Source organism: Ruditapes philippinarum, unplaced genomic scaffold (assembly GCF_026571515.1).
Source record: "Ruditapes philippinarum isolate M1 unplaced genomic scaffold, ASM2657151v2 ctg7845_1_1_1_1, whole genome shotgun sequence".
NCBI classification, from domain to species: domain Eukaryota; kingdom Metazoa; phylum Mollusca; class Bivalvia; order Venerida; family Veneridae; genus Ruditapes; species Ruditapes philippinarum.
The window spans coordinates 28,966-101,054 of record NW_026861193.1 but is presented as its reverse complement, the minus strand read 5'-3'; the positions used below and the strand labels follow the sequence as shown (position 1 = coordinate 101,054).

Here is a 72,089-nt window from a genome sequence, read left to right as displayed (position 1 = left end):
TTGTTTATATCATTGCAGAAGCTGTAAAGACATTACCTTCATACCAGACTTAGCGTGTAAGACTGACACCACTCAGGCACTAAAGCTCCTCGAAACCGACATAAACACACTTGAATCCCGCTTCATGGCGTTAAAACAAAAGAAAGTGAAGGAACTAGATAATGCAAAGAAAGAAAAAAGGCAATTGATTCAAGAAATAAAATCAGAAAACGAAAGAAATATTAACGACCGTCTAGACAAATGGGGAAATTTGGAACTTCTTCAAGAAGTGGATGCAACATTTCACGTTTTGAAACTGCATGCAATAGAGTCAAAAACTGAAGAAGTTGATGCCACGGATCGTTTTTACTACAAGACCGGTCTACAATTAGAAGGTAAATGCTGCCAACATGAAAAAAATCAAGAGGAAATATGTTACAAATAAAGAGAATTATGGAGAAATATAAAAAACAAGACAACTGTTTAAAGGAATTTGAAGGGTCAAGCAAAACTGGCACATTACGGTTTGATCCATACCGACAGAGGACTGATTTGGAATGCAATACTATTGGAAGCATACTTCATCTTCCGGCCATTGAATTAGGAAAATGTACTGAATTTAATGTACGGATAGCAGATGACAAAGAGAAATAGCGATATAATTGACATGTGTATGTGTGAAGATGGATGCATTGTTATGACTGATTACAAAAACAAGAGGATCAAAAAATGAATGAATCATTTAAGGTCGTATCTTCACTGAATGTTGCTGACAGTCCCTATGGCATTTGTCAAGTTGGAACGTCATTGCTTGCCGTAACTTTGATTAATGATAGAAAAGTCCAGTTTTATCTCTCAAAAAGAGACAATGGAGTTACAGCAGTCATTCGGAGTAGGTGATAGATGTCGTTGTATTGCTTACAATGACGGGATGATCTATGTTTGTTGTGGCGGATTAGAGAAACGTAAAGAAGGTGTTGGTCATCTTGAGGTATATTCATTTACAGGAACATTGCTTAAATCATACTATGGTGAGATTAAACATCCTTTAAGTGTAGCATTTCTACGCTCTTTCAAGTGGAGAATGTTTGGTGACTGACAGGGTATAAAGGTATTCCTTCTCAATTGACAAAACGGGAAGGCATGACAAACATCTAATGTAGATAACGAAGTATTTCTGATGCTGAAGGTATCTGTAAGATAAACAAGAGGCCTGTTTTCTGTTTTGCTTTTTATTTATCACACAATGTTCTTTTGATGTCACAAAGACGGAAAGGATCGAGTAGAACTATTGAGAGGAAATAATGGTTTAACAAAAGCCTTTTTACGGTATATTTGTTTGCGTTTTACAAAACATCAAGGTCTTATTATCTCCTGTGATAATTTGTTGACAAAATTAATGGTTTATTATACTTTAAAAATAACTGATTGATTTGTCCAAAAAGGAAAAAAGCTTTGTGATATTAGCGTGTTTCAGTGTTGTCTCGTTGAAATTTGATAGATCACCGTTTGTGAAATGAGGAAGATATGTTGTCACTGAAAAGATTTCAACTGGTTTAAAAAAATTGGGAATGTTTAACACTATGCTGGCATAAATATAGTCAATGATAAGATCAATATTAATTTCAATTATATGTTCCGGTGCTTTTTTGCAGCCGTTTGTATATGGCTAAAAATCGAATTCATTTTTTTTTAATTTAAGATTGTCCATGTAATTTAATAGATGGACTTCAAATGATTAATTATGAGCATAGAGACTAATCAATCGCATCATCTTCGTTTGTTTCCGACAAATTTCACACGAGGGGTTTTCCGATTGAACAGACTAACACAAGCATTATACACTATGTTGTATTCATCAAAAACATTATCTGATTTTTGGCCATTTTTGAATGGTTCTCACAAGTTTACTGGAACTTGATGAAATTAATTGTTGAAAAATCACTTTCTGTAAAACAGTTAACTGGTTTTGAGCTTTTGAATTTTGTGCTACATTTAACATAGACAATCTTAGAATTATTGTTGAAAAGGAAGTTATTATGCACTAATAAAGTAATATCTGTTTATAAAAAAGGTTTCGAACTTAGTCTAATAAAATATTAACTTAATAAATATAAATGTAGAAGGAAATAAAAGCCTTAATGACTTTTAAAAGTTAAATAAAATACAATTAGCAATTTAACGCAATACTACTTGTTGCTAATTGATTTTTAAATTGTGAATATCATTTATAATTATGTATATTGTTAAACGGACTGTTTTTGTACGTTATATCTCTAGATTGATGTTTTTTGCACAAACAAATATACTTCATTTAACAGCTTGCACATATTGCCTTCAGTACCGTACCAGTATTATAACAAAACATCTAAGTTCTCTCGAAAATATTCTTAAAGTATGTGCAATAAAAAAACAATGTCAAAGGCCTCCTCCAAGCGGGAACCATGCTCGCTTTTTTTCTTTCTTCTTAAGTCAAACACATAGGAGGAAAATATTGTAAGTAAAGAATTCTGTTTTGAAAACATAACTTTTCTTGTCACAACATATAATTCAAATTTTAATTTGAGATATACAGTGCAAGGTCATTCACAGATCAAGGTCAAACTTAAATTATTCAACATGTCAGTGTGGTCGTATTTTGTTGTTGTACCATTTATGAATTCAGACAATGATTCAAATCTCTCATGATATATAATAATGAAGAACTTGTTTTGCCTTATTGTTGTCGCAAATGTAACATATTATATAGGTATTTCTTTAAGATTGTAAAAAGACATATTTTCTATATCTTATGTTAAATTTCCTGTAAAAAATGATTTTATTTTCAACATAATAACTTTATGTCTTGATTATCATTAAAAAAGAATACCATGTTAATTGCTATTTTTTCCATTTTTCAAATTCACAATGATTTTCTATATAAATGTGCACATAAATATATTACTTTCTTATTATGAATACTAGTAATTTTTTTTATAATTTTAATTTTGACTTACATGAAAATAAAAATTTTTAAAAAATAAAAATGGGAACAAAAAACTGGTTTTAGGCTATTCAAAATTGACGATTCAAGTTAAAGTTTTTACTTTTCCGAGAAAAATGAATAGACTTAGCTTTAGTATGTATCAACTAGTATGTTTGTTTTTTAAATTGAAAGAAGTTCCGATTTGTTTTGAATGATTTGTGTATGTTTTCTTTTTATTGTTTTCCCTTATGAAATACGACTTTTTTGAGGAAACGCATTGTATAAGGAAAGGTGATGTGTAAATACAGCTTTTGCCTTTTGTCAAAATTATTTTAAATGCATTAATTACATATACGAAAATCATTTCAATATTATTGATTAATTATCTTATTTCTTTTTTATAAATTTGGAAAAATATATAATGTTTAATGAAATTTTGTTTTGATAGAATTACTTTAGATTATCAACAGAATTCATTTTACAACTATTGTATAAAAATGTCATAGTGTTCTACCGAATGAAATATTATCACCTTTAAATATTAATACTTAAAGGCTTGATTAAGGCAGATTATCTTTTTCCTAGTCTTTTTATACAACAACCCTTACATGATTATGTAGTGACATTTATTGCTTATATAGTCTTAATTATTATCACTATGAATTTTCAATTTATATTGTTGATTTTCTTACTTAAATAAGTCCTACATTGAATTTCGAACGAATGACATCACGTCTTAATTACAACTTTAAAACTAGAGACACCAAGAACATTAAAACTTAACTTAGAGAATTCAGGTGCTGGCTTTTATAAAAATATATGTGGACAATTATTTAGTTTGTGAAATATCATTATTCTATCAAAGTGAAAATAAAGGAAAGAAATTAACACTGGTTTCTCTGTTTTGTAATATACAATCATTTACAAACAGAATACTGGATGTAACTGGTTAAACAAGAAGAACCTATACGCCAGTATCCCACTCAGCAACTGAGGGTTGCCCATATAGGGCGCTTAGTGCGCAAGCCAGTCTAATTTCTAATTTAATATACAACCCCAAACTGCAGGCTCTGTCGGTGATCCTCTGTTACACATTACTTACAAAGTTAAACCCAATTATAATGCATGGCAAAAAAAATGTAAATTTACAATAATTTTACCTCCAGAGTTAAGGTCATTATGAGTCAAGGTCATAGTGATTTTAATTTTGTTTAAGACATTGTCTTCAAGGTTGTTGTTCTCCAGTATCTTGTAATCCATTCATGAATTAAAGTTGTAGCCAATTATTACACAATTGAGCAAAATTCATTAATTTTACCTTCAAGGTCAACGTCATCGATGAAAGAAGGTCAAAACCAATCTGGTCTGTCCAAAAGATTATTAAGTCCAAATTTAAAGCCAATCTTAAGAACAATAATTATAGCAAATAATAAGAAAAATCAACATACCAAATGATACCTACACAAGAAATTTTCCCTGCGAAATGTATTCGTCAAATAACAAAGGCTGTAAAAGAAAACTTGTACAAAATTTTGTTTGTAGAACAAATGACCATGACCCAATCGATCAATAACCCCACCTATTTTAAAAAGCAAAATCCTTGACCTTAAATAAGGTGACCCAAAGCTCCAAGTAAGTTTAGAAGACCATCGTATTTACACACACACTAAATATGAAATAAAACCTTAAATAGATAAATACTGTATAACTTTATGCGTAAAAACCTATTTTTAGCACCGGTAACCTTGACCTTTACTGTGTCAAGTGCTCCTTAGCTCCACTAAATCTTAAACTTAGAGGATCACTGCAAATACGAAAGACATGAGTTAATGAATAAAGACTGTATGTGAGAAGAGAAGAATGTATTTAAACATTGGTGACCTTGATCTCAATGATCCTCAAACTCAATACAAAGGTATATTCCTTCCAAATATGGGAGGCATCAGTTATTAAATAAATGCTGTATGACTAAAAGTGTAGAAATCTTCTTTTTATCATTTGTGACCTTGGTATGTATTGGATTATCCGAAGTATATACCAAATATGTAAGATATACAAGGTAGACAAATAAATGAAGTTACAATGAGAATATGTAGGTAATCACGACAGAACTGCAGAGGTACTGGACGGACGAAGCGGGGACTATAATAATTCTCCCGGAATTTTGTAGGGGTATAAAAATCTATTACAAAGGGAAACCCATCTTTTAAAGATATGTTTATTCCTCTTTTTCTCTGGTTTAAAAAGTATCATATAAAATTTTCACTTAAAAATTAAAGCTTGTAGAATTGCTTTAGCAACCAAAACTGCTTTATTTCTCATGAGAGCTATTGAGCAAGGGCGTAAATGACAAACTTTTGTGTCAAGTCCGGATTCATGATAAATTTCGTATGTGGCCTTCTAAGATGACCTCATTTGTCTTCAGTCCCCTGTGCATTAATTCAGGTACTATATGGTATCAGAGCAGAAGCACACAAAGCCCCTCCCCCCCCCCACACACACACCCTGAAGCACCACTAAAATATGATATCATAGACTTGTAATAAAGATAAGAATAATATGATAAAATACAGGTATAGTATTGTGAGAAATATGACCATAATAGCTACACAATGCCCCCCCCCCCCCCCCCCAAGCACCACTAAAACATGATATATCATAGACTTGTAATACAGATAAGAATAATATAATAAAATACAGGTATAGCTCAGTTATATGACCACAATAGCTGAATGCATTTACTCAATAACCTGTTGCAACTGAAAGCGAATAAGCCATTGTCATCAGTAAAGCTAGAGCCAAAGCAGTCTGATCTGACTCTATAGTTTAGTTTAAACATATCTATTATTGGTCGATTTTAGCTTGATTACGAAACAAATTCTTGCAACTCATAACCATCACTTTTTTGACCGGAGAAGGGCTCGAACCCATGATTCCTGGGTTGAGAGGCAACCATTTGTTCACCACTCCCCTTCGGCTACATACTGTTGGTAGCGCAGTTTTTTGTAATCTGTTGTTAACATATACTGTTCCGAATTCAAATGCAAGGCAAATCCATTATACTATCTCAGCAGATTATGTTAAACAAGAGTAACATTGACGCAAAATTCGCCCGTCCAGAGATGTTGCATTATAGATATGCATACGAGTAGGAGATATGGGTAATATCAGGACAATATCTTGATATCAGCTGTAGTGACTGACCTCGCAAATATTAACCTAAATTACATGTGTCACACTTGTAGTCATGACAGTTATCATTTGTGTTTCAATCCATCAATAACTAATGACTAAATGGTCCCCGTACACAAACTTTGACCTCTCTATGTGACCTTGACTTTGGTAGCAGGGACCTGGATTATGTGCACAATACCTAGCTTTACAATGGTAGCCATAATAATGACCATTTGCGTTTCTATCCCTCAATAAATAATGACTAAAAGGTCAGAATACACATTTTCAAATTTTATCTGTATTTTAACCCCTGTGTGTGACCTTGACCTTGGCCACAGGCACTTGAATTGTGCATGTGACACTCCACCTTACAATTGTAAACATTTGTGCTAAGTTATATTGAAATCCCTCAATCCATGTTGAAGTTTTGCTCCGGACAAGCATTTTTCAATGACTTTTTATTGTGACCTTGACTTTTGATATAGGGACCTTGTTTATGCGCATGGCACTGCTTTTCATACATTTATATCACATTTCTTTAGAATCCCTCCATATATGTAGGAGATATTCTCTGGACAAAATCTCTTTTATCATTTTTAGTGACCTTTACCTTGCATATATTAATCTAAATTGCATGTTTCACACCTGTAGTCATGATAATGACCATTTGTGTTTCAATCCCTCAATAAAAGATGGCTAATAGGTCCGAATACACATTTTCATATTTCTATCTGAACTTTTACCCCATTGTGTGACCGCAGGTAACTAAATTCATCAGGTGACACTCCACCTCACAATAGTGAACATTTGTGTCAAGTTATAATGAAATCTCTCTATGCATGTAGAAGTTTTGCTCCGGACAATTGTTTTCCAATGACCTTTAAGTGTGACCTTGACCTTTGACCTAGAGACCTGGTTCATGTGTTTGACACTGCCCCTCATAATAGAAGTGAACATTTCTATTAAGTTTCATTACAATTCCTCAATGCTCAATGCATGTAGGAGATATACTCCGGACATAGCCCGCGCGCCAGACCGCCCAAACACCAGGGGGACACTATAATACGACCAGTTTTTCAAATGGGAGTTTAAAAAATTAAAAATAAGAAAGATGTCATAGTTCCTAGATTTTATTAATGTAAACATACATACAAAATAATTATATACAAACAATCAACACAATATGATTCATTACACAATGGTAAATTGAAGAAGGTAACATGCAATTAATGACATATAAAGGAGATTTGTTACTTTTGCTGCAATCTCATTTAATCATTGTTTTCGCTCCGTTACTCTTAGCTACGAAGTGAAGGATAGTGGGGCGACAGTGAGGATATGATTTTAATAAGATTGCTTAAACTGTAGCATAGAGAAGGTTATTTAACAGTGAGTAAAGTATAATCATGTTTCCAGAAGTGGCTTGGTCTCAGGAGTATCAATAAAAGTTTTAAATAAAAACAAGGGTGCCATAGTCACAAAATACGCCCGTTTACGAAAGCTTTAGATGGAGATGGGGGCATTATGGATAAGTGTTATCTAGCAAGTTTTTATTCTTGGCACTGTGTTGTTAAATGAACCTTAAAACAGATCAGTAGGGAAGATATGCACAGGAAGTGTGACCTTGACCTTGGTCGCAGGACCTGAATTTTATGCACGGCACTCAGCCTCACAATGATGAACATTTGTGCCAAATTATATTGAAATCCCTCTATGCATGTAGAAGTTTTGCTCCAGACAAGCGTTTTTCTATGAGCTCTAACTGTGACCTTCACCTTTGACCTAGAGACTTGGTTCATGTGCAGGGCACTACGTCTCATGGTGGTGAACATTTCTATGAAATTTCATTAAAATCCCTCCATGCGTGTAGGAGATATGCTCCGGACAAAATCTGGATATTTCATCATCTTTAGTGACCTTGACCTTGTATATATTGACCTAAATTATATGTATCACAGCCATAGTCTTGATAATGACCATTTGTGTTACAATCCCTCAATAAATGATGACTAAATGGTCCATATACACATCTTCATATTTTTATCTAAACTTTGACCTCTATGTGTGACCTTGACCTTGGCCGCAAGGACCTGAATCTTGCGTGCGCGACACTCCGCCTCACAATGGTGAACATTTGTGCCAAGTAATATTGAAATCCCTCTATACATGTGGAAGTTTTGCTCCGGACAAGCATTTTTTAATGAGCTCTAAGTGTGACCTTGACCTTTGACCTAGAGACCTGGTTCATGTGCGCAACACTGCTCCTCATAGTGGTGAACATTTCTATGAAGTTTCATTAAAATCCCTCCATAATGGCATAGCTCCGGACAAAATTGGACGCCGCCCGCCCGCCCGCCAGGGGCGTTCCCATAATACGTCCCGTTTTTCAAACGGGCGTATAAAAAATCTAAAAACAAATTTTGAAAATCCAGTATTTAGCCCTTTTTATAGTTTTAAGAAGTAAGGGTGCTTTTTGAAGTATGAAAATACAGAACTTTGAAATAATTGCATAATCCTTGAAACGTTCACGGTCAGTCAATAAATAATTGCATCAAATTCAAAAGTATGTTGATCCAATATATTACTTGTTTATTTCTTAAGAAAAGATTTTGGTCATGCAAGTGCCTACACTCTGTACTATAGCATCTATCAAAAATAGCACAAACATCAGCTTTCACCTCTTAATGCTTTCAATGTATATCGACTACAAAAAACAAATCATAAAAATTGTACATCTCCAAGCATGAAAGAAAGTTTTGAGTATTATCCAAAAGTACTCTTTTTCCCCTATATGAAATCAAACAAGAATAGGAAAATGAAGGATTATTATTAGTTTTTCTGAGTTTCTGTTTAATTACTCAAACTTTCAAGCCTGCATGTGCAAAGTTTAACATGAAAAGAACATTTATGAGATTTCAGTTTTCATTTATGTTACATTTTACTTTTACATGCTTTTCCATAATAGAAGAATGTCAATACTTATTAGGGTGTAAACTTAAATTCACTTAAATTCACTTCAACATTTCAGGAAAAAACATTTCATTAATGTTAAAACTTACACCAAAATACAAATACTTTCTAAAATGCATTTAAGAAAACAGTAACATGTTCTACATGTATGTAACAAATGTCCTTAAAAAATTACTTCAACAACTTAATGGAAAAGTGTTTAGAAGTCAAGCCCCTGAATTTTGCAAATGGAATCCTTTTTAATTTTGCAACTTAATGTACCTTTAATATTCAATAAACTATTTAATTCTTGGAAATTAAAAATGTAAAATGTTAAGATTTTTTTAAAAAAGGGAACCCGTCTTTGGGGGTTTAAAAGTATAAATCTGAAAAGTTTTCAAAATGGAAATGACACAATTTTTAAAATTTTAGAGCAGGGGACGATTTGTTTTCTCCCCACTTTAAAAAAACCTCCCAATTGAAAGTCACAAATTGCCCCCTTACCCTTTACGAATTTTTATTTTATTCATAAAGTATATAAATGTCTCAATAATATTCATCACAAGTATAGTATCCATAAAATAGCACATTAATATTTTCTGTGGATTCGGAACACTTGCACCAAAATATAGCATAGGATTTCTATCCACACATCATTTAATATCAATCTTCAGTTTCAATAGAAAAAAATTTGCACTGTCAGCTTTGAAAATGTAACCATGGAAACAGCTATGACAAATCTTCATCATCAAACAAGTCCTCGAAATCTGAAAATCAACAGAACCTTGTATTAAAATAGTGAGTATGGATACAGTTACTTGGAGATATAAATGACATCTGTCCTAACTTAAACAAGAGCTTCACAAATAGTGAGTACACTAAATATCTTAAATGGACCCTTGTCCGTCTTTTAATCTGGGCAAAACCATTCAACATGTTTTGAAAGGAAAATTTCAAAATACATGTATTTATGTTAGACTGTCAGATTGAATATTGAACAACTACAGTAACAAATATGAGAAGAATTCAACAAAGTCAGAATAAGTTTAAAACTTTTATCAAAAACCCACAAGTTTCTGGTATGCACTACCATGTTTAAAGGTAAAGAGTATATGAAATGTGTCTAATCAGCGTAACATTAGTTAAATGATTTCCAAAAGTAGCCTATTGTTCTAAAAATAGATTTAAGTATGTCCTTATAAAAATATTGAACAGTGCAGACCATGACAGAATGCATAAGCTTGCTGGGCTTGGAATATTGTTTGCACTGGTTGTTGCTATATATTGGTAGTAAATACAGCAGCCCCATCAGACATTTTATCTATTTTTACTATCCAGAACCATTTCTAAATTTTCATAAAGGCTGCTTTAACAAGTTTAGAACAACTGTAAATCATAATATATAACTGAATAAAATTGACAAATTTATAATACATGTAACTTTACATTGAAAAAATCTGCATGTACAGTTTTCTTGAGCTGCCAGATCCATCAGCAAAGCACTAGACCCTCCAGCCTGTTAAAAGTACAAGCAAAAATATATTTAATCTAAAGACAGAGTATATGCAATTTTACAATTAATGACATAATATTTTAAAAAAACAACTTGAAACCACTGGGCTGTAATTCCCCCTTAATTTATTAATCAAATAGTGGCATCAAAATGGTTATAAAGTTATTTTCACAGACCAAATTTTACCAGTTATTTCCTAAATTACCAAGGGCTGTAATTCATTCAAAATTTATGCTAGAATTATAAGCCTTGGACAGTGACCTAAACAAGATATGTTTGATGTTTCAAATAAATTACCCTAAGCAAAACTTAAACCTGGAGTTTTCACAAGGTTGAAGGTTCACTAAAGCCTACCATAGAGTCACATAATAGTGACATTAGTATTAAAATGGGATGAGAAATGTGCAGGAATTCCAGTTTTTCCAGGGACCACACGAAATGGAGTAGGCAACAAACTCGGATTGCGAGAAATAAGCAGAAAAATGTTTAATTTTTCCTCCCAAATTTTTAAAAAAAAATTCTTTCTACACCGATTGAAGTTTCTGAACAAGAGATAAAAGCTATTTTTATATTTTAAAACCCTGCAAATAACATATTTCACTGTAAAAAAGTATTTTTAAATTTTTATTGTTTTTGTTTAACCAAAATTTAAACCCTTTATGGGCCTGTAAAAACGGGGTTTAAAAAAATATATACGAGACAAGCAAGACCCACAAGTTTTATTGGTTAAATTTATTTTTTTAAAATCGGAATTAAATCTCCCCAAAACAAGGGGTTTTTAAAAAAAGCAAAAATTTTTTAGCTTAAAATTTAATTTTTCCCCCGAAATAAGGAAATAATTATTAAATTTTTTTTTTTCCATTTTTGTCATATAGAGACTGTCAATGGATGATTAGATGTTTGTTTTTTCTCATGGCCTGATATAATTTTTTTGATCTGTTTTTTAGTTAAATTTATATTGGGGGGGGGAAAAAGTTTTCATTCCTTTTTTTAACAATGGGGGTTTTTTGGGAATTATCTTTAAATATAAAAACCTCGAAAGCAAAAAGGGCCTGCTCGCAAAGCGAGCTTTACGGAAAAAGCAAGTCCCTGCTAGAAAGCGATGGTTTTTAAAACTTTTCGTCAAAGTACTGCAGCGGGCAAAATTATGGGTAGTTGCCCCCAATTGAAAAATTTTCAAATTACAGATTAACAATTTTAAAATCTGAGGAATTCCAATTGAAAAACGGATGCTTAGGCTTGCCCCCCGTGCACTTCTATGAAAAACCATATAAAACGCAAACCCTAAACAAAAGCAATGCATAAACAAGAGGGCCATGATGGCCCCCCCGGGGGTCACTCCCTGTAATAGGCCCCCAAAAGCGGGCCAGTTTCCCCAACTTTTTTATTTGAACAAACTTGGTATCACCCAAAAGAAGATGTTTCATGGCAAAAAATTTTAGCTCTAGCTCATTTGGGTTTTTTAAAAGAAGATTTTTTAAGTTTTTACTATACACATATAGTTAAAAACAATGACACCCCTGGGGGCGGGGCCCCGTTTTGACCCCAGGGCTTTTATTTGAACAAACTTTTAGACACTTACTAGAAGATGTTCATGCTTTTAATATCAAATCAAAACTCTTTGGTTTTTTTTAAAAAGAAAATTTAAAGTTTTTTCTTTTCGGTTGCCATGGAAAAAATAAAATTCTGCATGGAAAAATTAAATTCTTTGAACAATTTTTAAAAAGGGGACCACCAAGGGGCATTCAGGAAATTTGGATGAAGATTGGCTTTTTGGTTTTTGAGGGGATGTCATTTAAAAAATCCCTGTTTCTCGTATTCTCGGGGGTTTCCTTTAAATTCTCGGGAATAATTTTAAAAAGGATGGAAGCGACGCTCCCCCGGGGCTTAAGTCGATATCCGAAAATATTCTATTTTGCAGAGCATATTCATCTCCAAAAAAAAAAAAATTTAAAAAAAATGCGAACAAAAACAAGATAAAAACCAAAATAACTGTGGAAATAATTGTAAAAATCCAGAGAATAACATTTTAAATTTTATAATTTTCCCCCCAAAATTCATCAATTTTTCTAGTTTTTTCCAGTTGCAAGAAACCTGTTTAGCGGGGTCTCTTCGCAAGGATGCTTCCCAAACGACAGTCTCACACACTATTTATACAACACAGCTCAAAAATATTTGTTCCACGTATAGATGTATAATAAAGATATGAACTCCAATAAAAAACAAATATTGAAACATTGTTTGTCCCCTAAACACATTTCATTTTTTTTACAATTGCCAATGGAAAACCCAGTGTATTCATTGTTTAATGGCTCATATAACTAATAAGTAACTTAAAAAATCAAAACGTAAACTTTTTAATATTATATTAAGAAGAGGTTATGTTAAATAAACAACACTAAAAATTGAGTTAAAAACCTTTTTTTTGGAAAAATTTCCAAACTAAAATTTTGGTCCCAAAAAGGGGGCTTTCAATATAAAATTCCAAAAAAATTTTTTGATATGGCCTGCCAACCCTGTTATTAAAACACAAAAAAAATTACAAAATTAAAGGCCTTTTAAAAACACTTAAAAAATGTGGGGCCCACTAAATTTTGAACTGGTATGTTATTTTTAAAACCCACTTTAAAGCGACCGGGCCTTAACAACCAATAAAATTTCCCACGAAAAAATTTACAAAGGAAAGAAACCTGTTTCCCATTTCAAGGGGGAAGTAAATTTAAATAAAAAAAGCAAAATACTTTTGTTTTCCCTTACATTTACGATCTTTCTTTTTTTTGGGAAATTTTTTTTAAAAAGGTATTCTCTTTTATCAGGCTAAAAAAACTGAAAACAAAATGTTTTTTTTTAAATTTTAAATGCAACCCAAGTTCTAAAGTCCTTTAAACCCCCCGAGTAATACGAGAAACAGGATTTTAAAAGTTTACGGACTCGGACGCCGGACGAAAAAAAGCGATCACAAAAGCTCCACCCTGTCACTTGTGACAGGGTGAGCTAAAAAAACAAATGGCAGTTTTTAAAACGAAAAATGTAAAATATGTGGGTTGCAAATTGTGCTGCCGAAAGTGTGAAGTTGATTTTTCAAAGTGTATTGAAAACATAAATTTTTGGCTTAGCTGCTGGGGTTGTAACAATACAGCAAAAAACCGTATTTTGCAAATTATTGCCATTTTTGCTGAAGCGCCTATTGCAATATATTGGCAATACGTATTGTCTTATATGTTTTTGATTGTAAAGATGGAGTTAACATTTTTATTATTATTATTTATATGTATATATTTTTAGTAGAAACTTAATAAAAAATGTAAGGAATAAAATAGAAGGAAGTGTCACAACAATTTGATAAAAAAAACTTTCGTGCGTTGTAACCTTTCACATCTGGGCCGCTTATGTAAATTATGCGGCCGCTTATTGACTTTTAAGTGTACTAGTTGTCGGTACTTTTATCTTACGTTGGCGCCAAACAAAATTTGCCAATTAAAGATTTTATGCGTGAAATTTTGCTACAAAATTAGAAAGGCAATTAATTTGAAAAATTATTGATTTTTATAAAATACCGTTTTCCAAAAATTCGTATACCGCGGTTTCGAAATTCATTTTTTTTCATATTGCAATATATCTGTATACCCGGTAAACCGGGTTACACCCTTTAGTAAGCTGCCGATGTCTTTTAAATAATAATGTTACCTATAACTTCTGTCCCAAAGAGCTTCGCTTTAACTTTGTTCTTTATTCATATTATTTTGGTTATTTGATAGATTTTCCAGTTCCTGTGGTTAGTTTTAGGGCCGAGTGGACCCGGATTAGTTTATTGGGTTGAAATTTATTGAGGACGAATAATTTTTGAAAACAATAACATTTTAATATTTTAACTCTGTCTTAACTAAACCTATCGTTATTCGTGGAATACAAACCTCTTCTATTTCCATGTACGGGCCTGCTCCCTCGGGAAACATTTCATCGGCAACTATTGCTGGTTTCATTTTAAATCTAATCTTCTCCGCGGACGCACGAAAGAATGCATTCAAATGACACTGATTAGACATTCGGAGTACCTTAAACGATTATGGAGTGACCTGAAATATTGCCCGCTTGACACAGTAGAGTCAAAGAACACTAAATCTTTTTATTTTCCATAATTATTTTTTTCTTTATTCGAATATTTCGGTGGCATTAAAAAGATTGGTTGAACATCTCTTATATTTACAACGTTCGCACACGATACATTATCATGCGCACGCGATAGGTATTGCGTGTGCACGGAAAATGTAGATTTCTAGTGGCTGTCGCTTGTTCAATTGTGTGCGTACAGTAGTGAATTGCCCCTGTACGTGTGTATGCCAAAGTAAATATGAGATGAGAATCACTAAAATAATATTATGAAAGTCTCCGATGAAATGATTAAAATCAAAGTGCTGCAAATATATAAAAATATGATAAACAAGATCAACAAGGAAAGCCTTTGACTATACATTGGAAAACCGCATTCAATTCTAGCATTGTCTTCAATTAAATTTAAATACAATTTGAAAAAACTATTCAGCCTGAAGACCGAGATTTACAAGAATTGATACCGCAGACACTTGCCACAAACATAGTCAAGCAAAGATAAATTCAATGAAAACCTGAAAGTCAGTCTGATTTTTTGAAATAATATTTGGCAATTTCTCTCAACATTTTACAAATATTTCGTCAGTGGCATAATTTAAACCTTCCTTTAAACAATAGTCATTTAAAAAATATCAGGCAAGTAGCAACGTCAAATTCTAATAAAGTTTCCTTTTAAAAGGAAAGGCTTGCACAGTTGTGCCTTCATCCCAAGTTCCCAACCCTATAAAATTGTTTTTTTTTTGTTTCAATTTATTATCACAATTTTTTTGAATTACGGTATTTGTATATCATAAAGGGTTTATTTAGTTGGGGTTTTTTTTTTTTTTTTTTTTTTTTTTTTTTGGAAAAACGAATATTTTTTGTCAAAAACGATTTGAAATCTATTCTCTATTGTATAAAACTAATAAAGAAAATGAATCAATCGTAAATCGTGGAGATTTATCTATCATACTGAAGGGAATTGGCCGTAGACAGACAGTAGTTGTGGATAGTGACTGCTCATCTGAAGTCCCAGTTACCTCTGGAGTGCCCCAAGGCTCTGTCCTAGGGCCCCTTTGTTTCCTTCTATATATCAACAAGCTACCATCTTCTGTCCTTAAATCCCAAGTCAGATTATTTGCAGACGACACTGCTGTATACTTAACCATCAACTCCTCCTCAGACCCCCCAACTCTCCAACATGATCTAGACAATATGGTTCTGTGGGAGAAGCAGTGGGACATGGAGTTTAACCCTTCAAAATGCCAAGTCATCCATATCACCAAAAATAAAACCATAATTAAACACAAATATATGCTCCATGGCCAAGTCCTAGAGTCTGTTACAAATGCTAAATATCTCGGACTAGATCTATCTGCTGACCTTAAATTTAATACACATATATCTCGAATAACTTCCAATGCAAACAGATCCCTTGGCTTTATTAAAAGAAATATTGTCATTACTAAAAATGAGAAAGTGAAAGAACTAGCATACAAGTCCCTGGTGCGCCCACAGGTTGAATATGCCTCAACTATTTGGTCTCCTTACACTAAAACCAATATTGACAAAGTTGAGATGATCCAGAGACGCGCAATTAGATGGGTTAAAAGGAATTACTCCCCTCACTCTAGTGTCACAGCCATGCAGGAAGAACTGGGCTGGCGATCCCTTGAACATCGCAGATTGGACTGTAGACTGATAATGTTTTATAAGATATACCATAACCTAGTTGCAATAAATCTCCCAACTTATGTTCAAACCCCACATAGATTAACCAGACATATGCATCCCTTATCCCTACGCCAAATACAGGTATCCTCTGACTACCATAAGTACTCTTTCTTCCCTCATAGCATTATACTATGGAATAAACTTCCTAGTAACATTGCCACCCTGCCCAACCTGAGTCAAACAGGCAGTGGTGGGTTTGCAGTACTAGTCTTACTAGTACTACTCCCAGTGTTTTTTAAACTATTTTATCTCTTATCATCTTGTTTCACTATTAACATTTAACCATGACTAGAATACATTTTCAGTCTCACCTTCCAAGCATGTCAATGTTTGGACTTTTCTTTTTTAGCTTTTCTTTTCACCTTTTACTAACAATCCGACGTGCACTAAATTCCTGCCTTTAACACTCGTAAGAGGGGTTGGCAGTATCCAGAGATAGATAGATAGGAAACAAGTGTGCACATTTCATTTCCCCTTTTTCGCAGAGAAATTCGTTTGCTTTATAGACAAGTAAATGCACTAAAATACTTCGTTACGTGGTACCAATTAATAAGCATGTATCAACTATGTTACACGATCACAAATACGATGCGCTATCTGTAGATCAGCACGTCTCAAGGTTAATGATATTCATGGGCTATTTTTAGATTACCTCACCAAGAAGTTGAATTGCGTTCAGTAGATCTAAATATAACTCGATCATGCGTGATTTGGTAAGCAGGACCACCCTTTGAAGACGGAATACTACTACATAAAGTCACCATTCTCTATTGTATAAAACTAATACAGACAAAAAATCAATTATAAAAGAAACTAACTTTTGCGTCTTGAAAAACAATTGAAACGCGAACAATTTCGTTTATAATTTTATTACGGTTTAAACCGATAAATCGAGTAAAAATAGAAATCCTATTTATATAACAAACTGGGATTACCGAAGTAACTAAAATAGCTTAGATTTCCGTAATATTACTTCGTCTGATTCCGCAGTATGACGGAATCGCCCGAATTGTCACGATTGCAATCGGAACTACATCGGCTATTATCATTAATCCGAAAAGTGACGGAAAAGGCCGAAAAGTTGCGATTGGCACGATTGCAGCTGGTTTCCCGTTCAATCATGTACCAACAGATGTAAGCAGGAAACCACCTAACCGGAACAAGTTTTCCAAATGAAATGGCTTGCAGCCGTGGCTGCAAGCCAAAATAAAGTTTCCTTTTAAAAGGAAAGGCTTGCACAGTTGTGCCTTCATCCCAACATATTTAATTGTTTTTATTTTTGTAAAAACGAATATTTTTGTCAAAACGATTTGAAATCTATTCTCTATTGAATAAAACTAATAAAGAAAATAATCAATCGTAAAATTACTAACGTGGAGATCTATCTATCATACTGAAAGGAAACAAGTGTGCAAATTTCATTTCCACTTCGTTACGTGGTACCAATTAATAAGCATGTTCACAGATACGATGCGCTATCTATAGATCATCACGTGGTAAGGTTAATGATATGCATGGACTATTTTTAGATTACCTCACCAAGTTCAGTAGATCTCATGCACTAATATTTCTGTGTGATTTTGACCACCCTTTGAAGACGGAATACTAACTACAGTCAACATCCTCTATTGTATAAAACTAATACAGACAAAAAAAACAATTATAAAAGAAACTAACTTTTGCGTCTTGAAAAAGAATTGAAACGGAACAATTTCGTTTATAATTTATTACGGTTTAAATCAATAAATCAAGTAAAAATACGAATCCTATTTATATAAACAAACTGGGATTACCGAAGTAACTAAAATAGCTTAGATTTCCGTAACATTACTTCGTCTGATTCCGCAGCATTCGGAACTGCCTCGGCTATTATCTATAATATTATATATACTATTTTGTGATCATGATTTCTGCAAGCGTCTAGAAACTTTATCTTGATTTACTTCATTGGAGGTTTTACTGTACTTAAATTGTTAATGTTCAAAAGCTGTAAAATTACATAAAAAGCTACTATGGCGTTCCATAGAAAGGCGAAATAATTATAATATAATGTAGTGTGAAGACAGTATATTTTTTTGTAAAGAAAAAAAATATTTCAATTAACTTTACTTCGCTTAATATGCTAGACCATTGTAAGATGTATGTGCGAGGATTGACAAGGTTAAGCGTTCTTATTCAAATTTTTGAGATTTCAATTATCGCATTATTTATCTAAGGTGCTCATATTTTCAGGTAAATTAATTTTAAATTGTTATGATATTGCGAAAATATGATATGGGACGAGCTTGATATTATGGATATTTTGTTTGGCGAATTTTGAAATTTTGAATTATAATAAAATCACGGGAAAAAACGTGTGTTACTTTTAAAAGTATCGGAGTAAAGAATACGTAAAATAAACATTGTTGTAATGCGATAACAAATGAAGATGTGGATAGAACTGCACATTTTGGATATATTTGAACTTAAATGGTATGTTTAATTTCATATGTTCTTTAATTAAAACAAAAATATCATTTTTGAGAAATCATTTTTCTTTTTTCCTATTTTTATAAATAATAATTCAATATATTTCAAAACGGAAACTGTGTGAGCAAAATAGTTTTTTTAAAAAGAATATTTACACTGCGATATGAACTATAGAAAAACTAAAAATAAAAGTTAAATAAATAGCATAAATAAATATAAATTTAAGCATTCCGGTGTATTTGGTGTATACATTATTTGCACAGATAAATGTTATGTAATTATCTATTATCTTTAATAAATTAATTAATTAATTTATTAATTGTACGGTACTATATTCATGGAATAATTCCCATATTTCCCGGTATTAGTTGCTCCGTTTGTATGGTATATTTATGGAATAATTCCCAGATTTTCCCGTATTAATTGCTCCGTATGTATGGTATATTTATGGAATAATTCCCATATTTTCCCGTATTAATTGCTCCGTATGTATGGTATATCTATGGAATAATTCCCATATTTTCCCGTATTAATTGCTCCGTATGTATGGTATATTTTATTTTAATTAATTAATTAATTAATTAATCAATTAATTTATTTATTTATTTATTTATTTATTTATTTATTTATTCGTCTTTTTAATCTCTTCGGTACCAGATGAGCAGCAACTGTATTTCATTATCACCCACAGGGATTGAGCCTTACTGAATCGCAACTTTTCGGTTCTTTCTGTTAATCTTTGGATAAGAACGGGGTTATGAATAGGTGTTCAGATGGCACCAACATTTGTTTTACCTTACCCCCAGGCATAATGTATCAAATGTCCTAAGTTAACTGTACGTTTACTATCATTACCGATGTTGTTTCTCGACTTTAATCATATATATTGCCCCGTGTCTCTCCAATGTTTCTCGGTATATTTACCATATTGCCTAGTATCTTAAAAAGTTTTCCCGTATCTTTCGCACATTGGTCCATACCTTTTCATACTGCTCCGTGTCTTTTCATTAAATATACATATCTTTCCATATTGTTTCCTACCTTAGCCACATTGGTCCGCATTCTTCCCATATTACTCCGTATTGCCTCATATTGCTCCGTGCCTTTGCATATATTGCTTCATATCTTACCCACGTACATTGGTCCTCATCCTTCCCATATATTGCTCCGTACTTCCTCATATTGCTCCGTACCTTTATATTGCTTCATACCTTACCCACATTGGTCCGCATCCTTCCCATATATTGCTCTGTACTTCCTCACATCGCCCCGTATCTTTCCATACTTTACTTTGTATTGCTTTATATCACAACACGACCTGTTTCCGCATCTTACTCATGTGTATTTGGTATCTTTCACTAAGTACTTTATATTTTTTCGAAATCTTTTAGACGGCATTCTTTACTTCAAATATTCCGTATCTTTCCCACTTTTACTGCATATCAATTGTTCCGTATCCTTCACATATTGTTCTGTATATCCTTTTCATACGAATTGCTCCGTATCCTTCTAATTGTTCCTTCACATTGTTCCGTATTTCCCCTATATTTTCCCGTATTAATTGCTCCGTATGTATGGTATATTTTATGGAATAATTCCAATATTTTCCCGTATAAATTGCTCCGTATGTATGGTATGTTTTATGGAATAATTCCCATATTTTCCCATATTAATGCTCAGTATGTATGGTATATTTTATGAAATTATTCCCATATTTTCCCGTATTAATTGCTCCGTATGAATGGTATATTTTATGGAATAATTCCAATATCTTTCCGTAGTAAATGCTCCGTATGTATGGTATATTTTATGGAATAATTCCCATATATATTTTCCCGTATCAATTGCTCCGTATGTATGGTATATTTTATGGAATAATTCCCATATTTTCCCGCATTAATTGTTCCGTATACTTCACACTTTTTCGTATATTTCACATGTATTGCTACATATTTTATTGTATTTTCAACTGTCTTTCTTCAAACATTTTTCTATTGTATACGTACATTTTATATATAACTGTTAAAGTTTTAGGTAAAATATATATATGTACCATGAATAATGATGGATAAATTACAAAATTTGAACATTATTCAAACTATTTCAAACCGGATTTAATCTCTTGGCACTGTCTTAATGATTTATTTATTTTTAGGATACATTTTAATAGATATGCTCCTCAACAAACATTTAAGGGGTTTATTTTTCAGATTCGAAGTATGACAAACACACACATTATTTCGGTCTGGGTTTTGTTCTTCTATAAAGGTAACGTATAAAGATTTTTTATTCAATTTCTTTTCCGTTTCTTATTCTCAAGATTCAATTAATGTATTTTTGTCATACAGAAGATTATATGATTCCATTTTAATCCACTTTATTATCTATATAATGTCTATCATGTCGCAGACAAAACGGAAAAATAAAGAAAAAGAGAGTAAAACGACTAAATATATATCGCTCTATGACATTGTCGCCTCTTCAAATGCCTCCAATAGAAATAACGAAATGGCATTAATCAGCCACCATAGTAGATAAAGAAACATGTTCTTGCTAATTCAAAACTGGGGCAAAAATACATTTTTTTGTATTTTTGTCCCAGTTCAAAATTATATTTTTTGTACTTTCACCTCATATTTATCTATTGTCGCTTAATTTGGCAATCAATTCCCATCCTTTTTACCACTAAGATTTTTTTCTAAAGAAATTTGGTGAATTATTTCAGTTTATAGTGAGACATGTAACGATGATCCGAACTTTACACGAGACGGAAAGTCATGTGACAATCTGGTCCAATCGTCTACGAGAAAAGAATGTTACGAACCGGAAGTAGAATCTGCTTGCTGTCATTCTTGCACACAAGTTCGTTTAGATGCTCCAGGTAATGTTTGTTGAAATAAATCATGGGGAAAAAACGGGAAAAGCTCCTGAATTGATTTGAATGATTGAGTTGTTACATAAAATTTGTTTCCTTCTGATATACATGATGGAAATGTGTTGGACTTTAATTGACGAGACAAAAGACTCCTTTCGACTATAGTAAGTCAAAGTTTGACCTCAGCGAAGTTCAAGTATAAAGATAAAGAAGGAAATTTGAAGGGATTTTAGAAACAACTGTACCTATCACTGTTTACCACCTTAAAGGCCCATTATGCCCCAGAAACTTTCCTATCAATTTTATTGCTCAAAACCATTTTATTTTTTGGTGATTCGAGTAATATTTCTTTAATATCTTTTGCATATTTCTCCGTTGTTTAGTACCCTAGTTTATCTCTGTAAAAAAATCCAATTTTATGCTTGACCTCAGTGAAGCCCTTTTAAATACTGGTATCTGAATAATTAATCTGATCGTTTTTTATTCTCTTTATATACCACACGTGCACTTCAACACTGTGGGAAATTGCGTTTTGGGGTCATTTTAAAAAAGATGTGGAGCCTTATAATTAAATCTATTCTCAAGCCTAGTCCTATTCTGATCACGTACACTTTACTTCCTATTACGTAATACAATACTGGACTTTTTGGAGGGGTGGTGCTTTTTTGTCACACTGTCAACACAATGCATATCCATTTAATTTCTGACTGTTTCGAGATTTCATGTAAGAGCATGTTTTCATTACTTTTTCATTATTTATTTATTTATTTATTTATTTATTTACCTATCTATTTTTTCAAAAACAAACTTTCACTTCCAGGTTGTTTATATGGAGATCGTGAGGTGTGTATAAAGTTTTTGTGTGACCAATATACAGATGCCGAGGTCACGTGCTGTGAGACATGCGGAACTTTACCTTTGACATCTACAGTATCTTTTTTATTTCATAACTGACCAATAACTGTATTGTGTAGATAAAGAATTCAACATTAATTTTAATAAGCTTTCATATAATACATTCACTTTTGTTTTACCGTAAAAGGTTCGTTAATATAATCATTTCACCAATAATTATGTAATCATCACATTAACGGGAACGGTGATTTAGTGGTCAAGGTTTCTACTTCTTAGACCAGGGATCATGGTTTCAAGCCCTATTTGAATCACGATAATGTTTCTTCATATGTCGCCGTTACTGCTACGTTAAACATGTATTTTCCTACATGGGCGTATGTTTATACACATGAATATCTGTCCTTAAACTGTTTAATTCAGACTGATCAACCTGTAACATCAGTTTCTACAACGTCTACAAATTCATCAACCCTTTCCACGACGTCAGTGACTTCTTCAACGTTTAAAATTACAAGTGAGCTTTTAAGGAGTTCAACACAGCTAGAAATCATATTATCTAACGGCTTAACAACCGAGCCAAACATAACAACAACTAGTGCTAAATTAACTTCTGACAATACGCCAACCAGTGACATAACAGCTAGTGTTTTGCCGGACAATGTTGCAACAACTTCCGCTACAATTGCACAAGAAACTACAAACGCTGCTTCAACTTCCGGTGTAACAAATATTACAAAAACTTCTGAAACAACGACAAGCAGTAAAATAACATCCCAACCATCGGAACTTACCACCCCTCCCAACACAACCATTGCCGTGACAACGTCTACCATATCGTCTACTCCTTTAACAAGTAAAATGACAACAGCAGCAACAACAACAACAACAACAACAGAACCTTCTGTAGGGACAACTACTAGTGTAACTGCATCCACGTCAACCACCACAACACGTGCAACAAGTGAGAAACCTACAAGCGGAAAATCCACAGAAACAATAACTAACACTGTCAGTCTAGAGACAACGCCTTTAACAACGCCTTTAACGACAAAGTCATCTACCACAACAGAAACAACAACAAAAAGTAGAAGTACAACTACAGTAACAAAAGATATTGAAACAACAGACTCGCAGCCATCTTCATCCGTACAAACATCTGTTGTTGGTGGAGATCAGTCTAGTACAGCAATAGCGTCAACAATTGCAACTGATACTTCATCAACTTCCGTTGTGACTGTACCAACTTCCGTTGTGGTGACTGAACCAACTTCCACATCTGCAATAGAAACCACTACCTCATCCCCTACAACTACCTCAATGTCTACTTCCCCTACAACAGTATTCGTTACGACCAATGTCGTCCCAGTTTCTTCCGTATCCGGTTCCACTATATCTACTTCCGGTTTTACAGATTCAACTTCTATATCGACAACAACAAAACTTACTACAACTTCTACTAGTCCTATTACAACTGAAACTATAACAACCAAAACATCCACGACAAGCCCTGATACAACAGTTTTAACGTCTGCAGACATGCCTCTAACAAGTTCAACAACTGCAGCCAAAACTTTGAAAACTGTGTCTACTTTAGCTTCAACTACATCCAGTTCAACTTCTACATTTTCAACTAAAATTATGTCTCCAACAAGCACTGCAAATCCAGTTACAACAACTTTATCATCTTCAAGTGCACTTTCTTCAATGGCAACAAAGCAAAACACTAAAACACCCCGTATAACAGTTACAACACCAACACCGGATGTTGCAACTAATTCTACAACTACTACAGCTTTTCCAGAAAACGGAAGTGGTGAAACACGTAAGACCTAGTTGTGAAATCATATTTAGAAATAAGCAAAAATTTTAAATAGATCGAATTTGTTAAAAGTAAACTATGTCCGAAAAAAAACTGAATTACATGCCATGAATAACAAACAAAATACTGCAATTCATTAATTGCTATTCTTTTTCAATCTAATTTCAGGCATATATGTACATTGTGTACATGTTTATTTTTTTAGTTTTTGTTGGGTTGACCGCAGAACTGGAGTAAACTTATATGAAATAAAGAAGGACTAAAACAGTTTTACTGTCAACTCTCGTACCTTTGGTTCCTTTATTTTCAGATTTGTCACTTATTATATCATCAACAATGTCTAGTCTTATATTTGCATTGGTGTTGCTTACTTTATGTGCCTGGTTGATGTCGAATTCGAGGAAGAAACGTCGAGGATTCCGACGTCGTCGGCGACGACCACCGGATATTGAGGTATATCTTTGAATCGATGAGATCATATTCAAATACATATGACTTTATTGAATGTACAATAAAAAACTGTTTTTTACCTACATCAAATACAATTGACTACTTTATATAAATACATACTGATACATATTTTATTCGTTCTTCACTTTTTAGAGTCAAATGACTACAATGGCAGCACAGTAGGGTACATGAGGATTTTTTTTTTATTTTGTGCAAAGACATACATGTATGATAAGATTAGTCCACTAATTAATTATTAAAGTGATAATCTGTAGTTTAACGGTCAACTTATTGTTTAAATCTTTCGAAATTTGTATATGAACTGAATCTTCCGTTACAAGTATATAGGCTACTGGTAAAACAAAAAAAAATCATTCTGTTTGTATTTTAGTCACTGCCGGAAGCTCTCCCGTCGTCCTCCGTCTTGCCTCGTGTCAGAGTTCCGGAAGCTGCGTCAGAAAGGTCGTCTGCTATTGAACCGTGCATTAATCTACGAACAATGAATCCAAATTCTCCGTATTGGTTTGACGATACATCGAGACAGATTTTTAAGGAAGAAATTCTTCCATTTAGAGCCAATGACTGGAACAGGCCTTACTTTTCAACAATTGGATTACGGGCGGCATATGGTCGGGCACATGACTGTTATCACTCCGCGTTAGGACTCACATCACACAGAGTATGGGTCAAATAATTTAAAGAATACTACCTTAAAAGAAGCCATTTGGTCCCATGTTCACAAAGAATGAAGAATGAGAATCAGGGTCAGAATTCACATATAAAATTTTAACTGTTTCAAATGTTGATGATAACGATATGCGTTTTAAATAACATATTCATGTACAATTGATAGATATTTAGTAGACTTGGAGTAATAAGAGGCATCAAAAACAGGGATATAATTGACAAGTTATATATATACCTAGTGATATTTAATGAAAAAAATATTGTTAAGTTTTAAGAAAATATACTTTGAAGATAAAATTGTGATCCTTATCATGTTACTTTTGTTTTTGTTTCTTTTTAATATATAGATAGTGACGCCATTCATATTGATAGTCCCATAAAATTTATTCTAGAATAAGATGTTTGGACACTGTCCCGTTAAATGTTGCGATATGTATCAAATTGTTTGTGTAAGCAAACATATAGCAGTAAAAGCAAAAAAATCTCGATATTTTCTTTCACAATGGACTTAGATGTTCCATTTGTAATTATTGTTACAAAGTCATACCACTTAAGGGTAACTTAATGTTAAGAATTCGGAACATCTTCAATAACTTTGCATTGTTTAATGGTAAAATGAGTTATATTCACCATGTTATATTAATGGAAATATTGTATCTTGCTTCAGCAATTCATTTCAAAGAATCCATTATGATGTTTTAAAGCTGCACATCATCAGACGAGTAAATAAGTCTACAATGACAGGTCAATAATAATGTTGATAGTTGATGAAGGGACTATATATGAATGTTGCTGACAGTGGGAGATGCATGTTCCAACATTACATATATGTATTTATTATATACTTATAAATGAAATATTGAGAAATATTGATGAAATAAAATACGTATCTTATTTTCCGTATTTTCACTGTAAAAATTTATTTTTCACTACAGTGAAACATATTTTCCGTATTTTCACTGGTGTCTTGCTGGATTACTTTCTTTTAAATTCAGCTAATACACAAAATTATAACGTAATACTTTCTATTCATAAGGTAAAAAAAAGAGTAAGTATATAATAAACAAAAAAATCAAGTTTTTTCCTTTAAGGAATATTTATTATAAACTTTTTGACAATCTCTTAGACGCATATTGTATATTTTGCGCACGGTGTTACTCTTTCTGTATTTTGTCATCCCATTACTAATTGAGTTAAGGCAATTTTGTTTCATAGTTTGACAGGTTTAAGGTAACTTTTATCTGTTTTAAAAACTAAGTACATGTATCTTATTTGTTTATTTTTGACAATGTTGTTACAGTGCAGAACTTCATAAAAAAATAACAAAGTCTGGATGCGTGCGTCTTTAATTCAAATACGCAGTAAGAAAACAAGAAACAAAAACCTAATACATTATTATTTGAGGGTGAAAACCTTGTGATATTAACAAAACAGTAGTATGATTTTACCGTATAAAATTCTCACATGATGTTTTTATCATTCAATTTATAATGACAATACTGGGCGATATTTGATACTTGGCTCCTTGTACTTCTATAAGTGTCAAAAGTAAATTGTATATTTTTTGTTGTAAATTATCTGATAAACATTGCCCTCCATTGTATATTTAATAGTGGGTTTTGCACGAGTTAAATACCAAAGTGAAACGCCCTTTTGTTACAGGATATTGAGAAAATAAGAAACTGTTTGACATTTTAATTGCAATTTTGAACACGTGTGTAATTGAAGGTAAAAAATGATATAAAGTAAAAAAATCACACCACAGACTGAAACGGATTGTCAAACTTGTTGGTGGCTGTGAACGCGTTTCTTTTTTTTTCTCTTCTAATTATAAAGTACAATAAATCTGTCCGTGTAAATAAATTATGATTGCGTAACTATGATGGTATTTTATATCAGGAAAAAACTAACTTAAGATTTTTGGAGAAGAGAATACATTTTCATATGAAAATGTTTATAGGCACTTTCTTTAGAGTATTCATTAGGCCTACAGTTTTGTGTTGTAGGATTTGATTGATTGATTGATTGATTGATATTTTTTTAAATTCTACAGTTAATTGTAATTCGAAATTTGACTAAGCACACTTCGCCACAAAACTAGTGTTAAAATCAAGGGAGGTGACTCATTTGAAGCGTGTGTCAAGGGAAGTAAACCCAATACCGGCCAAACTTTTAGCATTTTGAGTATTTCTTCGTGAAAAATTTATGAAAGAATTATCCCTCAACATTGTATTTTTACTTTATTGAGATGTTAGCAGTTAAACAAAATGACAACAAAGATGTAAGCAGTTCAGCAGTTTAGCAACAAAATGACAACAAAGATGTTACAAAGATGTTAGCAGTTAAACAAAATAACAACAAAGATGTTAGAAGTTAAACAAAATGACAACAAAGATGTAAGCAGTTAAACAAAATGACGACAAAGATGTTAGCAGTTAAACAAAATGACAACAAAGATGTTAGCAGTTAAACAAAATGACAACAAAGATGTTAGCAGTTAAACAAAATGACGACAAATATGTTAGCAGTTAAACAAAATGACGACAAAGATGTAGCAGTTAAAACAAAATGACGACAAAGATGTTAGCAGTTAAACAAAATGACGACAAAGATGTTAGCAGTTAAACAAAATGACGACAAAGATGTTAGCAGTTAAACAAAATGACAACAAAGATGTTAGCAGTTAAACAAAATGACGACAAAGATGTTAGCAGTTAAACAAAATGACAACAAAGATGTTAGCAGTTAAACAAAATGACAACAAAGATGTTAGCAGTTAAACAAAATGACAACAAAGATGTTAGCAGTTAAACAAAATGACACAAAGATGTTTTAGCAGTTAAACAAAATGACAACAAAAGATGTTAGCAGTTAAAACAAAATGACGATGTTAGCAGTTAAACAAAATGACAACAAGATGTTAGCAGTTAAACAAAATGACAACAAAGATGTTAGCAGTTAAACAAAATGCCAACAAAGATGTTAGCAGTTAAACAAAATGACGACAAAGATGTTAGCAGTTAAACAAAATGACGATGTTAGCAGTTAAACAAATGACAACAAAGATGTGAGCAGTTAAACAAAATGACGATAAAGATGTTAGCAGTTAAACAAAATGACGACAAAGATGTTAGCAGTTGAACAAAATGACAACAAAGATGTTAGCAGTTAAACAAAATGACAACAAAGATGTTAGCAGTTCAACAAAATGACGACAAGAACCTGTTCTCAACAAAAATTGACTTTAAACGTAACTTCATAAAAATGCCGACTTTTCATACTCATCACTCTACTTTAGCTTGTACAGACGTTGAAATTACACGAACACTTTGAATATAAGAAATATGAAATTAATAGCCCGTGTGTATATACTATTATAAAATAGCATTCAACTTTTATCGAACCAACTCTCAGTAAACATTTTTCTCAAGCACGGCACTGGATGGCAATTACTCTACGGTGACCTTTAACCCGACGTCTCTATTACATAACGTTGTCAACGCTGTAACGTCAAAACAGATGACGTCGTATCCATCATAAATAACTACCGCATTTCGCACAGAACCGCTAAAAATGCCTCCAAATCTATTGAATTTGTTGAAAAATTGTTTCCATAGGGCCTGTAGAAAACGATACTTCTAACGAGCTGTGGAAATTAAATAAAAAAGTCAGAGGAGAATTTAACTTTGTCGTTCACAAAAAGATTTTGACAGATTTGCAGAAATGAAGCCAAAAGATGAAGTGCCATTCTTTACGGTATGTCAATACATGTTTTTATATATGTATATCGTTGCCGCCGGAAATAGCAAAGAGCCAGGACCAGATTTTGAGCGGGTTGTTTATTACTTTTGGGACAACTCATCTTTGTTCGTAATGAAAGGATGGGTCCCTACAAAAGCAGACGAAAGAAACATTGGTGGCAAACTTAAGTAAGAAAATCAGACAGTTCAGTCCAAACGAATCGAAATCGGTATATGTTAAATCAAAAAGCTCTTGCACCGATGACAGCAAAGATCCCATTGGCGACAGGGTTATGTGATCTAGATGCTGCTTTCGGGCTTTAGAAGCGAATCAAGAAATGTTCCACCACAAATATTCTCCGGTCCGCCTCGGGTGAAATCAACATACAACTGGGGAGTTATAAATACATGGAGCAGACACATGGCCCCGGAAAGTGAAGATTATGAGCCGGTGTATATATATGATCGCTTGAGACAAGCAACTTCGCCATCAGACTCAAACATCAGTCCTCTGGAAATGTTAGACAGGGAAATCGAAAATGCTATTGAAGGTAATTTTGTTAGTGAAAACTACGGGTTCCGAAGACCAAATAAGTATAACACTATGGTATTTTCCACGTTGGATACACGTGACAGAAGAGTGAGACCACGTGCTGCTAAAGGACAGAGGACGCGCCACGTGATTACCATACAGATGAATTCATAAACTCATTCAAAGCACTGAAATAGATTTAAATAATGACCAGAAGTCTTCATGGACATAAATAAAAAAACATATTTTATATTAAGAAAAGATGATGTACTTGTATAAAATGGGCATGCTATAAAATTGATATTTTCTTTACAAATAAATTTTGTTTGAACAAAAGCATTTGGTACTTCGTTAATTAGTACCCGGAATAAGAAGATATATATACAAGTATAAATTAGCGCCGCAATTTTTCCTATTACATGTATATCGTTTCTATACTGTAACAGAGAACAAAGTTTGGAATATCACCCAAAATTGATTAAAGATATATGATTGTTGATCTTCACAGTAGTTCACCTCCCCGACCATACACCAATTGTTACATTTTGTAAGTTTTAAAGGCCCATTATGCCTCAGAAAATGCTTATAATCATTTGTTCGTTTTGAATTTTTCCTTCATTATTTAGGAAATGTCCTCAAAAAGAATACACTATAGGCAGTCACAAGAACAAAAGTTTTTTTCTCGTCAAGAATAAAATGGCGGTTTCCTAACTTGATCCATGCGAGTCGGGTTAAGGCGTTAAGATTTCACAATAGTTGTCACAGTGATCTCTGAAACGTTAAAAGAACATGTCAAATGAATGACTTAGACTTGATTCGATTATACAATATCGCACTATCTGTTATTATAATTTTCAGGGTTTGTTCAAGTCACATGCCTTGTTTTAAAACTACTCGTTGATTCTGTCGGCTCAACATATATAGATGTATATAGTTAGATATGAAATTTCAACAAAATTACACCTTAGAAATGTAAGTGTAGACAACAAATATCATATCTTGAATTAAAATTGCATTCATAAAGAAGCGATATTGTAGATAAGCAAATGTCACAACTTATTTTCTTACAACATCTTAACTGCCCATTTCAACGGAATTAATGAAAGTTATAGCAGGCTAAGTCATATTATTTTATAAATATTTATTTATTTCTCATTATAATCTATATATATTTTATAAAAACAAAAATAAATATTGCTATATTTGGGCAACATTTGGGTATATTTGGGTGTATTTGGGTATATTTGGGTATTTCGTGCCGCCGCGGGTGAGTAGGTTAGCTAACTAGAGTGTGAATACAGGGGTCAATTAATAAAATACAACATGGTTTCATCATGGTTTATTACAAATATGCACTAACATACTTCAATACAGTACAAGAATATACACCTTTACACGTCATCACTGTGCTTTATATATAGAAAACAAAGACCTTAAACTGCACAGAAACTTTCAATTCTAATGTAATAGTAAATTACTATAAGTTACAATTCAAATGAATCAAGAAACTAATGAATGAGAATCATCTAATGCGTCTAAAAACAAGTTTTTTTATGTTTTTATCAGCATTAGCTGCAATGTTTTACTTTCCACAATATAACACAGGAGTAAAGGATCTATACACCAAATGAAACTGTCAGCCAACAGAATGAAGCTTGATGTATCCTCAAAGAAATTAACAAATTGTGTATAACTTATCGATAACAAGTACACATACTAAGTTTAGTGTTAACTATGTTTGTTTCACACAAAAAAAAAAACCAAATTGAGTTAATCCTTTCACTAGATAAACATTTGAGCCGCGTCACGACAAAACCAACATAGTGGGTTTGCGACCAGCATGGATCCGGACCAGCCTGCGCATTCGCGCAGTCTGATCAGGATCCATGCTGTTTGCTTACAATCCCAATAACAAGTAGAGAAACTGATAGCGAACAGCATGGATCCTGATCAGACTGCGCAGGCTGGTCTGGATCCATGCTGGTCGCAAACGCACTATGTTGGTTTTGTCATGACGCGGCTCATTTAAGTTTTGTGTCTATACCAAACATCTTGGTTTTTGTAAGGATGGATAACTCTTCGATGACTAAAAATATAAATTAACAGTAACCAAGTTATACTATACAGTTGACAATTATTTGAGTCATGAAATAAGTATAATTCAAGCATAATTGATCTACCAAATCATTTTTTCTCATATAAGGTATTCAAAAATTCATTTACTAAACCTGTAAATGAATTTAATGTACAATTTTTCATGAAAATTCCACTCAATCTATCAGTGACATTATGCTCATATTTACGCTGTCAAGTTGAGCTGTATTAGATAATATATTTTATAAAAGATTGACTTTTATAATGGTGATTGACTATCAATTGATATTGAAAAATGTTTAAATTAAAATATATAAACTGTATTAAATATATAAGACAGTCCCACTCTATTTATTGAAAGTTAACAATACAAATTGAATTTTGCACGAGTCATTTGCGTTAATAATAACACTTGTGAAGTAGAATATAAAATTAAGAACAATTAAATTTATGGAAAAATGTAAAGTTATTTGGACTTTTACCTGTTATTTCCCTATTTACACTTGCATGGGCATAATGCCACTTAAAAACAAAATTTCACTTTAATTTCATTGCTTATTTTCTGTGTGACTATTTTGTCAAATTTAATCAGAGCATTCCATTGCTTATATTAGGGATGTGGAAAACAAGATTAACACATAGCTTTCTACAGAGCAATAAAGATTACAGTATAAAGGGTATAGTCTGTGAGATGGTCATTACCTCACCCCCCCCCCCCCCACAGGCCCCCATCTCCCGATTACCCATAATTATCTCATCAAAACAGGGGTAGACATAATCAAAGCCAGAAGGTGTAATCATTGCATCATATAAAATAATGTACGTAACACAGGCTTTTTTTCTCTTAATATTGCGAGGATAATAAGGTGTACAAGTATGTCGATACTAAATAGTAATGATTGAAAAAGCCATCCTCTAAAATCACAATTCATTTTCAAATACCAATAAACAAAATGATAAGAATCAAATTTGAAAAATATAAAAAAGCATGTGCCATCAAAAGCTATGTATTCATACTTTCAGTTTGTAATCGTGTTATTATCAACAACAAAAAATTTAACGTATTGTCCATTTCATTAATAATGAAATTGTCAAACTTTGTATGGTTCCTCCTTATTCTACAATTTACCATAGTTTTACATACATCTTTGAATTTACATCATGAAAATTGATTTTAACATACGATATTAAAGAAATGATTCCGTAATGTCAATCAATTACAATTTACTTTTATACATGTTTTAATTTTTGTAGCAAGAATAACCGTAAATACGGGTACTCTAATTATCCCTGCTGACTGATCAGTCTTGTTATTTTGATATCAAATCATTAACATTACTTTAGCAAAGGAATGTCTCAAATTCAAAACAAGACATTTAGTATAGAAAGGCTAAAAAAATTGACCATTAATAACAACTTTAATATCACTTCATATTTAATACATGTGTAACACTGTCAATTGTAAAAACCATGGTCCATCGTTCCCTGGGACAGAGCAAAAGGAATTGGGGAAATACCATTTCACCTTGTGCCTGTCCTAGCACTGCTGGGGCAGCAATGGGGTAGTTTTGTTTTGGTATTGAATTGGCAAAGGATGTGTCCAAAACGTAATTACAATAATACGAATTTAATCACCCGATGGTCATTGTAATAGTCAAGGCTCCCACTCGTCCCTTGGGACTGAGGATCATGATTACAATTGACTATAAAGGACAGTTTTAAAATGAAAACACAATATTATAATAATAAATTTAGTAACATTGTTGGAAGCAATTTTTGCCAATCTTTTCACCTTCATACATTAACAAAAATTTCTAAATACATTGTAAATGAATACAGTCAGCAATCAACGTCTTGTGAAACAGTTGACTCGCCATTAATCGCAACAACCATATTAGACTGCACCGGTTGCCATGACTACAATGTGATGAATCTATATAGCCATCTCAATGATAAGCAATGCCATTTTTGGAAATACACAACTCGGTGATCTGCCTTTGGAGTAATTAAAAATAATGCACCAGTTACTTGTCTCCCCTGTGGCAGTGCAGACGATAGAGGGAAAGTGGGTGAAGGTTCTAATTTTCATCAGTTCAATACTTTCAGGTCAATGTTGTGATTTTGTTTTGTATTGGATAGGTCAAAATTGAAGACGAGCAGTGTGTGTGGGGGTGGGAGTGTGAGGTTGTGGGTGGCTGTATTTAGTCATGGAGCTAAATATAGTTGTATATTCACTGTGATTTAGTGAAGATTTCACCATCTTGACCTTGCAGGGCTTTTCTTAAGTTTATCCAAAGTAAAAATATCTGTTTTACCTTAGAAGGCAGGATTACTACTGACTAGTGCACAAGTACCGGTATATAAAAGATATGTTATTTTTTAAAAGCACTGGCATCTATCCACAAGCAATTTTTAAGGTGTCCATAAGAAATCTTCTCTGTGAGAATGACAAATATAGGTGTAGAGGCATTATAACAAAATAAGAATTCCACTAACAAGCAAGAAATGGTGGGTGGGGTACGGGCATGGGACGAAAACTCTTAATTAAGCAAGCAAATATTAGTTCCACTCCTAAATCACACCTGATTTTTTTTTGTTTCATTCCCTAAAAAAAATTAAAAGCAGAAATGAATTAATTTGTACATTAATGATAGATGAAAGGTGTTTGCAAACAGACATTCCTCACAAATACATTTAAAAAAAAAAGATACATTGTATCATCATTATGAAAAATAACAAATAAAATTACTAGTATGCATAGATACCACTGGACACAAATAAACACTTTAGAACTCAAAACTAGTCTCATTCGCAAAGTACAATATGTTTGCTTTTATAGAAATCATACAAAACATTTCAATCAGCAAAACTTAATGACAACATTCATAGAAAAAGTAATTTGATTCATCAATAATTATCAGTAACAAAAGTGAAGACTCAGGACAAATAATCAAGGCTTGGTGCAAAACTGTGGCAATTCACAGGGACGATATAAGACGAGTTACAACCCTTTCACACTAAGCCCTCCTTAGTGTGTATCAATTTTTAAAAAAAGTAATGAAAATATGGATCTAGTACATAGATATTGAATAAATAACTCCACAGAGGTTTTTTTGACATGACAGACTGGAGATATTGTTTTTGAAACTTTTATAATACTGCATGTTTGTTACGTTGTTTTTCATTGGATAATCATGACATTTATATAATTTATATACACGGCTGCAGTCAATTTATAAATCATTTCATTTTTTTCTCTAATTAAGCATGATTGCAGTATTATTAACTCGTTATAATTCTTGGCAGGTTATTTCACCATATATAAATGGTTATTAGCAATTTAACCCTAACTTAAAGGCTCAGGATATATTTACAAACATTTAACAACTGTTTATATAGGGCCAAATAACCTGTCAAAAATTATCATTTGATATAGGTCTAGACCAATAACATGTTTGAAAATGTCATATCATTTGCTCTTTCCGATTTTCCATAATAGTTATTTCATTTCGGGCTTAGAATTGCTAAAAAAAATCTACATTCAATTTAATTCTGATTACATTTCTAATTTAAATTAACTTCTGGATATTTCTGTTTTAAATGCCCCTGTTGATCTATGTATGAATTTCAAATTTTATATTTCTTCGCTTTCGGACATCGGTGGAGGTCCTTTTAATCTAAGACAAAGAAATTAAATTGAACCTAGTGGAATGGAATGGTATGGAAGGAGCTCTAAACTGTGAAATAAAGAATATCATTATAGAATAGGAAGACAATTGTTGTATTTTGTTCATTTTCCTACAAACTAAAACAATAAAAGATGATAGTATACTACTATTTAAATCTTATTTGCTAAATTCCATAAATAGACTTGACCAACACTCATTTCTGGAACATTCCATTATCAGTTTTTGGGATATCAAGATGAAAATTCAAAGTTGATCAGCCTACAGTATTGAGCCTGGTCAGACTGCAAGTAAGTACATGCGTACCTGGACCTGTATTGTTGGCAAGCGTATATCTACTGCAGCTCAGGCAGGTTCAAGGTTAAAATTTTCTAAAAATTCTACGTCCTACAATATTCACATCTTTGTTCTCAATTAAACATTATTTCTTAACCAGTATTGCATTAAAAGAATGGTACCTTCACAAGAAAAACTGTTTCATTGTTTCACAAGTTGATATTTTTTTATACAATTTTTATATTTTTTATGCACAAAAGAATTTGAAGAAAAATTGCTTTTAATTGTAACATGTATTGACAAATTTTGCTAATATTTTTTTCTTTCTTCTTTTGTTGGTAGATCTGTTTCTTGCCAGTTAAAGAAAACATTTTAAAGAAAAATCATGTTTTTAATTTATAAATCACAAACTAGCAACCACTCTCAATTCTTAAAGTGTTTAACAATGGGATTTTATTCATACTTCTTTTCATATAGGCCAAACCATGGTTGTTTGTTTCATATATTCTATATCTGCTTAGAGTTACATCTCTACCTGTTATGTAATCGTTAATTTCATCTCTGATATGTTTATGAAAATATTTGACTCTTGTTTTGTATCCGTATATGATTACTATCAGTTAAAGACTTTGTAAAAAATGTTAAATTATTATCTATTTATAATTATCTTGACATTTATAACAAAGAAGTGTATAGCAGTAACTCTACAGGACTATGTCACATTGAAAGTAAATAAAAGCAAAAGAGCAAAACAGTGTAAAATATCTAAATTCTAACTCAGGGTGACCATGCAGCCCTTCTTGAACTTGTTGCTATAAAATTTGGCAAGTGTCTCCAACTTTATCTAGTCTACATACCAGATATACTTTTGTGTGCTTATATTGCTTTCCTGTATAAAAGTGCATTCTTTCCTGTAGATTAATAAACTTTCTGTTCATTATCTTCCCTATGTATCTTTGTACTGTCTTTTGATATGTTGTACTTTTTCTATACAATTCTTATCATGTCTGTAATTTTACAACTTCTTCATCAATTTCCTATCTTTCCTTTAATTTCATAATTTTTTTACAGTATACTTTTATCATATCTTCATTTCTGTAGATTTCTCATCTTTCCTGGAGTTTTAATACTTTTCTTTAAATTCTCATCTTTTTTGTAGTTTAACAGCTTTTCTGTAGATGAGTTATCTTTCCTGTAGTTTTATAACTTAGCAGTATTATAAAGCAGAAATAAATCATGAAGTAAGCACTATACAGTAACTATATACAGGGGGGAGCCGACGTTATACCGTTGTACTCTTAGGTTGTACCTGAGGCCTTGCATACTCTACAAACTCGTCTATTAACACTGGCCAGGCACCTGTAATATAATAAACATTGTTTGTTATCATTGTATGCTTTACACTTGCAACATTTTTTACCTTGAAAGGTATATAACAAAAGGACTGACGCAACAATATATATGAATAAAATAAATAAATGAGCCGCGTCACAACGAAACCAACATAATGGGTTTGCGACCAGCATTGATCCAGACCAGCCTGCACATCCGCGCAGTCTGATCAGGATCCATGCTGTTCGCTATCAGTTTCTCTACTTGAAATAGGGTATGTAAGCGAACAGCATGGATCCTGATCAGACTGCGCGAAGAAGATTTCCGGTCAACTTGTGTGACAGGTGTTAATTACACAGCAGATTGTTAAATCTGCCTTTGTGTGCGTATAAATTTGTGATAAAATGATTTAATTGTTACCATTCAAATTGCTGTAGTGGTATTTGAAAGTAAACAGTAAGGGCAACGCTTTTCACTCAAATCTGACTGAGAATAGAACAAACATACAATGTATTTCTGAGTATATTTCTTAGTTATATTTAATATATATTTCTGTTTTAAACGGCCCCATTTGATTTACGTCAGAAATTAAAACTTTATGATTTTTTGCCCAGTGGAGTTCATTTAAACAGCAAAAACAATTTACCTTCTTCATCATAGTTACTCATGTCCTCATTGATCATGTTACAAAAATCTAGCAACAAATTCCACGTATCTTTTGGTATTGATCGTTTATGATGCTCCTGTAATGTAAACATATTCATTCTGTGGTTTATCTGGTTAAGATTAACGATAAACTTCAACTGTTAAAGTAACATGGTAGCTTTCCAGCTTTACTGATAGAAAAAATCTCAGGTGCCTCTCCTTACATGATCTCGGTCATAAGTGCAAGTTGAGGTAGAACTGAAAACCAGAGTAGAAGCATCAACCTTCCTTTAAATTGCTAGATAGCTTCCTCCCATGGATGAATACATAGTCCCTGGTGGGACTTGAACAAACAGTGGTGAGGGCAAAGTGATTCCAAGTCTGCATCTCAGCGGCATTTCCTACTCGACCACAAGAACTCATTTTGTGTAATTAACAAATTTATCTAAATATAATGTTTAAATGACTATATCCCAGGGAAATGAAGCATTTTCTAAGTGACTAAGATGAAACAACATAAAGTAGGTTTTACATACAGTTGTGGTAAGAGAGAAAGGCAAACAACAGTCAACACTATTGAAGAACAAGCTCCCTCATATCACAGAACTAGAAATCTTAATCTGAACACATTCTTCCCAAATAACAGTCATAAGAATAAGACTCTCCAGCCAATACCTTTCAATGTATGTATGTATTCTAGGCTTAATGAGGGTCCATCCACCCTTTTAGGCACTGAGAGTAAGGACCCCCAGACATGTCACCATTCATGTCCTTTAATGTTTCTATCACACAAAAGGTGACTTATGAATTCAGTAATTCACTGAATGATACTAAATATGTATGCAAGTTGAGTTTTGTGATGATACAATTTTGATGCACGGGAGGCCAATGAGATTATTATATGTATCATGGAGAAAAATAAATGATGAGCTTGACTGATCGATAAGATTATGCAATTCAGACTGATACCTGACACATATTTTCGGTATGCACGACCGACATGCACGAGCATTCTTTCCAGGTTTTTACAAGTGACCCTTTGATATTTATATATATATGAAACTGACTACAGAAGTCATGATGGGCATTTTAGTAGATCAAAATTTTGACAATGTGTTAACTGTTCAAAAATATGATGTTGATATTGAAACTCTTCTAAATTTATTTTATTCTTTACCTGTAAAAATTGACTCCATAAAGGTAGAAATTTGAATCTTCCTGATAAAACAATATTCCAGTATGCTATTGCCATATCTAAATCTGAAATAAAAGAAAATTTTCTTTATGTTCTAAACATATGTTATATACAATTGAAAGCCCCATAATGCCCAAAATATACTTTATTTTCATTACTCAAGAGCAATCTATTTTTGGTTCCCCATTAAAATACCATAAAAGTTACTCATCGCCCAATTTTCAGAACAATCTTTTGCTTCTGATTTTTTGGCACTAAATACAGTTTCAGTGATTTGGTATTTTGTATGGAAGTAAAAATGATTTTTGTTTTCAATTTGCTACTTCTATTACTAATAATTTCACATTCTTACTTCTTTCCTAAAGTAATAAGATTCTAACTTGTCTTAAACCATATTTTAAACACATAATAAAACTCACGACTACCATTTCCAAAAGGAGGAAAAATTAAATTGTTTCTGAGGCATAATATGCATTTAACAAGCTTCTACTCCAGTGATTTCTTCCTGGTTTTTTTATTCATATTGTCCAATCAAATGTAACCTTGAGACAGTCATATTGCTAAATACCCCATACTACATGTTGGACATATGCAATGCTATTCTGTCTCTAAAACAAAATAGTACAAGGCAAATGGAGGGTAAAAACTGAGACTATTTCCCTCACTATCCCCCACCCTGCCTGTGTTGGAGGGCAGGAGTTATAACTGCCTAGTGTATTCAGCATTTCATGTCATTAATTCAAACAAAAAATACAATGAAACTGCTTCCAAGCAAACAAGGCAAATTTTTTCTTTTTTATGGTCCCACCAACACAGTATAGGTCATATGGCTACTTTCCAACTTTACTGGTGTAGAAAGACCTCAGGTGCCCTTCCGTGCATTATTTCAGGCACCCCAGTAGAACCACTGATGTTCCATAAACTAGCTGGATAGCTTCCTCACATGAAAAAATTCAGAGTCCCTGCTGGGATTCGAACCTACAGCGGTGAGGGGCAAGTGGTCTGGAGTAAATGACCTTTACCACTCAGCCATGGATGCACCATGGATGCACCAATTTTTAAAAAAGCCTTTTAAGGGGCCATAATTCTGTAATGCATTATGAGGTCTTACTAATGATGCAAGTTCTGCTTAAGTACTGTTTATAATTGAAATCAAATGGGGAAACACAATCATGTTGATGTTGATGCACAGACAACTCACAAAAATTTAAAATAACCAAAAACAAAATTATAAAACATTTGACTGATACTGTATGTATTATGAAGGTAACTCTTTTATACACTTGTACAAGCAACAGGTACCTGAATGAACCAAAATCAATTAGTTACAAATGATTGTTTTTACTGTTTACCTTACAAAGGTGTGATGGTCAAGTTAAAGACAATAGTATATAAAAGTAACATACCTAAACCTTTTTGTCCTGGGTTTTTAGCATAATTAAAAGTAAACTGATAAAAATCTTTGAATTTAGAGGGATCCCTGATCTCTTGTTCCAACTGGGAACACTTTTGTTTCAGCTTCTCTGGTGTATCACATCTGAAATAACATCATTTAATCACATCTGAAATAACATGATTTAATCACATCTGAATAATATTATTTATTATACACTTAAAATACTTATAAATGAAATATTGAAAAATATTGATGAAATAAAATGCATATTTTCATTTTCCATATTTTCACTGAAAAAAATTATTTTTCACTGCAGTGAAACATATTTTCCGTATTTTCACTTGTCTCAATTCTGCCAGTAAACAAAATTTAAGTCTTTCAAATTGTAATATCACATCTGAAATAACATTCTTTATTTTATATACTTATAAATGAAATCTTGAGAAAAAATGATGTAATAAAATATTTTCATTTTCAATATTTCACTAAAAAAAAAATATTTTTCACTGGTCTTAATTCAGCCAGTACACAAAATTAAGTCATCAAATCTGAAATAACATGATTTACCACATCAGATATGACATCATTTATCGCATCTGAAATAACATGACTTATTAATCATGTCACATAAAATAACATGATTTATCAATAAAATCAAGTCTGATTCCTAAATAACATTATTCATCGAACACACAACATCTATAATACCATGATTTATTAATGTTATTATGATTTTTCAAAATTTACCTGATATGATTGTAATCAGATTATACCTGCAATAACATGTCACATGTAAGTATACTTCACACTTATTACACTTATTATTACATGAATCACAAAATTTCAATGTTACACTCATAGAAACATATTGAGGGCTGATTGCAAAACTGCAGTAATTAATATGAAGTAAAGACAGACTTACAAATGTTTTGTGGTCAACCCTCTATATAGATCTTCATAAACATGATAAACTTATTATGCTTGCACTCGTTTTATTGACATATCTCTATTCATTCTATATCATTCTATATCAACACATTCCAAGTATGCGCTTGAAAGCATTTGAGCCGCATCATGATAAAACCAACATAATGGGTTTGCAACCAGCATGGATCCAGACCAGCCTGCGCATCTGCGCAGTCTGATCAGGATCCATGCTGTTCGCTATCAGTTTCTCTACTTGTAATAGGGTTGTAAAGCGAACAGCATGGATCCTGATCAGCCTGCGCGGATGCGCAGGCTGGTCTGGATCCATGCTGGTCATGTTGGTTTTGCCGTGACACGGCTCATTTGTTGAACACCTAGTTTAACAATAAATGCATTTTTTACAGTAAATTTGTCTGCTTCACACAAAACATAAGCTATGAAATGCACTCCTTGCAAAAAAAGTGGAATCTTTATGATTATACTAATACACACAGTAGTAGCGGGATCCATTGGTTAATTTGTTGGACAAATAAATGAAATATTGCCACCTGCTTGTGTTTCAACCCCGTCAAAGTGCAGGTGTTTGCTTCCTTGAGAAAAAACTTTACACTCTTCCAGGTATGAATTCAAGTGTATCTGTAAGCATAGAACTTCCCTACACAATCAAACTGAAGTAAATTCTGTATAAAACTAATGCAGAATTCCTGCCTTTCCAGGCTATACTAATGTATTACATATCATTCTTACCCTAATTCAACCATGCCATTTAAAAACTCTTCCTTTGTAAATTCACATTGTGTTGCTGCCTTAAACCTCCAGGCTATAACAAGAACTGTCCTTGATTCAGGATTTAAATTCAACTCTTCAAGAAACTTCATTACGCCATCCACTGTCATCTTGTCTTCCTCATGGGGATCTATAGTGTAACAAGTTACATGCTAGATATTCTTTATTTTACTTGCAAAGCCTCAACACTATATTCATTAAAGGGACTCACTCCACTGACATTTTTTGATGTGAAGGAACCGAAAATATTTTTTCAAGATATTTGTATAACTAGATGTATGTCTAGACCAATAACTTGTGTACGAATTTCAGAACATTCGCTTAACCAGTTTCCCATAAATAATCATTTTTATTTGAACAGACTTGGTAGACACCCATAAGAAGATGTTTCATGCTAAACATCTAAGTTCTAGCTCATTGGCTTTTTTAAAAGAAGATTTTTTAAAGTTTTTACTAAACACATATAGTTAAAAACAATGACACCCCTGGGGCAGGGCCAGTTTTGACCCCCGGGCGTTTATTTTAACAAACTTTGTAGATATTTACTTAAAGATGTTTCATGCTTAATATCTAAACTCTAGCTATTTGGGTTTTTCCAAAGAAGATTTTTAAGTTTTTGCTATACACATATAGGGAAAATCAATGACCCCCCCGGGCGGGGCCAGTTTTGACCCCAGGGCTTTTATTTGAACATACTTGGTAGACACCTATTAGAACATGCTTCATGCTTAATATCTTAGCTCTAGCTCTTTGGGTTCTTTAAAAGAAGATTTTTTAAGTTTTTACTATATGCATATAGGGAAAATCAATGACCCCCTGGGGCGGGCTCATTTTGACCCCAGGGCTTTTATTTGAACAAACTTGGTAGACATTCACTAGAAGATGTTTCATGCCAAATATCTAAGCTCTAGCTCTTACGGTTCTTTAAAAGAAGATTTTTTAAGTTTTTACTATATGCATATAGGGAAAATCAATGACCCCCAGGGGCGGGGCCAATTTTGACCCCAGGGCTTTTATTTGAAGAAACTTGGTAGACACTCACTAAAAGAGGTTTCATGCCAAATATCTAAGCTCTAGCTCTTACGGTTCTTTAAAAGAAGATTTTTTAAGTTTTTACTATATGCATATAGGGAAAATCAATGCCCCCCTGGGGCGGGGCCAATTTTGACCTCAGGGTTTTATTTGAACAAACTTGGTAGACACTCACTAGAAGATGTTTCATGCCAAATATCTTAGCTCTAGCTCTTATGGTTTTTTAAAAGAAGATATTTAAAGTTTTTTCTTTTGGTTGCCATGGCAACCAGAGTTCTGCATGGAATTAAATTCTTTGAACAATTTTTAAAGGTGACCACCAAAGGAACATTCCTGTGAAGTTTGGATGAAATTGGCTCAGTGGTTTATGAGATGTCATTTAAGACGGATACGGACGCCGGACGAAAAGCGATCACAAAAGCTCAAACTGTCACTTTGTGACAGGTGAGCTAAAAAAAGACTTTATTAAATTTCATTAAACCATATAAATGCAATTTAAATACTAAATAACAAAATTTTATGCCAGCTAGCTTATATTTATTATTTTTCTTATTCATACTGTCTTTTACTTACCAAAATAATACCATTTCACAACGATAGGCAAGACAAAATGGTGAAGCATGTGCACTAATTGAGAAAATAATAACATGGTGCTAATCTCTAGATGCGTGCCCTATTATTTTATGTCCCGGGTTTGATATAATCATACAGTAATTTAGCTGTTTTATTTATTTTCGTTTGGCAACAAATACAATCTTATCTGTCATTCATCTTGCTTTTTCTCACTTGCAAAAAAAACATCTCTCTAGAAAAGGTGCCTGTTGCAAACTGAATATCAAGGATCAAAAATTCTCTTCAGAGTCACTTATTGCTTTCAAATTTCTACTCATCCAGCATGCTTTGCTACTTGTCCTGTATTTTGACTGGATTTTCAAGATAAACTTCTCTGATGCAATAGAACATCGCCAATGCAAGAGACCTCTAAAAATTTAATTTGTTTATATAAAATCAACAAACCAAAACCAGAAACATAGCTTGTGTTTTAGGTTATGTATAAAATGCGCACTTTATAGAGCATTGTCAGGCACATTCCTATCACACAAGTATCAGAAACAGGGTATTATCTGAAGATGGAATAATTTTTAAACCTGGAATGCACTTAAATAACTGCTGCAGGGGTTTAGTTGAACTAAGGGGGGTTAGTTGATGCCAAACATAAGAAATTGAGGGTTAGTTGAACTAAGGGGGGTTAGTTGATGCCAAACATAAGAAAATGAGGGTTAGTTGAACTAAGGGGGGTTAGTTGATGCAGCGCATCAACTAACCCTGAATCTGATCTAAGGGTTAGATGATGCGGCGCATCAACTAACCCTGAATCTGATCTAAGGGGTTAGTTGATGCGGCGCATCAACTAACCCTGTATGTGATCTAAGAGGTTAGTTGATGCGGCGCATCAACTAACCCTGAATCTGATCAAAGGGGGGTTAGTTGATGCGGCGCATCAACTAACCCTATATGTGATCTAAAGAGGTTAGTTGATGCGGCGCAACAACTTACCCCATTAGATCACATATAGGGATAGTGCTTTATAAACATAGCACTGAGAACTTTGTATACTGCAAAAATCTGACTTCTGAAGAGTAATTTTTCACATACAGACATAATTTTTTTGCTTTATTTGATCCTGGTGACAATGAACGTCTAGTTCAATTAAAAAGATTGACAAAACAATAAAATTTAGTTAGCTTTCTATATATTTATTTACACATAAATTTACTTTAACATTTTAGTTTTTCAATAATCAAATTCTTTTTTTTTTAACCAATTGTAAATAGAACAGGGTCATAATTATAACCCACATTCGCTCACCTTTTAGCAAAAATATAACTTTTCTTAACTAGAAAATGTCACAAACTAAATATAAAAGCACAAGGCCTTGTCTTGGAGAAGAATTTTATAGGTTTTATAAGTATATGAAAAGTAGACAGAAGAGCCATGGTTAGGAAAAACTTGGTAGTTGTCCACTAAACATGCTTCACTCAAAATATATAATTTCTAAGCATTGGGGGACTTCCTATATATATATATATGTCATAATGTGGGTACAGGTTTTCAGGTATTTGCCTAAAGTTCAGGTTATTTAATACTCCTTAAAGTATACTTCCTAAAGAAAACCTATAAATATTATAGTAAATTCAGGTATTCTTGCACCCATATATATAAGACTTTGTAAAACTTACTTGTCCAGGGTCAGGGTCAATTTTGACCTGTTGGGTATGAATTAAATAATCACAGTTATGGTCCAATATACATTGCTATATACAAAAATTGATAGTTTGATGAAATTTGGCCTATTGGTTATTAAGAAGATTTACCATAAACAATTTGGTTGGTTAGACAAGTCAATGATAATAAAAGCTGACTATTCGCACCATCTTTTATATGTTATACATGTCTTTAGTGGACAACACCAAAGTGACTCAGAGTGACTGACCTTTTACTAACTGACCTTAAGAGCATGCAGTAACTTAAAAACCATAGAGTACCAGTTTTTGTGCACTGCACTTCATCTCGATGAGACCTATCATCCTATGAAGTTTCATGCCCAAAGCTTTTATAGGTTAGGAGAAATGGCCAGGATAAAAATAAAGTATGAAAATTAAATAAAGGACAAAAACTCAAAACATAAGGAGTGCAGAGTATCAGTTCTTGTGCACTGCACTTCTTCTTAATGAGATCTATCATTCTATGAAGTTTCAAGTAAATAGCTTTCATTGTTTAGGAAAAATGGCCCGGACAAAAATAAAGTATAAAAAGTAACAAAGGGCGATAACTCAAAAAATAAGAAAAACAGAGTGCCAGTTCTTGTGCACTGCACTTCTTATTGAGATCTATCATCCTATGAAGTTTCAAGCCCATAGCTCTTATAATGAGAAATAATTAATCATGAGAAATGGCCCGGACAAAAATAAAGTATGAAAATCAACGAAGGGCAATAACTCAAAAAATAAGAAATGCAGATTACCATCTCTTGTAAACTGCACTTCTTAATGAGATCTATCATCCTATGAAGTTTCAAGCCCATAGCTTTTATAAATCATGAGAAATGGCCCGGACAAAAATAAAGTCTGAAAATCAACAAATGGCAATAATTCAAAAAATAAGAAATGCAGAGTACCATTTCTTGTGCACTGCACTTCTCCTTAATGAGGTCTATCATCCTATTAAGTTTCAAGTCCATAGCTTTTATAATTGAAGAGAAATAGCCCTGACAAAATAAATAAATATGAAAATTAATTAATACTCAAAAATTAAGAAGTGCAGAGTACCGGTCCTTGTGCACTGCACTTCGGGTTATTAAAAGAAGCATGCACACAAAGTTTGAAGTAAATCAGATTTATTGTGACTGAGTAAAGCTCAGGACAAACTTTAGGGGCCGCCGACAATGACGTGGTTGACAAAAGTAACCCCTATATATCACCTTTTCAAGGCGACATAAAAAAAATAATTGTAATTTGTTTTAACAACTTTGGTAGAGCTCCTTTAAATGATACAACAAACCAAACAATAAAACTCTTGGCCAGAAAATATTTCGACACATGCATTTTAAAACCCCTTTGTTGTTTGGTTTCTATGACCCACATAGGCAACCAACTGGAAACATTTGGACAGCTTTGATAAGAGACCACCTATGGAATTTTCCTGTGAAGATTGGTCCAAATACAAATACAGTCATGTTTTCAGAAAAAATTTTTTTAGTAACTGGTTATAATGCATGACAGACAAAAAGCCATCACAAAAGCTCAGCATGAGCACATTGTGCTGAGGTGAGCTAAGAAACAAAGTTTACATTGTTACAAAAATAAATTGAAAAATCTTGCCAGACTGAACTAAAAAACACATTAAACAAAGAGTTCATCTCCTGGTACAATGTATTCGGTTTCTGCTGTGTTCCTTTATTGCATTTGACATTATAAAAGTCCTAAATTCTCAACAATATTACCTATCTTTTCTATGACAACAAATTTATAAAACTGCTACACTAAAGGCCTTACTCAGTCAAAATTCACATCAGAAAATAACAGTATTCTACCTTTCCTGGAATAATTCAGGTAATAAATTAAGACAGTGTGCGAAATGGCAATGAATGCTTCCAAACACTAAACTGAGTATGTGAAGGAAAATGTAAAATCTCTATTATTCTTGCAATTGACCTCAACAACCCCAACTTAAGTTAGAGAACTACAGAAGAAATGTTCTTACCAAACATGAAATGCTTTTTTGTCAATTAATAATGGTTGTTCAAGCAAGTGTAGAATATTCTTTGCACTTGTGACCTTTACCCTAGTAATCTCAAACTCGCACAGAGTTACTAAAAGGACCATAAAAAGTATCTACCTATCAAATATGAAAGATATTGGTCAATAAATAAAGTTAAAAGGAAAAACTGTAGGACATAATTGCGACATAATTAAAGAAGGACAAAGCGGCAACTATATGCTTTGCAAATGTTTTCAGGAAGCATCAAAAGGTAGAATACTGCATAAGGAGATCTTCACTTAAAATTAATTTTAGGTAATTGCTTGTTGCTGCATTGTTTTTTCAATCACTATAAAACATTATCGACATTGTCCCAAAGGACATTTAATTCAATGAGATCTTGACTGTCAGAATTGTAAGAAGCTACACACTCTCAAGTAATTTTTAAGATATACGCAATTAACTTTTCCCCCATTGTGTAGGTTTTTCAAAAGTCTTGTAATTTCTGACATTGGATTTGTAAAGTTCAATTTCATCCTCCTGGTACAAGTGACAAGTTATGGCTAATTTGTCAGGCACTGCACTACTTTATGTCCAATATGTGACAGTGTCAGGCTCTCTCATTGATATGAGGCACCAACAGTTCTTTTGGAAATAGCCACATGTTTTCCAGTATCCAAGGCGTAACTCACTCCATCCTGAAATCAGTAAAACCACAGTATTTAACATATTTTCCTTCATTATCAATGATAATATTCATGTCAATGAATTTGGTATTTTTTGTTTGTTTTTTTAAAAATGAATTTGCATCATCCACCAAAAAGCAGTCAACACTGTAACACTAGTCCAAAGTAAGTCATCTGTTTCTTACTCAAGTTAAAAAGTTTATTGCAGATTATTGTGCAATAAATTTGCATTAAAATTTCATGCATAAGAAAGAAATTATTTTTCCTTCGGTAGAAAGAGCAATAAAATCCACCATGCTGGACCTTTTTTATTCATAAAACAAAAACATCAGATGAATATTATTGTAAAGAATATTACAAGAAAAAAACATTATTTTAGCCCCACTTCTTTTTTAAAAAACATAAATAAATAGAGGTATTGTTACAGTCATTTTGGCATTGCCATACGCAAACTTGTACCTTGATTATATCTTTTTAAGTTCTTGGTGTATTGTCTTCATACTTGGGACCAAACTAACCTTGACCTTCATTGACTTTGATATTCAAAGTCAATTATCTAAGTTTTGCTTGTTTTTTTTTTTTTGCTATTAGTGGCTTTAACTTCGTTATTTATGAATGGACTGTCTTTAAACTTGAGCATCATAAAGAATATACTATCAAGTTTACCACTTTGAAGGTTGAATAATTTTTTTTTTACTACTTTTTGCTTTAATTGACAGTAACTTGGTAATTAATAAATGGATCATCTTTATACCTAAGAAAACAACATTTTGAACAAGACCTTCTTAAAGGTTGAAGTAACCTTGATGACCTTGACTGTCAAATTATTGAATATCATTATTTTATCATTTATGTACAGATTTGATTTAAACATGGACATGACAAGACTTACAACCTAACAAACACATTGAGTAATTAAGATGTGACCTTGTACTTAAATTAACCTGGAATGTCAATGTTAAAGCTGCTGGTCTCCAAGATGAGCCAAAATATTTCACGAAAATCAATATTAAGAAAATGTACTACAATTTTAAGAAAGTAAAAACATTCAAGATCCAAGATGCAGTATTTTATCACCATTTTTCTAACACGTTACTAACACAGTAAGGGCTGTTTTTGCACGTTTTTCTAATTTTCTTGGATTGTAAGTGCCGATTGCAATATGTAAATTACTACTTTTGTTCACCTCAAAATATTTTACTTTCAAAATTTTCATGAAAGTTAACATGAATCTGGATGCAACTTGCTTTAAATTAATGAAATTATATAACTAGCTATAAGCCTATAACTTTGTTATTTATAAATGAATTCATATTAAGACATAACATATCTTAGGTCAGGACCTTCATGTATATCAAACTCAAATTGACCTTTACTTATGTTTGACCTTGACCTTGAAGGTAAATTATTTTATTTTCTCTGATATCGCTATAATTGGCTGTTATTCTGTAATTTATCAATGGATTTTTTTTCATACTTTAGAAAAAATAAACTTTTGAATATGACATTCTTAAAGGTTGAACTGACCTTGACTTTTAAATGACCCTGACTATCAAATTATTGAATTCTTTGTCATTTATTAATGGAAAAGATTCATACTTGGACAAAACAAGTGTGACTAGACAAAAAAAAAGAAAAATACATTATTTTTCTTCTTTTATTTTCTTTTTATTAAACTGTTTATTTGTTTGCTTTAAGCATTGCCCCTGCCCCCGCCCAGCAGCTGCTCTTATCTTGTACAAAACATAATTAAAGTTTCATATCTGACCTTGTCTGACTGATCTTTTTAACCCCAGGCAAACCATATTTTAACTTGAACAAAAAATCAACATTAAACATTTTTTTTGGTATTATAATAAACATTAAATTTTTAAGATTGCAAAATTTTTTTAGATGGCAATATCAACGACAACATGACTCTAGCAGTAGATCTTTTTTTGTTCGAAAAAGTCAAGCTTATTAATAATGGCCCATACTGAAGTTTCTTGACATCACTCTCCTAACGTCTTGTGAGGGCAAGGCATGCAAAAAGATTGTGAGATCATATAATTTATACAAACTCATAAAACGAGGCTTTAATAATGCTAGAATAAATGAAAACTGTTGAACAATTTGTTCCAGAACAACACATTCAACTATTTTTCCAGGAGTTGATTGGCTATAGTTAGTGCTTAAGTTAAGTTGTGCTTAAGTCATCAAAGTCATATAAAGACATTTTAAAACATAATCTGTATTAGATATAAAAGTGGTAATACATGGTGAAAAAAAAATAACTATGAAAGATTACCTGAAAAGACATAACTGCCTCTACATATGATGTAAGCTCATGATGTAAGTTCAGTGAAATGGAATGGCATGACATTGTTGAAAATTTCACCTCTTCGTGTAATTACAGTTTACACTCAATTTCAAAATTCTATGTACCTAAAACATGAGAACATTGTATGAAATATTGTAAAAAAGCTTTTTTTAAATCTATAGTTCATTATAACTAGTGGCAATTTATGTTAAAAAATTTACTTAAATGTACAAGTGCCAATAATATATGTTAAAACAAGAGCTGTCACCCAAGTGACGTATGCCCCTGAAAAGGTTTCTTAAGCATGCAGGTATTATGAAAAGAAAAGAGAATGAAAATAACTATTCTAATTGCTTAATATTGTTCTTTGTATTATTGTACCTGTAATCTCTAATTGTGTTAGTGTGAACCTTAAAAATATAAGTGTGACCATTTTGCCAAGACCCACTACAAGTAGTACAAGATCAGGGTGAAAGGTCACCCTTAAGATTCAAACATAGTGACTGTTCCATTAAAATGACAATCAATGCAAGTGCATAAATTATGAAATAATTGGTACAGGACTTTACATGTAGAACTTTTCAGTTTAGTTTAAACTTGTGAAGAATGACAGACAGCTCAATAACTATTATACAGGGGCATATAAAGCACTGTCATAATACAATTAGTCATAATTATACAGTGAACAGTTGGGGTAGGGGAGAGCTATATAGAAATCATTTTGTCCCGTTGTATCTCATCTCATGAACCAGTAGAGATATTGACTTGAAACTTGTCACATCAGAGCAATATCACAATTCATCTGTGTCAAATGTCATAACTAAGAACTTCTTTTTTAACAGACATTCTGCTCATTTTTAACTTAAAACATATAGGGTAAAGTGATCGTAAGTCGGACACATCATTGCTTCTTCCGTTTGTAGAATCTATTTTTAGAAACATATCGGAATTTCCAAAGCACTTACACACGGGGAAATACTTTAAAATGCGAAAAACAATCATAATTACTCGGAACCAGTGTAAGAAAAGAATAAAAATCGGGTGTAAAGCCAGGTACCAGCATTTGATGTTGACTCGGACGGATTTGATGTTGAGTCGGACACCAATTTTTTTGACTTGGGCGGTAAAACTTACGGTCCCGTTCTAATCGGTATTCATCAAAATAATCGAATGAAATATATGGATGTTGTATTATTGTTCCAGAAATATTATAAACATTATAAATAATATAATTATTATATTTTTAACTAAAGTTTATAGCTGATGATTCTGAGTAAGTTCATTTCTCATCGCTCCGGGCAATTATCAGACTGACTAGCTATATCAGAAACGGGGCGTATTTATTGCTTACAGACTAATTTGTATTTTAGTTTGATTAAAGTGCGTAAGTACAGTGTAAATTAAACATTTAGTTTGCAAAATTAAATGAAACACTATTCTAAAATATTGACGTTACCGTGATATTTTATTTTGAAAAAAGTGTCTTCAGGGTAATAGACACAACATGCAAATCTGACAAAACATGCAGCCGACGCATAAACGTAAAAATAGGCGTATACGCCGTTACATACATGAACTCATTCAATGTTTTTGTACAGTAAGCATTTTAAATGATTTCAATTATGTATTTATTTTTGTTGGTTCTAGTCACGCAAGCATCGTAGGTTTCTACATGTGAGAAAGCTATCAAGCTAGCTTACGGAATGTCGCTTGTTCTACTTAGTTGCTTTTTTGTGTCTGCAATAACGTACAGAGGGGCACCTGACGTCTTCCTCTATCAGTAAAGCTGGTAAAGCTGGTAGACGCAATATGACTTTAGTATTACTTCGTTGGTAAGGCGTACGTAAACCCCACTCTCTCACCCAAAGGCTAGAAACGTACACAATTTCCTGTTTTTCTCACAACATCTAAACAACAATATGCTTTTTGGTTAAAGAAAATATCACATTCGGAGGAGAGGGTCGAAATTTGCTGTTTTATTTTATGTGTATGGATGGTTCAGCTAGAACATTTTCGTTTGTCTAATAAAATATATTTTCTGAAAGATACCTGTGACAGCATGAATATTGTTACGCAACAGTAACACATTTAATAAATATGCTAAATTGAAATCAAATTAGGCTGTTGTCACTGCTTTCACTTTAGAACTGACAAAGGTCTAGGACGTATTTGGGATTTAATTTCTTAATATATGTTTGAATTCATGCAGAGCAAAATCAAACAAACAAAAAAACAACAACAAAAATAGCAAAAAAGCAACATGTCATTTAAACAGAGAAAGGTGTTCAATCATGATAATATATATGTTACGGCAAAATGTGAATGTGATCCATGCTGTTGGCTTACCAACCCTATTACAAGTAGAGAACAGCGTGAATCCTGATCAGACTGCGCGGCGAATGCGTAGTCTGGTCTGGATTCATGCTGGTCGCAAACGCACTATGTTGGTTTTGTCGTGACACGGCTCATTTATATATGTTCCCAGGTTAATGAAGTGTGTCTGCCTTACACATGTTAACCCTGATTCTGAGATTCTGTAATTATGTTTTTTTTATTAATTGCTGTTATATAACGTAGATTGGACTTTTTATAAGAGCGAAGCTTTGAACATAAGTGTATCATTTTAAGTTTCTGTGCGTCTTCACGACGCAGGTAACACAAGCCGACATGGCGACTAGGACCTGTATGTTTCAGGTAGATCTAATACTAGCCCAACAAATTGTGCGCTTTATGGCTTGTTTTATATATACGATAGTCGCCCTTCGCGACAGACATCTGACTATGAAATATCAGATTATAAAATCGGTCTGTCTTGCAGTCGAAATATTGAGACTAATCTAATACAAGTTTGGCTCCAGGGTGCATGCTAAAAACGTATCTGCTTACGTATACATACGTATACCAGTTACAACCAAGCAATAACAAAGTTAAAGTTGGTAACACTTTGAAACTAAGAAACCATTTAAATTGTAAAACAAAGAAAAAAGCAGCTACGTAATGAGATGAACATATGTTTGACATAAAGATATCTAACATAATTTGAAAACACGAATACCAAATATCACATTTTAGAAAGAAGTTATATAGCGTAAGTATTAATGAACCATGAATATATATGAACTCTAGATCTAGAATAATGATAGGAAGGAAGCAGTGACAAGAGCCTAATTAAATTTCATGTAGCGCGGTATCCGCCTATCCTTTCGTCTATTCGTAGAGCGCATGCCTTGTCAGAATTGTATCTTGTCTATATTAAAAAATATCGAACACTGAAGACATTTTTTTTTCAATCAATTATCTAACTATAGATCTAGATGTAATGTCATTTGATATTAAGCTTCAATAAATACAATGATGAATTTATTGTATCGCAAAAAATATAGGAAGCTTAAAAAATATCTTTCTTTTACTAGATAGGCCTATACGCTCTTTGTCGTTATAAAGAATAAAACTAGACCTTGTAGATACAGTCATGTATAGAACAATGGGTAATTATGTCAATAGAACCTTCTTTGAACAGTGTCCGACTTAACATCGAATTTTCACTTTTGACTGTCCGACTTAACATCTAATTTGGTTCCTACGCCGGGTGGGGAAAGGTAAAAGAAATACGAGGCAAAATAATTAAACAAGTTAAGAACACAAATTAAACATGTATACTTGTATAGTTGATATATATTTATATATGCATTCTTTAATTTTTAATACTTTAAACCACTGAAATAGGAAGACCAGTCTTACTTTTCTGGAATCCAGATTTTCAAATTTCGCGCCGATAGAGCTATTTATAGTAACAATATTCAGAAAGACAGGAAGTAAGCCACGCTGACAAGAAAGACAACTATGCACGGTTTAAATGTTAAGGTTGGTTTGACTGCACTTATTGGCATGTTAGAAACGTTTTAACAACATTTAATGAACAGCTAAAAATGTCCGACTTTCGATCGTGTCCGACTTACGATCACTTTACCCTAGTATATAATACTCAAGTCAACCAGACTGACCTTGACCTTGATTCATAAATGACCTTCAAAGTCACATTATTGAATTTTGGTAAGGGGGACTAAGGGAAATAATTAGTTTTCCTATATAGCCCTCACAAACTTTGTTTAGCAGGAATATAATAATGCTTACTGGTGCTACTTAAATACTGTCCTACCATGGTCCATGGCTTTTGAGGGCAGTATACTGGAAACCCTACCATGGCTTTTGAGGGCAGTATACTGGAAACATCATTCTGACTTTGACACAAGTAAACCTGTGATCAAGCTGTGACCCACCTGAAATGAAAAAGAATAGCATTTCATCTTACATTACAGTATCTTACACAGAGGTATGATATTCTAGGATTTGAAAAACAGGGGGGGGGGGGGGGGTTTATCTAAAAGTGAGAATTTTTTTACATCTGTTGATTTTTTTCCTTCTTTCTTTATGTAAAATTTCCCCCCTGCCTCTTTAAACTAGGGGGGAATTCACAAAAATAGGAGTGAATCCCCCATCTTAGAATACACACTGCTTACTACAACAAATGTACATGTGCTTTTAATTTGGGGAATGAACATTTTTAGTTAAACAAGAACTGTGTCCAAAGGGCACAGATGCCCCCACTGACAACATATATGTGGTATATAGTGAATATATCAACAAAGGGCCATAATTCTGTTAAATTGGTCGCAGCAAAAAAAATTCCTTCCTTAAGTACTATCTACACATTAAGGTTGTTCATCTTTGGAAGTTAAAAGCAAAATCTGCCATCCGGTTTAAGAGGAGTTGCGTTCACAAAATTTCTATATGGTATATAGTGAAAAATCATCAAAGGGCCATAAATCTGTTAAATTTGGTCGAAGCAAAAATTCCTTCCTTTACTACCATCTACACATTAAGGTTGTTCATCCCTAGAAGTTAAAGCAAAATCTGCCATCCGGTTTAAGAAAAGTTGCATTCACAAAATTTCTATATGGTATAGTGAAAAAATTAACAAAGGGCCATAAATCTGTTCAATTTGGTTGCAGCAAAATTTTCCTTTACTACCATCTACACATTAAGGTTGTTCATCCCTGGAAGTTTATGCAAAATCTGCCATACGGTTTAAGAGGAGTTGTGTTCACAAAATTTCTACATGGCATTTAGTGAAAAAATCAACAAAGGGCCATAATTCTGTTAAATTTTGTCGCAGCAAAAATTCCTTCCTTTACTTTCATCTACACATTAAGGTTGTTCATCCCTGGAAGTTTAAGCAAAATCTAACATCCAGTTTAAGAGGAGTTGCGTTCACAAAATTTCGGGACGTACCGACAGACGTATGTACAGACGGACAAGTGCAACGCTTTATGCTCCCCCTCTGTGGGAGCATAAAAATACAGTAAAATCTGTAAATATATCAAATGCACTTTCAATTTTAAAATTAACTGTATAACAGTTCAACTATCTCCTAATGAATTATATATGAGGAGTTATTTTAACCCATTACTGCACTAAGGTGGCAATGGATGATTTATCCCAAACACATTGCCATTTGAATGAAAAGATCTCCCAGCTTTGCTGTGATACAATTAAAAAACAATGTTTTACTTTTAGTTTAGGCTTCAGGGCCAAAACTTTAAACCCCTTGTAGAGGCCGAATATCATAAGGCTGCTTCCCCAACCAAAATAGCCTCTTTTTTTCCCAAGTTTGAACCTCAAAATTCCCCAGTCTTTTGAAATTTCCCATAGAATTTAGAACAAAATTAAATGATGATGTTGAATAAAGGTCTTTTACTGCCTTATTACTTTTTCCCAGTTCTATTTGCTTTTCTATTTTGAAGAACTTGTTAAAAGTTTGTGTTAAATTTGAGACCCATTTTCCCAAAGTATGCCAAAATCACACATATTTTCCCCAAGAAAAGGGTGAGGCCCCTTCCCCAAAAATGGTGATTTGGCCCCGGGCTTGTATTTCCTACTATCTAATTACTTGTTGTTAAAACTAATCATAAGAATACTGATAGCAGTAATCACTGTCAGTACAGTAATTTTTTAATGCAAATTTGGGGCTGATGTTTGCACAGACATTTGGGGTGTGGAGCTTAAAACACCTTTAAAATCCAAAGAAAATGTATATTTGTCAATCCCAGCACATGTATTGATCATTTCCTTACCTGAAGATGTAAATATTTGTTTCTTGTATTGAACAACTCCCCCCCCCCCCCCAAAAAAAAATAAAAAATTACTGAAGAAGGAAAAGGCATGGTTATCAATACACATGGTCTCTTCAGCATGGAGAGCTTATATAATAGCAGGGGTGTTTCAGCTATGCCTAGAAAAAGGCTTTTTACCCCTACTTTATATCAAGTTTTCTTCCTCTATTATTAAAACAGTATTGCAAATAAACTGTGTTAGTTTCCCCAAATATTATGGGAAGAAACCCTTCCCATACCTGTGGAAAAAACTCTAGCATGTGCTGGCATTGCAAATTCTAACTCTTTAACTAGATCTAATTAACTAAATCTAAGTAAATAATTAACAAGTCAACAACTAACATTTTTGATGAAATGAAAACAAATCCTCCTATTATTAAGTCCATGACATAATGTGTAATGTCCAAATTTATTGTTTGTAAAATGCACTCAATGATCATTTTTATTACTCCCAAGTGGAAGTAAAAGTTTCCTTTGAAGTTTGACAGCTCAACATCAAAGGCACTCACCGCATGTTGATGTAGAAATCTTCCAGTTCAGACAGATTATCTGATTGGCTTATGTCGTAAGACCTGTCAAATTTTTAGTGACGAAATATACATCAGTTCACCTCTTAGTTATCGGTAATTTTCCAAGCTGATTGTGTCAATGTCAATGACCTAAATTGACTGCAGAGTGTGAGACCAAAATATTTGTAACTTTCTAGCGGAAATTTTTGGATTAAAGGTAGAAGATCTAGATCTAAATAATTTTAAATATAGACACATTGTAACTTTCAGCGGAAAGTTTTAGAATAATGAACTAGATCTACACTGTTTGCATTGATTTTACTCTGTTCATTTAAATCAAAAGTCGTAAAGAAATAGATCAGACTTACCTCAGATAATCGTTATTTTCCCGGCAAATACTAGTACACATAATCTCCCGCATAACAATTTTTCAAATAAATTGTTGATAAAATGAAAAAAAAAATGTCAAAATTTATAGATCTAGATCTGTGACTTCCCAAATTTATGATGAAGGCCTTTTGCACTGCGTTTAAGTTCACGCGCTATGACGATTTGTGTTGTGACGTCATTTTGACACGTCTGCTGTAAACAGTTCAGTGGGCTATACATGTACAGTAGTGCTTGTTTATTTGTATGGAAAATACGATGCGTTTAAGAATAATTACAAAATAATTCATTCATGATTCAATGATTATTAAATTTTTTTATTTCTTAAAGGTTCTACTTGCATAATAAAAATAAATAGAATATTTTTTTTTTAATCAAAGGTTGGCACACAAATCTAATTTTTATAAATCCACAATTTTTAAAAACAGATTTAAAACTTTTAACAATAATTATATTAAACTTTCAACAATTACAACAACATCACCTTAACCCCTTAGTTGATTGCACCACATCAACTAACCCCAAAGATCACATACAGGGTTAGTTGATGCGCCGCATCAACTAACCCTTAGATCAGATTCAGGGTTAGTTGATGCGCCGCATCAACTAACCCCCCTTAGTTCAACTAACCCTCATTTTCTGATGTTTGGCATCAACTAACCCCCCTTAGTTCAACTAAACCCCTGCAGCAGTTATTTAAGTGCATTCCAGGTTTAAAAATTATTCCATCTTCAGATAATACCCTGTTCAGAGCTTTATCAAGTGTGCAAATTATACATAACCGAAAACACAAGCTTTGTTTCCGGTTTTTTATCGTTAAATGTAAACAAACTATTTTTGAGGATTCTATCTTTCTATTATGCTTTTCTCTCGTCGATTCGTGACTCTTATTTGGAAAAATTGCACTTGCACAACAAATATCAGACATACATACAGTTCAATTAGTGCATTTGTTAAATAAATCCATTATCTAAAAGTTCAAAAACTTTAAATTACTTTTAAAAACAACCCCTCAAAGATTAGAGCATCTGAACATGTCAACCATGACTGTCTTGCTCAGCTGGACGCTTACCCATCAATTCGTGAAATCTGATTCACCCTGTGACGTCATCAAAAAATAGGTGCTCACACCACTAAATGTCAGCATGGTTATTTTCAGTCCGATCTGGTCAATTTATGTTTCAAAGTCTTAAGTTGATTCTTACAGCATAATGAATATGTTTTGGCTTAATTGTAAGTGTGTTTGATTAATTTAAATATCAATATTGAATATTTTAAAGTAATTAGGTCATCAGCTGATTGTAGGGTAAGCTCATTTATACCTGTTCGATAACGCATTTTGATTGGACAAAATTGTCAAATCGAATGTCTAATAAAACTATTGTAGTTTTCGGATGGTGTATGTCCTTTCAGATGTATTTATACCGGACAATTATTTAGGTCACAAATCGATGAGAAGGCATGAATCGATGAGAATAAGGCATACATTGGCAACTTTTCGCTCATCCTGCCTGACGAGCATACAACAATTTTGTACTCGTTGTGCAGTTGACTGCCTACTCGTAAATACCTGTGGCCGAATAGAATTTTCGATCCCTGAATAATTAACCTTGAAATACCAAAGTTCATGTGAGCTTTCAGAGTAAATGTTATATTTCCCAACATATTGGGTAGCAATTTATGGTGGTGCAAAACTTGTGTCTTGAAAACTTAAATGAAATGTTCACCTTTGTATCTTTGCCAAAGAGCTTCCAATCTTTTTCTGTCAACAGTAGGACGGGAAGATTCATTGTATTTTTCTGGATTTTGGAAATAGTTGTCCACAGCAACGTCTAATTTCCAGTCATGACAACTTAAACAGTGAATACCTGTCTTTTCTGTTGTTTGGGTGAATGCTATGAACTGTCTGACTTTGTCCCTCTGCGAACTTTTCAATTTGTGCTGATGAAAAATAAAGATAAACAATTTGTTAGTCTTCATTTAAGCAACCATAATAATGTATGAGCAGGGACATGATAAATAAAGTTAAGGTTTTACCATTTTTCTGTTTTCTTCGTTTCTTTTTGCTGGTAATGGCTAATGTTCTAACATAATTATTTTTTAATATTGTTGTCGTCTTCAAAAAGGTGGATGGATGCTCACTTTTCCAGCATGTGAAAATGTCATAGGCCTACACTGCGCTTAATAAGCAAAGTATTCTAAATCTATTAAAACTTGCAAAGTTTAACCTTTATACAAATTGGATATACATGTATAACGTCAGTCAGATGTTTCCGTCTACTGTACAGAACGCTGCCTTAGAAAGTGAGCGATAGTGAAACATTCGACCGATGCGCAGGAGAAGAGTTTCCGTGCAGAATGGATCACTTGCAAAATTCAGATAATATATATTATTACTGGAATATATGTAAATGCTATAACTGTACATTGACCAATTATATATGTAGACATAATGCTCGGCCAAGGCCCATTTATACATGTACAGTACGTATAGCAAAGAAGGAGTATTGAGGAATTTACTATGTAATTTTTAAATAAATGATGTAACTGGGTACCCGAAGCCTGTTATGTATTTTACTTTTAGTCTTACATACTTAATAATTTGTCTTCACGAGAACTGATCCAAGTTAGGATTTTTTTCCATTTTAAAGCTTCCTAGTCTATTATATTTTCTTGAGTAATATATGGGATTCGAATAGCCCACAAATCGGACTCTCTAATAGTATTTTAGCAAACTCTACACTCCACCTTTCTAAGTACATGTTTACATGCATGTACATGTTAGCTCTTATGGTTCCGGAATTTCATTCACCACAAGCATTATCAGGTGATAGTTTATGATCATAAAAAATTACTGTCACTTGTAAAACAATTTGGTAGAGTATATACAGCATGTATATATTTGATACAAGAAATCATTTGAATTTTGAGTATAGGCCTATCGTTGTAACAGAATGTCAGAGATGTAGATGTTATCTATGTCTCTGAAAATATCAAATACTAATAATAGTGTTCTTGATTTTGATAGATTCTTTCAAATATTAAGTTCATAAGTATGATTTAGAACATGTTATCTCCTGTAAATGCAGGTTGGTTTGGTTTAAACATATTTATTTAAGCTCGATTGCGAAACAAGTTCTTGCAATTTAAATTAATCATTTTCGAGTCCGCTTCTTGCAACAAGTACTGGGGTCATATGAAGAAACATATGGTCGTGTCCCGATTGGGGTTATACAACAAACAGATGCACATACATTTAGTATTAAGTTGTAGGAATTCAAGAAATTATAGCCTTCACACATTATGGTTTACTTGTACATTTTATCCTAAATGTACAGTCTGATGAGGCGGAATGTTAATTTATGACCAGGATGTTATTTGCTCCACAACTGCAACATTTTGTCGTTATATGTAAAACATATTAGCCGCGTACTTCCAATAGCAATGTATGCAAAAAAAACTGTTTTCAAAATATCCATACGCTGAAAAAAATCACCTTTGTCAGATACAACAGTTATATAGTTTATATCTTTGGTATCTATACTTCTATAATAAAACACATGTCACTTTTATTTATTACATAATTAATAGACTGAAATGTAACTTTATTTCTGTATCGTGTCAATACGCATAGGCCTGTGATTCACCTGAATTCAGAGAAGTATATATGTATTATAGAGCAGTTTGAAAAAAGCATTGCTTCTGTTAATGGTTTTTAATTGCGTACCAACTGCACCCAGGCTCCATTTAAAATAAGTGAGTGAAAATTTAAAAAGAACAATATCATGGTCCAGAAAAAACTTTCAGTTGCAATTTAAATGTTCGGGTTGGTCTTTTTTCTCATTCTATCAATTATTTACCTACCTAGGTCGATGTGCCCTTCTATCTAGTTCAATTATCTAAAAAGTGTATATTATAATAAATATGTTATTGCAATTCGGTCATGCATTCAATACGGCCCAGAAATAACTTTGAGTGTATATGTATCGGTTGTGAGGTTGGACTCATTTTTTAATTTTATCAATTATTTACATACCTAGGTCAATTTGCCTTACTATCTAGTTCGATGATCTAAAAAGGGTATATTAATAGTATTTAATTGCAATTCGGACATGCATTTCAATATAACTCCAATACAGCCCTGAAATAACCTTGAGTGCATATGTATCGGTTGTGATTTAAATGTCTCGGGTTGGACACATATTTCATTTAATCAATTATTTCATAACCAGGTGCATATGCACCACTATCAATTTCACCGATCTAAAAAGGGTATATTTATAATATTTAATTGCAATTCGGTCATGCATTTAAAAAGAACTCCAATATGGCCCAGAAATAACTTTAAGTGCACAAGTATATCAGTTTTGATTGGGCTGATTTTTATGTAATCAATCATGCACTTATTAATCTGCATGTTTGCATAACAAATTGCATTTGTATTTGAAATTTTAATGATTCTAAGTAATTATTATAATATTTGATTGCAATTCGGTCATGCAACACCGTGTATATCCGTGAGGCAAGAATATGAAAATAACGCAGGAATTGTGTATTCAGTAACGCCAAATCTTTGCAGTATATATGTCCATCACGAGCAACACGTGTCGTAGGGGCTATTATATCTTATAGTAAATCAAATTGAAATAAATGAATTAAGCATAAGGCTGCTAAGACATTCTCATTCAAAAAATTCCAGGAAAATCTTTGCTTTTTAAGACCATTCTTGAGAATGACAACATTGCTACCATATGGATGACTATTTTTTTTGTTTCGTCCATATTTTCAATACAATAACGTATACATATATTATTATTTTTTGATATTCGGTATTATATCCGAGACATTTGCCAAACAACTTGTGTTATATAATTCATAATAAGCAGACAACATATGACAGAGCCACATAATTATAAAGACGTAACGCTGATTTTGTGAATGATGTACCGAGGTAGCGCTTGTAACTTCATAAAAAGTGCCTGAATCACATTTTTTCTGCTTCCTTTGAGTGTAACATAATATTAGTAGATCGTCAAATGTCTTAGATTGCATGTTCTTGCATATCAGAAAAAAGGACTATTGACTGCTTACACCAGTGCTAAAAAATCTTTCTTGCATATAAGACAGGATTATCTACTGGATACCCAACTGTTTACACAGGTGCTAGAAAACCCTGCGTTAGACAAGTCGCGTGCTTAAAATGATGTCGTTCCTGCGCACCATTCATGAATGAATTGGATTTCTTAGAATGAAGGTGTTATGAATAAGATGTAAATCCATACGCTTTTATAAAGAAAAAAATGCTTACTGAGAATATTGGTTTCCGAAATATGATAAATATGGAATCTACAAGAAAAAGGACCAAACACCGGCAGTCGTAACATACCGGAATATGTAGCTCTCATGTAGAAGCCAAATAACTGTTTTTACAGAACTCGCATTTGGAAAAGCCTCGGCTATCATATATAATAACTCCGAAATCTGACGGAAAGGGCCGAGTAGTTGCGTTTAGCAGAACTCGTTACCGCCGTAAGCAAGATATTCCGGTCTATACCGGCAGCCGGTGATAAGGCGTAGTGTAAATACAATGTGCAGTTGTTGGTTTTTAGCAATAATTGGCAGGGAGTCCTCTTCAGAAGCGCATCCAATCGCTCCGACAGCAAGCCTATCCTTTTCCAATACAAGGAATTTGCCTCCATTTATATTCCAAATTAATTTCGGTGCCTTTTTTGTATTGAGTAAAAGAATTACATGTATATGATTAAATTGCGTTTTATATACATGTAAAGGTAAAAGTGTGGGTCATACAAAGCTATAGCTCAGTGAACGTGTACCCTAGCTGAAGCACTAGTTCAAACATGTTCACGTCCACGCAGGGCTAAACCTAAGAAAACACCTGCTGTTGGTTTATGTAGACTTACTCATTGGTCGATTCGTAGAACGAAGCTGGACTTTATTTAGGACGACACCGGACAAGCGTGCGTTCATACAAGGCGGTGTAAGATTTTTCGGAGTGTAGTTGCATATAAACATGTTGACATGGTATATGGTTAATTTTATTCTTCAAGTTACATACTGTGTTATTTCCTTTTCATTTGTTCCCTGTCAGTATTTTCTATATTTACATTTTGCATTTTCTAACATGCATTTCGTTAGCAAGAGTTGTTAATTGACTATAACAGTTAGGGCATGCATTTTGTTAATAATTAAGGTACTTTTACGTCTATGTAAAAATCGGTCAAAGTGGTTATGCATTATGAATGTGTGACAAGGAGAGCCAAATAAATATGCATTATATTGTTATTACCCCTCTGGATATTCCAAAAGCCCTGTTTACTGTCCCTAAAGAAATAAATAATTGCTAAACGTTCTATTAGGCACCAACCAAAATACTATATATACCGGTAAAAAACCTAGGTAGGTAGACTCATCTGAAGATTAAGACAAGGTTTTGCTACTACGACTTTCTTTTTTTCAAAATGAAAATGAAGGTGTGTTTCGTGCTTTTGCTGGCAATAACGCAATTACTTGCAGAACCAGGGCAGTTTAAAGCTCAGGACGACTTCAAGGCAGTACCCAAAGGTAGGAAATTTTCAGCTTTATTCATTTCAGTTCCTAGTTTGTTTAGTGTGAGCTTTATGTTTATGATAATGGCAGAACAGTACTGTTGAACAGGTAATTTAAACTGGTGGACGAAGACCATCAATTCTCTTTAGTTCAGACACGTCTGTTTTCGGTTTGACTTCCTGTACAATTAACAGGGAAGGACTAAATATGTGAAGACTTTTCATTGGTCATTTTTAAATTACAAACTGTTGAATTTTCTACCCGGTTTTAGCTAAAAACCAACCGTACTCGTTTAAACGGATAAGCGTGACACTTCTAGTTCTAACCATTCTAAAATAAAATTTTAAGGATAGCTCTATGATAAAATGTAATGGATAGTTTTGTCACTATAAAATAAAATGTAAAGAATAGTTCTAAAATAAAATTTGCAGGAATTAAGATAGTGCTTTTAGGTTAATTTATAAATGATTACAAAATTTATAAAGTCAAACGGAAAACAAGTAAAAAAAATCATCTTAAATAGAAGTTGTTCTTCTTTGAAAAATCACCAATATCAATATAATTTAATTTGAATATTTATAAAATGGGTAGTTTCTTAATAGCTTCAAGAAATAATAAAAATAATAAAAAATCATGTCATTGTTTTGCAAGCATTGCTAACAGAACTTTATATTATCTTTATGTTTTACTATTACCACGGTACATGTTCCTCCTTGTTAATTTGTGTCATAATCAGTAGAGATAATACAAAAGCAAAACTTTGATTGATAATGTCTGGCAGAGCCAGACGTCTTTATTGTCTAAGAATATACTTCTTTTTGTACTGAAAACTTAAAAATAACATACTTTTGCATGTTTAAGAGTTATACTTCGGTCGCGTGTCTTGATAACAGTTAGTTTGTGATATATTGTTTTTATCATTGAGTGATTTGTGGTACGGAATATCATATAAGAATTAGACCAATAACTATTTTCTCTTTCTGTTCAGTCTATCTTACTTTCAAATATACTTATACCAACACAAACTTAAAATGTATAAAGCTATATATCTACTTCAAAAATCATAATTTAAATTTTAAAAAAGAATACTTCCAAAATGCTTGTATGAATAAACACGGTAGATAATTGTCTTACAAGCGAATGGCGCATGCACAAAATCATTGCTAAACGGATAAAACCCTACTTAAAACAGCAAATAATATTTTGTTCCGAAACATTTTATTCTGTTTACATACAATATTCATGTGTATTAAATAACAGAGACATTTTCTATGTTACAACTTTTTCGGAAATAAACCATATAATATTGAACCAATATAATTTTACTATTGATAAATTTTATGAAAATATTTCATATATATATAGATTTATACCCTTTAAATAACGTCTCTAATTTATTTAATGGATGGGTCAATGGTAGATATTTCAATATTTCAAATGTAAATAAAAACAAAAGAAATATATATTGTCTGATATATATTTCTTGAAGAAAATGTTGATAATTTATTCTCAATTTAGTTATGTAGATGTGTAACATCGTATCATGCACCCATTAACAAAACAATTTTTTGTATTAACTTGCACTCGTTGTTTGCTATCACTAATGATGATAATAACACTACATGTATATATAATTATTTATTGTACTACAGACCTTCCATTTAGGACCAATTTACTTTTATCATGATCATTTTGAACATGTTTATCACTTCTGATGCATTGCTCAAGTAAGGTTTTCTGCTTTCTAATACTAACATTTCTAATTTGAAGATACGGCGGATGGGGGCAATGCAGGACTGGGCAATGACAACAGTGACGGCTTCAAAGAACCATTTAAACAGGAATTCAAGTTCAAACAAGAAAGAAAGTAGTGCCTCTTATGAAAACGGAAAGATAATTTGAATATATGGGAAAGATGAACTTGTAAAACTTTTAAAGTTTCCTTCTCCTTATTTGTGCTTTTGTATATTGTTTATCTATTGCTTTACTTATTATGTAACAAAACAGATACAGCTTCAAAAACAACAAACAAACAACAGACGGAGCAACCAAATAAAAGAAAACAGAAGTTGTAGGATAACCAGACAAAAATAAGAAAAAAATCACAAAACAATTTCTTTGAATGCATATGCATATTATGTTATTGGAACGATATACTTTTCAAATGATTTACCCGCTTTCTTCATGCTTGTTCTTAGTGATATATTCTCTTAGCAATAAAGTTGCTTACTCTACACTTCAGTGTATTTTTCATAAATTTCTAGTCACAAATGTAATTAGAAATGGGAGACACTCTGAACCAAATCAACATATTTATCAGCTGCACTACATCGGTAGACCCAATGGTAAAGCAGATATTAACTATTTTGTGATAGCCGAGCAATCGCATCTTGTTGGCCCTTTCCTTCAAACTTCGGAAAAAGATAACCCAGGAGTTCCGACTGATAGGCAAATATAAGTTATACCCAATTTTCACAACCCGAGTTATGTTTTAAAATAAATAAACATGTACGTATTCGACGAATAATTTGCCATTATCTTGCATATGGTTATGAAATTGTTTGTGGTTTGCACTATTTTGCTGAATCGGTTGTTTTTAAACTGTTTTCTGAAAACCTTAATGAACTTGTTAATATAACAATACAACAGTTTCCATACATAAAATAAAATAACCGAACGCACAGACAATGAAAATTTTAAATAGATATAAACAAAATAAATTTTAAAGAATATAAAAAAGAGAAATCAACTCAAATGAAAATGGAAAAAAGTGAAACAAACACAATGCATTTTGTGTCGAAATAGTATGTTTTATTCAAGAAAAAGACGACTCAAAGAGAAGAAAATCTCCTAAAAAGTGAAAAATATCATAACATGTATATTATTTCCTGATCAAAGAAAGCAGTTCTGAATGTTTTGGTCCAGACGAAAATCTTGTTCTGTAACAAAGGTTCGCAAAGAACAGACAATTAAAAATAGAAGTCTATTAACTGTAAATGATAAAAAATAAGACGCTTCGGCCTCATGTTTTTATATCAAAACAACGTTTATATGTTAGGATATAATTTCAATAAATCGTATTTTTGTTTTTTTATGCCTATAGATCACGTCTGAAGTGTTCAAGTGGATAGCTAAACTGGTGGCCGAATACCATAAATACTCTTTAACCGAGCAATAGTAGGACCTCTATTTCACCCCTCCCCCCTGCATTAACGTCGCGGTAAAGGCACACGGCAGGTCAATGTCAAGGCGTTTAAATTACCAGAGACGACTGGTTGTTCTGTCGTGAATATCTCGGAAGGGTGACACTAACAAGACCCGTTTTAAGACTGATGCCTGTTCGCTGCCGTCACGGAACATGACAGTATTGTCTTTCCTCCACCAATGAACGAGAACAGGTTAAGGAAGATCGGCATGAAAAAAACTATCCCCGATCAGACTTCTAGAGTGGACCGGCATGGCCGCTGAGATCTCGGACATATGGAATGTCCAGCTTAAAAAAACTACAACCACACATTAGTCGGACATCTCTTCAGACTCATTCCTCTTAATGCAGTTAAATTATCGTTTTACTAGCCTAGCTATAGTATGTTGATGTAAGTCAATTGAAAATATGAAGGTGATAAGAATCTAATATGCCTCGAATCACCCATTTTTAAAATACTACAAAACATATATTTACTCCTTAAGCAGAGAAAAATCTCTAAGGCATATTTTGCCTGTAACAATGTAATAAAAATGTACTTCTATTAATTCTAATGAAAAACGAAGGTGCATATTTTAGTTTTCTCAGACTAATTCATACATGAATGTTTAAAAGGTTGATAACTTAAAATAACATTATGTACATTTTCCGTGATAAACTTGAGCTAAATTTGATATACATATGTATATACATGTATATTTAACTTAACAAAACTGTCTATTGTAAATGGGGATTGCCCAATCATTGATGATGACAAATGTTTTGAGTAAAGTTTTTTTTTAAAAAAAACTTTGTGACATATAAAAGACTGCAGTCTAAAGGACATTTCCGCGAGGTACGTTGGATATTCATTTTTGTTAGTGGAATATAGAATTCAAAACAATTACGGCAAAATGTAAAAAAGTTATCTTGACATTTATGTTTGGTTTTAACATATATACTTAACAAGTCCTTGCAACTTATATTAATCACTTTCGAGTCCACTTCCTGGAACCAACTAGTACTGGTACATATGTAGAATCATGGTTATGAACAGATTAGGGCTCGAACCAATGATCAATGGGTTGAGAAGCAGACACCCTTACCAATAGGCCACCGCTCCCCTTTATGGAATAACTGCACCCGGTATGAGAAAGATATTTTAGAAAAAAATGTATAAGGAAGCCGCGAGAATTGCAAGTGTTTTAATAAGATTAATGTCCATTTAAAAATTATTAAAGAAATAGAATTGGAATCTTTGGCAGACAAAAGACAAGAACAATTCAAAATTTAGTTTCGAATACAAAACAAATATAATGTTTTGCCACAGATATGTTCCCCTTTAGTAGAAAAATGTAATTGATTATCATAGTAGTTTAAGAAATAACATCAAAGTTCTGTGTTACTGTGGCAAGGGGAACCGAACTATGTTCCGTCATCAATACAGTTTTTGAATGAATTACCTATAGATATCAGAGAATCAGACACTTAAGGAAATTTTAAAAGAAAACTCAAAGAAATCTATAAACTTCCCATTGGTACGTCTTTCTTTATATAAAGGATGAGGGGGATAGGCAGTATGGCTTTCTAAATTTCGACAAAAATATTAAGTTTTTTTTCTATAATTATTTTTTTTTTTGGCGAATGATTCAAAGCATGTTTGGTCAGTTTTAAGTTGACTGGTTTGCAACGTATTACAATGTAATATTGCCGGAATTCTTCTCTAGGTTCTGGAACCCGTCCTGTACTGGTGTAGATGCTTTCACAGAATATTGGGATAATAAGTTTGGTTTATTTGTGTCCCCGATTGTTATTATTCACAGAGTAATTAACAAAGTGGCTGTAAATAAAGCTCGAGTGGTCTTAGTTACCCCTTGCTATAAATCTGCTATTTTTTGGCCTTGCCTTTGCCCAAATGGTCATTTTAGGCACGACAGTACTGATTGGTTAGGTTTGTCAACAGAAAAGGACATTTTTGGCAATGCTTCATACGATTTTACACAAGGGAACTAATTAGTACTGATAACAAGAAGTAATGATAAGGAGAGTATTATCCCTTTAGCAGTATTGCTGCCGTATGGCTATTGTAGTTTGCATTGCCAGACTTGCTCATAGCACTAACTGAAGTATCTCACATAAGACGGTATCGTCTTCAGATGTTGTTTAGAATGTAAATGTGTTTATTAGTTGCGCTATATTGTGTATTTTGTATACATTTGTTTTTTCCAGATTCATGCATGATGCTATTGAAGAATTACAAGACATTTTGGCAAAGAAAGTGCACCTACTCCCAGACCTGTTCCGAAGTCACGCGCATATGTAATACAAAAAGCTAAGTAGTGCGTTTTTGCGTTTTCATAAATGGGCTATGAGCAGTGGGCTGGGTAGTAGGGACACTTTACCTGCTAAAACTCTTTATATTTGGCATGTTTATTTCAAACGACTAAAACTCCCAGTCATGTTATTGCTGCCTTCTATGCAATAAAATGGTATCATGAGCAGTCTGATTTAAGATCACCAACAAGGGCCTTTAGATATTGGCATATTAATCAGTGCTTTCAACAGATTGTAGGTAGATAATAATATTAAAAGTTAGCGCATTACTTGTGCTTTATAGTCGCTTTTTCTAGTATGAGTTAGAACATGTTCTCTCCTGTAAATGCAGGTTGGTTTGGTTTGAACATATTTATTTAAGCTCGATTCAAAAACAAGTTCTTGCAACTTATATTAACCATTTTCTAGTCCGATTCCAGGAACCAACCAATACTGGTGTCATATGAAGAAACATGGTCGTGTTCCGGTTGGGGATCGAAAACATGATCTCTGGGATGAGAGACAGACACTTTAACCACTAGGCCACGCTCCCCTTATTGTTGAGTAATTGCTATACAACAAACAGATGCACATACATTTAGTATTGAGTTGTACGAATCTAGCCTTCACACATTTTGATTTACTTATACATCTTATCCTACATGTACAGTCTGATGAGGTCACAAGAAACACCCGGAATGTTAATCAATGACCAGGATATGTTATTCGCTCCACAACTGCAACATTTTGTCGTTATATGTATAACATATTAGCCGCAGACGTCCGATAGCAATGGATGCAAAAAATCCCCGTTTTTAAAATATCCGTACGATATAATAGTTATATAGTTTATATCTTAAGTATCTATGCTTCTATAATAAAACACGTGTCACTTTTATTTATTTCATAATTAATAGACTGAAATGTAAATTTATTTCTGTATCATTTCAATATGCATAGGCCTGTGCTTCACCTGAATTCAGAGAAATATATATGCATTATAGAGCAGTTCGAAAAATGCATTGCTTTTGTTAATGGTTTTTAATTGCGTACCAACTGCACCCAGGCTCCATTTAAAATAAGTGAGTGAAAATTTAAAAAGAACAATATCATGGTAAAAAAAAACACATTCAGTTGCGATTTATATGTTCGGGTTGGTCTCTTTTTTCATTCTATCAATTATTTACCTACCTAGGTCGGTGTGCCCTATTATCTAGTTCAATTATGTAAAAAGTGTATATTATTATTAATATGTTACTGCAATTCGGTCATGCATTTAATACGGCACAGAAATAACATTGAGTGTATATGTATCGGTTGTGATTTAAATGTCTCGGGTTGGAATCATTTTTTAATTATATCAATTATTTACATACCTAGGTCAATATGACCAACTATCTAGTTCAATGATCTAAAAAGGGTATATTAATAATATTTAATTGCAATTCGGCCATGCATTTAAATATAACTAAAATACAGCCCAGAAATAAGTGTAGTATCGGTTGTGATTTAAATGTCTCGGGTTGGACACATTTTTCATTTAATCAATTATTTCATAACCAGGTGCATATGCACCACTATCAATTTCACCGATCTAAAATGGTATATTTATAATATTTAATTGCAAATCGGTCATGCATTTAAAAAGAACTCCAATATGGCCCAGAAATAACTTTAAGTGCACAAGTATATCAGTTTTGATTGGGCTGATTTTTATGTAATCAATCATGCACTTATTAATCTGCATGTTTGCATAACAAATTGCATTTGTATTTGAAATTTTAATGATTCTAAGTAATTATTATAATATTTGATTGCAATTCGGTCATGCAACACCGTGTATATCCGTGAGGCAAGAATATGAAAATAACGCAGGAATTGTGTATTCAGTAACGCCAAATCTTTGCAGTATATATGTCCATCACGAGCAACACGTGTCGTAGGGGCTATTATATCTTATAGTAAATCAAATTGAAATAAATGAATTAAGCATAAGGCTGCTAAGACATTCTCATTCAAAAATTTCCAGGAAAATCTTTGCTTTTTAAGACCATTCTTGAGAATGACAACATTGCTACCATATGGATGACTATTTTTTTGTTTCGTCCATATTTTCAATACAATAACGTATACATATATTATTATTTTTTGATATTCGGTATTATATCCGAGACATTTGCCAAACAACTTGTGTTATATAATTCATAATAAGCAGACAACATATGACAGAGCCACATAATTATAATGACGTAACGCTGATTTTGTGAATGATGTACCGAGGTAGCGCTTGTAACTTCATAAAAAGTGCCTGAATCACATTTTTTCTGCTTCCTTTGAGTGTAACATAATATTAGTAGATCGTCAAATGTCTTAGATTGCATGTTCTTGCATATCAGAAAAAATGGCTATTTACTGATTACACCGGTGCTAGAATAACCATTCTTGCATATAAGACAGGATTATCTACTGTTTACACAGGTGCTAGAAAACTCTGCCTTTCACTCCCGTGTTA

General features: G+C 32.8%; 3 protein-coding genes and 2 long non-coding RNA genes across 5 annotated transcripts in view; 3 read left to right on the top strand and 2 right to left on the bottom strand.

Annotated features, from left to right (window-relative positions):
• Nucleotides 1-1,078, top strand: part of LOC132714818 (tripartite motif-containing protein 42-like) — a 5,318-nt gene extending 4,240 nt beyond the window's left edge. Inside the window, exons 2-3 of the mRNA XM_060697740.1 lie at nucleotides 19-374; nucleotides 843-1,078. Coding sequence (XP_060553723.1) covers nucleotides 19-374; nucleotides 843-1,078 — 592 coding nt within the window. The remainder of the gene's footprint in view (nucleotides 1-18; nucleotides 375-842) is intronic.
• Nucleotides 1,079-18,461: 17,383 nt separating this feature from the next.
• Nucleotides 18,462-25,850, top strand: LOC132714817 (uncharacterized). The gene is made up of 7 exons (XM_060697739.1): nucleotides 18,462-18,875; nucleotides 21,083-21,140; nucleotides 21,598-21,753; nucleotides 22,568-22,677; nucleotides 23,023-24,424; nucleotides 24,732-24,874; nucleotides 25,263-25,850. The coding sequence occupies exons 1-7, from the start codon at nucleotides 18,873-18,875 to the stop codon at nucleotides 25,563-25,565; spliced, it is 2,175 nt and encodes a 724-aa protein (XP_060553722.1). The 5' UTR covers nucleotides 18,462-18,872; the 3' UTR covers nucleotides 25,566-25,850.
• Nucleotides 25,851-34,788: 8,938 nt separating this feature from the next.
• Nucleotides 34,789-59,652, bottom strand: LOC132714811 (DCN1-like protein 1). Its single transcript, XM_060697735.1, has 7 exons — nucleotides 59,551-59,652; nucleotides 59,241-59,454; nucleotides 42,129-42,297; nucleotides 40,465-40,595; nucleotides 39,041-39,123; nucleotides 37,865-37,961; nucleotides 34,789-37,245 (listed from the first exon to the last, which is right to left on the bottom strand). The coding sequence occupies exons 1-7, from the start codon at nucleotides 59,551-59,553 to the stop codon at nucleotides 37,169-37,171; spliced, it is 774 nt and encodes a 257-aa protein (XP_060553718.1). The 5' UTR covers nucleotides 59,554-59,652; the 3' UTR covers nucleotides 34,789-37,168.
• Nucleotides 44,936-58,120, bottom strand: LOC132714809 (uncharacterized). The gene is made up of 4 exons (XR_009623607.1): nucleotides 57,495-58,120; nucleotides 54,579-54,724; nucleotides 50,433-50,569; nucleotides 44,936-48,157 (listed from the first exon to the last, which is right to left on the bottom strand). It is a non-coding gene; the product is annotated as an uncharacterized LOC132714809 (long non-coding RNA).
• Nucleotides 59,653-63,782: 4,130 nt separating the features above from the next.
• On the top strand, nucleotides 63,783-66,245 carry LOC132714816 (uncharacterized). The gene is made up of 2 exons (XR_009623609.1): nucleotides 63,783-64,095; nucleotides 65,851-66,245. It is a non-coding gene; the product is annotated as an uncharacterized LOC132714816 (long non-coding RNA).
• The last annotated feature ends 5,844 nt before the right edge of the window (nucleotides 66,246-72,089 follow it).

Bases quoted from the DNA above. Each gene is read 5' to 3' on its own strand.
- LOC132714817 (XM_060697739.1), top strand. The intron at 21,141-21,597 runs GTAACGTATAAA...GAATTATTTCAG, and splicing joins GGTTTTGTTCTTCTATAAAG to TTTATAGTGAGACATGTAAC. The intron at 24,425-24,731 runs GTAAGACCTAGT...CTTTATTTTCAG, and splicing joins AAACGGAAGTGGTGAAACAC to ATTTGTCACTTATTATATCA.
- LOC132714811 (XM_060697735.1), bottom strand. The intron at 40,596-42,128 runs GTAAGAATGATA...ATGTTATTTCAG, and splicing joins AATGGCATGGTTGAATTAGG to ATGTGATACACCAGAGAAGC. The intron at 37,962-39,040 runs GTAAAGAATAAA...TTTACATTACAG, and splicing joins TATGGAGTCAATTTTTACAG to GAGCATCATAAACGATCAAT.